At 44.4% G+C, this 64,174-nt stretch overlaps 1 protein-coding gene and 1 long non-coding RNA gene across 14 annotated transcripts; one reads left to right on the top strand and one right to left on the bottom strand.

Moving 5' to 3' along the window:
• Nucleotides 1–10,571: 10,571 nt before the first annotated feature.
• On the bottom strand, nucleotides 10,572–24,749 carry Gm11520 (predicted gene 11520). The gene is made up of 3 exons (NR_155298.1): nucleotides 24,712–24,749; nucleotides 15,713–15,988; nucleotides 10,572–10,997 (listed from the first exon to the last, which is right to left on the bottom strand). It is a non-coding gene; the product is annotated as a predicted gene 11520 (long non-coding RNA).
• A 169-nt stretch (nucleotides 24,750–24,918) lies between these two features.
• On the top strand, nucleotides 24,919–63,312 carry Kat7 (K(lysine) acetyltransferase 7). 13 transcript variants are annotated; one of them, NM_001195003.1, is made up of 15 exons: nucleotides 24,919–25,130; nucleotides 28,969–29,116; nucleotides 31,856–32,032; nucleotides 34,947–35,186; nucleotides 40,520–40,602; nucleotides 43,556–43,645; nucleotides 45,295–45,393; nucleotides 48,725–48,835; nucleotides 50,945–51,136; nucleotides 53,237–53,326; nucleotides 53,524–53,664; nucleotides 54,681–54,774; nucleotides 57,550–57,696; nucleotides 58,616–58,722; nucleotides 59,278–63,312. In NM_001195003.1, exons 1-15 carry the CDS (start codon nucleotides 25,116–25,118, stop codon nucleotides 59,377–59,379), a joined length of 1,836 nt encoding a protein of 611 aa, NP_001181932.1. In that variant the 5' UTR covers nucleotides 24,919–25,115; the 3' UTR covers nucleotides 59,380–63,312. The 13 variants fall into 13 exon arrangements, with proteins under 13 accessions (NP_001181932.1, NP_001181933.1, NP_808287.1 ...); XM_006533013.4 differs by lacking the exon at nucleotides 24,919–25,130 and adding an exon at nucleotides 25,467–25,628 and having other exon boundaries at nucleotides 59,278–60,906; XM_006533016.1 differs by lacking the exon at nucleotides 24,919–25,130 and adding an exon at nucleotides 25,596–25,787 and having other exon boundaries at nucleotides 59,278–60,906.
• Nucleotides 63,313–64,174: the final 862 nt, after the last annotated feature.

Genomic DNA, 64,174 nt, shown 5'->3' with positions numbered 1-64,174 from the left:
CATGCCAGATACATATCAAGTACTTTGCATACTATTTCATTCATCCATTATGACTGAAAGTGAGAGGTGGCTACTATGCCCTCTTTACTGAGTCTTTGGAAAGAAGCCCCATGCTCGGGGTTACCCTGGAGGCTGACTCCAGATCTGAGCCTTGCTTGATCTCTATGCTTATAAAACGTTTCATGAACTTTTTTCTACAATGACATGTATCTGGCTGGTGTGCCAACATCTGTCTAGTGCTTTGCAGCTTACACATCATCGTGTTATCTAACTCTCACTATAGCCATGGAATGTACAAAATGCAAATATGATTGTCTTAGTGAACCTCTACAGGAGGTTAGGTCACAGTGGCTCAACTGCTTGCCCAAGATCCTTTGGCAGACACAGGACTTCCAGCTTCAAATACTTTCCCAACTAACACTCAACTTCCTGACCAGACCACTAGGATCGCCTGAGAGGGAGAGGGTGAACTATGTGGTCTCTTGCATATTCCTCTGATAATGTATACTATTTTAGGACCCCTCACGTGTATATAGATCCTTAGATAGTCTCATGCAATAAGGAGTGGTTTTTATTGGGTGAGCATTTTAAGTGTGTGTTACTGATAAAAAGCCTTGGACTGAGGGATTTTGAAACACATTAGGCAAATAGCTTTTCTCTTTGTTTAAGAATCACCCTGACCCATCAACCTTCCAGACTTATTGTAAGGATGAATTGACACACTGTTTTACAGATGTAATTTTGCCTTGGAAAGAGGGGTTAGATAGATAGAAACAAGTTTTTTTTTTTTTTTTTTTTGATTTTTCGAGACAGGGTTTCTCTGTATAGCCCTGGCTGTCCTGGAGCTCACTTTGTAGACCAGGCTGGCCTCGAACTCAGAAATCCGCCTGCCTCTGCCTCCCGAGTGCTGGGATTAAAGGCGTGCGCCACCACGCCCGGCTAGAAACAAGTTTTAAATGTTTCCCCAAAGCCAGGGTAGCAGTACTGAGGACCTAGGCGGTGGAAAGTCACTAAAGGCGGTACAAATGAAGAATTGAATCTTCCAAATCCAGAACGTTATGGTCTTTCCTGATAAGTTGCTGGCAAAGGACACTGAAGTTGACCCTAACTCAAGGCATAGGCGGCAAGCATGTATGCAGCTCCTGTCCTCTGCTGGGTATCATGCCCAAGCAGCTCTCTCTTGTTCACTTCTCTGTGCCCGATAGCTTCCCCTAGCACGGGCGTGATAGCAGGATAAGGACCTCATCTGAACACTGGCCCCTGTCTGCTTCCACTAATGAAAGAGTCCGCAGTCAAGGCTCTGGAGAGGCTGTGTGACGCTAAGGGAGGAGATGTTCCCATTACAAAGCACTTTCTTGCTTGTTATTGTTTTCATCATTATCCTTATAGACACCATAGCCAATAATTTACTCCTCACAGATTAGTTGAAGTGAGTACTATGTGTCAGACTCTGAGCTTATGGAATTTAGCAAAAATGTTCCAAGATGGTGTTCCTAGGACCAGGGAGTTGGCCCAGTAAACACTATCAAGCCTGACAGCCTGAGTTTGATCCCTGGAACCCACACAAGGGAAGAAGAAAACTGACTTCCACAGTCGTCCATCTTCTGTACCTCCACAAGCATGTCATGGCACACATGTCATAGCACACACACACAAAATGTTAAAAATAAAAACGATGCTGTTCCTACCCTGCAGTTCACAGCCTAGCAAGCTCTGAAGCTTATAAACGGAAGTGGTACAGTACAGATGCTATTGCAATAGGAAGTCATGACCTGGTTTCTGCTTTCAGAGACTCTGGTTAAGATGTAGCTCAGTTGATAAAGTGCTTGTTTCGATTGCATGAAGCCCTGGGTTCCATCCCTTGTACTATATAAAACTGAGCATGGTTATACAAACATGCCTGTGATCCTTGCAACTGCACATGTACAGGAAGGAAGATTAATAGTTTAGGGTCATCCTTTGGCTGTTCTAGGATACATAAGACCCTGAGAGAGAGAGAAAGAAAGAAAGGAAGAAAGAAAGAAAGAAAGAGAGAGAGAGAGAGAGAGAGAGAGAGAGAGAGAGAGAGAAAGAAAGAAAGAAAGAAAGAAAGAAAGAAAGAAAGAAAGGAAGGAAGGAAGGAAGGAAGGAAGAAGGGAGGGAGGGAGGGAGGGAGGAAAGAAAGAAAGAAAGAAAGAAAGAAAGAAAAGAAAGAAAAAAAAGAAAAAAGAAAGAAAGAAAGAAAGAAAGAAAGAGGGAGGGAGGAAGAACAACAACAACAGCAACAGCAACAGCAACAACAACGATGGCGTTGGCCAGAGGCAGGTACACAAAAGCATCAAGAGTGGAGGATTACATATAGCAAGTATGTATATTAATAGTCTTTCATGTATTTTGCACTCAATTGTTTAAGGTTTTTGAGACACTTTCACTACAGAAACCTGGATGGCATGAAACTCTCTATGCAGTGCAAGCTAGCTCCTGAAGATCTGTCTTCTCCCACCTTAGTCTCAAGTGCTAGGATTGAAGGTGTGTACTGCCACACCTGGTGTTTAAGGGGTCCTAACAGCAAATAGGGAAGGCCCTTGACCTCAGAATGCTCTTGGGATGTCCATGGCTGCTGCAGAGACTTAAGGAATTGGAATTATTTCTCCTCAGGCAGGAGTCAGGATAGCCACTCCTCAAGCAGACTATAAAGTACAGGCGCCTTAAAAGACCCTGAGGGATTGCCTAGGATAAAAGGCTCTGAGAGAATTGACAGGTCAGAGTCAGCAGGAAGGCCTTACCCTAGTGGCCATTGAATCAACAAAGGATACAGTTGCCAGAGGCAACAGGAACTTCAGTTCTGAAGGCTCCCGAATATGAGGATTCCAACTTTCTACCATCCAAAATATAAGAAGCAGAAGCAATTGTTCAGCAGAGACTGGAGACAGCGCGATGGTCTTCTAACTCTTTACTTCCTGGTAAATGTCTTCATGCTTACATCTTATCTTTGGCCCCCTAGTTCCAAAATAATTAAGCAGAATATAAGATGACGCAAACACACACAGTGTCTCTTTCTGACCTACCTCCTTTCCTCAGCCTCTGTCTGAAATGTCAGGCCTGGCTCCTCAGGGAACTAAATCCTGAGGAAATGGGGTCAGAGCTAAAGGAGCAGGGCAGCCTGAGAGGGATTGAGAAGGAGGGACAAGGAAATGAATGAGGTTATGGGAACAGAAGGGGGGGTCCTATCCCTTAGCACCTTTGCCCATTCTGGTAGCTTCTCTCTCCCTGTAACCCTTCCCTTACTCCCACGATAACCAGCTGGCCTGGATTTTGACCTTTTGTAGTCTCTGACATATTTTGTGCCTTGCTGTGGCCCATACATTCTGTCTCCTTTGTCAGAGCTTTCTCATTTCTCCCTGTGTCTGGGCTACAGGGTGAGTTTCCAGAAAGCTTGGGCAACTTAGTGAAGTCTTATCTCAAGAAATAAAGAAAAAGAGGAGTGAGAATACAGCTCAATGGCAGAACACTTGCCTAATATACGTGCAACCATGGTTTAATCCCCAGTACCACAAAAAGACAAACATCATTAAGGAGACACTATGATATAATACTCAATTAAAAAGATAAACAAGCTGGGAATGGTGGTGCATGCCTTTCATTCTAGCAGAGGTGAGGCAGAGGCAGGAGGATCACTGTGAGTTCGAGGCCAACCTGGTCTGCAAAACAAGCTCCAGGACAGCCAGGGCTACACAAAGAGACCCCGTCTCAATAAACAAACAAAAGAGAAAAGTAAAGTTGTTTTCTTTTGTGTATTATACCTGAAAAAAATTATTGGAAGAGATGTTACAGGCCCCTCGTGTTACAGATGGAGACACCCAAAGGAAGGACTTGCCTAAGGCCACCCAGCTAGACAGGTTAAGTTAGAGGCAGGGCAAAGAGACCAAGTTTTTGTTCAGTGTTGCCTCCAAACACAAATAACTTTTTTTTAAAAGATTTATTTATTTTATATATGTGAGTACACTGTCTTCAGACACACCAGAAGAGTGCATCAGATCCCATTACAGATGGCTGTGAGCCACCATGTGGTTGCTGGGAATTGAACTCAGGACCTTCAGAAGAGCAGTCAGTGCTCTTACCCGCTGAGCCATCTCTCCAGCCCCACAAATAACTTTTAAGAGAATTTTTGTTTGTTTGTTTTTCTTTTTTTTAAGAAAAAAATTTCAAATGTATTTACTTATTTTATGTATATGTGTACACTGTAGCTGTCTTCAGACACACCAGAAGAGGTCATCAGATTGCATTGCAGATGGTTGTGAGTCACCATGTGGTTCCTGGGAGTTGAACTCATGACCTCAGGAAGAGCAGTCAGTGCTCTTAACTGTTGAGTCATCTCTCCAGCCATGTTTGTTTGTTTTTCAAGATCGAGTTTCTCTGTATATCCCTGGTTGTACTGGAATTCACTCTGGACTAGTTTGGCCTCAAACTCAGAGATCCACCTGCCTCTGCTTCCTGAGTGTCACCTGGCAACTTCTAAAAGAATTTATATGGAATAGCATTGCTAATAAAAAAAAAAAAAAAAGGAGCGGACTACTGACACATGCTCTTACACTATGGGTATGGATGAGAAACATGCCAAGTAAAAAAGCCAGACACAAAAGATTAAACACATCATACAATTCTGTACATATAGGATGTGCAGAAAGGGCAAATTCCTAGAGACAGAAAGCAGATCAGTAGTTGCCTAACATTGGGAATAGGAGTGGCTATTCTTTGCAAACACACCCAAGAGGATTTTCTGGGACATAAAATGCTCTAAAACTAAAATGTAGTAATGGTAAACACAGAAATACACATTTGCAATGGCTGGACTTTATAATATATAAAGTAAATGTAACCCACCCCCTCAATGGATGTAGATACATGTAGGCTTAGAGATGCACACTGTGAGTAGCCTAGGCTACATACACTATGGATAGCCTGTGGTCCATGCTCATCTTTTCATTTTGGTTTTTGGAGACAGTCTCTCTATGTAGATCAGGTTGTCCTGGAACTCACAGAGATCTGCCTGCCTCTGTCTTCCTGGTGCTAGGATTAAAGGTATTGCCACTGCCCAGCTCAGTGATGCTTCTGGGCCATGTAGGAAGCTCTTCAATGAGCTGCAATGTGTGTGTGTATGTGTGTGTGTGTGTGTGTGTGTGTGTGTGTGTGTGTGTGTGTACATGTATGCAGGTGCCAGCAGAGGCCACAGGAGACTGTGAACTACCCACTTGATGTGGGTGCTAGGAACCCAACTCAGGTCTTCTGGAAGAGTAGCAGGTGCTCCTACCTGCTGAGCCATCTCTCCGGTACCAGCGTTTCTCATTTTTGAAAATAGCTTCTTAAGAAAGCTAATGGTTGCCGGGCAGTGGTGGCGCACACCTTTAATCCCAGCACTTGGAAGGCAGAGGCAGGCAGAATTCTGAGTTCGAGGCTAGTCTGGTCTACAGAGTGAGTCCCAGGACAGCCAAGGCTACACAGAGAAACCCTGTCTCAAAAAACCAAAAAACAAAAACCAAACAAAAACAAAAAAAAAAAATCCTACATATCCTAATTATTCTACAGCCTCGCACTGTGGCCAGAATGCAAACAGTAATTCACAGAAAAATAAATTAAAATACACTATAGGGCAGGTGATATGACCCAGCAGGTAAAGATGCTTTGGTCAAGTCTAAAAAGCTAAGTTTTATTCTTGGAATGCACATGGTGGAATAGAACTAAGTTCTGGAACTTATCCTTGGACAAGTAGGAGGTGGCATATTGATGTCCCTCTCCAGTGCATGCCTGAATACATTTTAAAAGCACACTTTAAGCAGTGCTGGAGAGTTTGCTCAGCCGTTAGGAGAACTTGTTGCTCTTACAGAGGATCTGAGTTCAGTTCCCAGCACCCACATCACATGACACACAAACACCTGTGACTCCAACTCCAGGACATCTGATGCTTTCTTCTGGCTTCTGTGGGTATACACAATCTCATATGTACATCCTCACATGCATGCACATAAATAAAAGCATATTCATTTTCATAAACAAACTTTAAAGCTGGGTGTGGTGGTTCATGCCTTTAATCCCAGCACTTGGGAGGCAGGAGCCAGAGGATGTCTATGAGTTTGAGGTCAGCCTGGTCTAGCTAGGACAGGACAGGACAGGACAGGACAAGACAACCAATGCCACACAGAAAATGAAACAAAAGAACAAACAAGCCACTATAGGTCCGTCATGCTTTGTGATTCATGTACCTCTGGGAGTCAGGAGATTTCCACGGCAGCACCTTGGGGGCAGTTTGTACTCCATACCTAACCTTTGCCTCCAATATGAAAGTCTCTGGGGAGTTCACGTCAGTTCAGTACTCTCAGGGGACTGTCTAGAAACCAAAAGACACGTGTGCTTCATTCTCACTCTAGAGTTCTTTCTATGCCACCGCTGTTCTCACAGAAATCCTTTATATCTGCCTCAAAAATGCAATTGCCCCAGAGGCAGAAAGGTCAACACTTTTGAAATGTTCCATGTGATTTCACATGCAGGCCTTCTCTTCCTCTCATCCCATGTGCCAGGCATCAGAATCCTACCAAAGAGATCATAAACGTAACAGCAGGGGTGATTTGAACATCCGTCTTTAGTCTCATTTTGTTCATGCCCTGAGCTTAGCTCTGGAGCTTGGCTTCAGGACCAGAACCATCCTCTATAGAGGCTTCAGGACTTAGTGGGGTGGGGCATGCTCCTAGTCCCAGCATTTGAGAGGTGGAGGCGGGTGACTTCCTGCCTAAAGGCCCCCATGACTTTAAGACCAGCCTGGTCTACATACCAAGTTGTAGGCTAGCCAGGGCTACATCATGAGACCCTGTTTCAAAACAAATAAAAGGCAAAGGCTAGCTGGGCATGGCGGCACACGCCTTTAATCCCAGCACTCGGGAGGCAGAGGCAGGCGGATTTCTGAATTCAAGGCCAGCCTGGTCTACAGAGTGAGTTCCAGGACAGCCAGGGCTATACAGAGAGACCCTGTCTCAAAAAAACAGATAAGGGCTGGCGAGATGGCTCAGTGGTTAAGAGCACCGACTGCTCTTCCGAAGGTCCCGAGTTCAAATCCCAGCATGGTGGCTCACAACCATCCGTAACGAAATCTGACGCCCTCTTCTGGAGTATCTGAGGACAGCTACAGTGTACTTACATATAATAAATAAATAAATCTTAAAAAAAAACAGATTAAGAAAAAAGGCAAAGGCTTTTGTAATAAATCCTTGTGGGGTCAAAACTATATAGGTTTATGTATTTTTGAGACAGGATCTCACAGTGTAGCCTTAATTGGCCTGGAACTTATGCTATAGACCAAGTGGGCCTCAAACTCATAAAGATCTGCCTGCCTCTGCCCCCCCCCCCCCAGTGTCAGCTTTATCTTTGAGGCTCGGTCAGTGAGCCTTTCCTCTGTCCGTGAACCCCATCTTCCTCACCACTGTTTGCTTCAGCCTCCACTTCTGCTCCACAATCTGCAATCGTCCCTCAGCAAACCTTGTCAGACCCTGACCGTTTATCAGGACTAAGGAAGGGGGTTAATAGCCCACTATTGCCTTTCATACTAGCTTCTGAGCACCTCCATCTTTTCTCCTAAGCGTGCATGTGTGTATGTGTGTGTGTGTGTGTGTGTGTGTGTGTGTCCTTTCTCTCTGAGGAAGGGGATCTCTGTTGTCTTGTCAACAAGAACTGCAAGCCACTTCATCCAGCACAGCTGAGGTGGGGGATCACTTAAGCATCTGTCTCTCAAGCTAACATCTCTGGTCAGTATTGAATTGAGGCTAAAAGCCCTTATAGACCAAAAGCAGCAAAGGCTTTATGAGGCCTAATTCGACTGTTCGTTCTTTCTCTCTTTTCTCCTCTCTGCTCCTCTCCCTCCTTTTGTGTGTGCTAGGTAAGTGCTCTACCACTAAGCAACAGTTCGAGGCCTTAAAAAATATAGTGTGTGTGTGTGTGTGTGTGCTCATGCATTGTGTAGGTCCCCAAGAAGTTGCTCGGTGTCCTGTCATTCTCTACCTCGTTCCCTTCTTTATGGACCTAGAGCTAGGCTGTCACTCAGTGAGCTGCACTGACCCTCCTGCCTTCACCCTCTTACAATGCACACACCCACCTAGCTACACTTTTTACACGAGTGCTGGGGATTTGAACTCAGGTCCCCAGCAAGCATTCTCGTCCATGGAGTTAGCTCCCCAGTCTCAGCCCCAGCTCTTCTTTTTTAAAGATTTGTTTTAGTGTCCCTCTTAAAGAAGTTAAAATAAAATTAAAAACAAACCTGCGACTATAGGATTTGGTGGAAAGCCTTGGAAGGGACCTTTGACGCTGTTCCATTAACAACTCGATAAATCTGTTCTGACTAAAGGAATAGAGCCTGCTTACATCCCGATCTGACTAAATTAGGTGCCTATTCCTGGCTTTTCCTGTGGATTTCCTGTACCCAACTCATTTATTCCACAAAATGGCTCTGGCTCAACTAAATGGCCTTGACAGCCAAGTCTCTCTAGCTTCGAAAAAAACAAAAAACTCCACTCCTCCTCCTTCTTATTAACCTGCCTGCACTTTGAGAACAATGGTGTTTTCAGAGCAGGTGGTTTCTCCTGCTGCACACCGAAGCTCTTAGAAAGCTCTTGTACATTCCACCAGTGGGCTCTGGGACGACCTGCTTCCATTTACCTCCGGCAAAAGCCTCGCGGCTTACAAGGTCGTCAGCACTGTGTGGGTAGGAAGCAGCCTCGTCTTGCCCTTTTCCATGGCACTCTGATACAAGCACACAAGCTGGCACCTTTCCTGGACGTCCCACCCAAAAGTCCTGTCCAATTCTCTAGCCTCCTGAGTTGGCCCAGAAGGTTGAGTCAGAGTACAAATACCAAGTTTGTCGATTTCACGGCTCCGAACACCCAGTTCTGAATCTTCCCAAATACATTAGAAACCCTAGGATTCCGGAGCCAGTGAGGGCATCTGCAATCTCAGGGAAAGGCCAAGGAGCCCTTACCTATTAGGGACACTAACAGCAGGGCTCTACAAGCAATGCAGCCATAATGTCATGGGATATGTGCCCCTACCACACAACACAGAAGACAGGAAGCCACTTGCACACATTATCGCATCTAACTGTCCTGCTGTCTTCATGATTACTCTCTAGAGTCAACACAGTTATCCGCAACTTACTGGCTGAGACTCAGAAAAGTCAGGAAACATACTCATGCATTTACACAGCTCCAGTGACAGCCCAAAGACTGCTGCATTGTCACTACTTAGGAGGCAGTGTACTGGGTCAGACGAGCCCAGACCTAGAGGTGTATTCCTGACCCCATAGGTAAGGGTTGACATTAGACCATACAGGTCCCACTGGTCATGGCTTAACACAACTCCCTCTATCTCCCACATACCTAAACTCTCTGAAACTCTGATTTTGTTTATGCTACTCAGGAATTATGCAGGTGAGTCTGAGAACCTAGCTGCCTCGGGAATAAGAGTTTAATTTCTCCACTAAAATATTGTTAAGTGTGTGCTTTGGCAGCTAGGCTAGGGCCAAATCCAATTTTCTCTGAGTTTCCTACCTTGGAGAAGGAGAGACAAGAATGAGGGGTCGGAGTAGGGGCTCGAATTAAAGAGAAACCAGAAAAAAAGACCAAGGGAGGCGGAGGGTGGTACCGCTCTTCAAGGCCTGCCAGAGAAACTGAGCCAGAACTCTAAGAAGCATGGGTAGTGTGCCAGGGCAAGTGAGAGAGCTCTTTGTGAGGTCAAAAGAGAAGCCGTTAGAGGAGGCCCAAGGAAAGACATGGAGGGAAAGAGTGAGAGAAAAGAGAATCTACCCAGACTCAGGAGGCAGAAGCAGGCAGATCTTTATGAGTTCAAGGCCAGACTGGTCTACAGAGTGAGTTCCAGGACAGCCAGGGCTACACAGAGAAACCCTGTCTTGAACTCCCCCCTCCCCCAAAAAAGAAAATGTGTTTTAATTCTGAAACCACTATAAATCAAAAGAGGAAAGGATTTACCCCTTCGTTCTGTCTCCCAAACTTGGACAGCAAAGTAAGAAGACCTCACACCCGATTGGACTGCACTTTGTCCAAAGCCAGAAAACTCTGCCTGCAATGCCTGCTCTCACGGCTAAAATGCTGGCGGGCAGTGACTGGAAACCGCATCTGGTTGGTAAGTGATGGGCACTCCTGCCTTTCTGTCTTTGCTCCCTGCTTAGTGTGCAGCCTCTGCCTGGCAGGGAGCCTCCAGCAGGGGTTGGAGAGTAGGATCTTCCCGACAGTGTTTAAGACACAGTGGGTTATGAGCTTCTAGAAGGGGCTAGGTGGGAAGGCAGAGAGAAGACCCCAGACTAATTTCCAGGAGGCTTCAGCATGCCACTGACAAGAGTCCAGGTACTACTCATCTTCTTGATGTCTGTGGCTGCAGGCCAACTTTGGGACAGGATACGGCCTTCCCATTTCCTGGGGCCCAAGACCCTGGCTCTGGGTTGAGTAAAACCAGTGGAACTGGCAGGATAGGACTAACGGGCATCTGCGTACATTCTGAACCTTGAAATAAGCAAGCTGAGCAGCTCCGTAACAGCTAGTTTTGGAGGATTTATTTTTTTTTAACATGAAAGAATTCTTTTGAACCTTCCATGGCTCCAAGAAAAACTATTTGAAATGTCTCTTCTTATGGGGCCATGGGGTTAAGTGCCAGGGACGGTAGGCTAAATGCCAGGGATGCTGGTTGCATGGATCTTGGGAGCAAGGCTAATGGCATCCCCGCTGTGGACTCAGGAATACCAGGCCCAGGCATCGGTTGCCCAGAGAGATGCAGCCATTTTTACTTCTGACCGAAGGACACCACCTTCTGAGATTTCCCCCTCTGTGGTGGGAAAGAGAGCGGGCACCGGCCCGAAGGATCAGCAGGGTCTGTGCCCAAGAGTGTGCAGACCGGGAAGATGATCACCTGAGAGCCCAGGGTAGGGTGAGGCACGGCGATGATTTATGTTGTTCAGAATTTGGTTCCTGCTGGTGGAAAGAAGATGCATTTTGTGAGAGCTGCATAGTAATTGCCCTTCATAAGGATGATCGCAAAAGGTCAAGGGATGGATGGGTCCTGAATAGCCCTAATGTCCCTGAAACAGTCCATTGTGTAGCTATTGTCCAGACATGGAAAGGAACTCTTCTGACCTCATTCACGCTTTTCTTTTTTGGCCCCTGGGGTTTTCCAAGTGAATAATTACATACTACCTTATTTTAGAGCAAAGTTTATCTTTTTTCAACAACAATAACAACAACAACAACAATGGCTTAATACCTACTCATTTCTTGAGCTCTTCTATGCATCCAGTATCATGCTAGGTTAGAGGGACATATAGATGAATGATCCAGTCCTCTGGGGGAGTCTGAAGACTGGTTTTCAAAAGATTTCCTAATGACCTTTGGAATTTAGTAAACAAATCTGCATCCATCCCTTTATATTTCACACACATTTCAGCCTCCATCTTCCTGCAGTCTTTCTAAGAATTCTTTTTTTTTTTTTTTGGTTTTTCGAGACAGGGTTTCTCTGTGTAGCCCTGGCTGTCCTGGAACTCACTTTGTAGACCAGGCTGGCCTCGAACTCAGAGATCCGCCTGCCTCTGCCTCCCGAGTGCTGGGATTAAAGGCGTGCACCACCATGCCCGGCCTTTTTTTTTTTTTTAAGATTTTATTATTTATTATATATAAGTACACTGTAGCTGTCTTCAGGCACTCCAGAAGAGGGAGTCAGATCTCATTACAGATGGTTGTGAGCCACCATGTGGTTGCTGGGATTTGAACTCTGGACCTTTGGAAGAGCAGTCGGGTGCTCTTACCCACTGAGCCATCTCACCAGCCCAACGCCGGCCTTTTTAAGAATTCTTATTTATGTGTATGTGTATCTTAATGCATGAGTTTATGTGCACCCCATTCTTATAAGTGCCCATAGGGACCAGAAGAGGATGTTGGATTCCCTGGAACTGGAATGACAGGTAGTTGTGAAGTACCTGATATAGATGCTGGGGACAGAACCCAGGTCCTTCACAAAAGCAGCAAATGCTCTAACAGCCGAGTCAGCTCTCTCTTCTTGCAACCCTTCAATTTGGCCTCATGTGCTAACCTCCACTTTGATCAATTTGGATGACCTTCTCTTATTCTGATATGTCCTCCTTAGCAGACAGGAGAACCAGAATTAGGGACTATATTTTAAATGCAAATACTATATGAATGTGTCCATCTCTAAGTTAATAACTTCCTTTATCCACTTGTCATTCCTGTATACGCCCAGGAGTTTTGAATGCCTGCTGGGTAACATGCAGCTACTAAGTGAACAGAGCAGACACTGCCCTCATGGAAGCTACCATCTGGGTCGGTGTTTGGAAACAGAAGGTAAAGACTCCAAGTATCAGACAATTAAATGTGTAACTACAAACTGGCAAATGTTATGCAGAAAGTACAGGGTGTTATGAGTGTAAATGTGGTATTCTGGTATAATCAGGAGGCTCAGGGAGAGTCTCCTGAGGGAATGAGATTTGAGCTGAGATTAATGAAAATAGGTGAAGAAGAGTACTGGCCAGAATGTTCCAGGCTAAGTCAAGAGCACGTGTGAAGGTCCTGTGAGACGAGGAGCCAGTGTACCCCAAGAGCTGCAGGAGGGCCCATGACGTTGCAGCATAGCACATGAGGCAGGGGATTGCATGGGAAGGGTATGCAGGGTCAGCAGAGGAATGTCCATGAGGGTGCCCACAGTGGAAAGGCACATGGGATGAAGGCTGTACAAAAGACACAAAGTGGTTCCTTTTCTTGGATTATTGTTGCTTTTTTTCTTCCCTTTTGTACTGGCTGGTTTTGTGTCAACTTGACACAGGCTGGAGTTATCACAGAGAAAGGAGCTTCAGTTGGGGAAATGCCTCCACGAGATCCAGCTGTAAGGCATTTTCTCAATTAGTGATGAAGAGGGGAGGTCCCCTTGTGGGTGGTGCCATTTCTGGGCTGGTAGTCTTGAGTTCTATAAGAAAGCAGGCTGAGCAAGCCAGGGGAAGCAAACCAGTAAGAAACATCCCTCCATGGCTTCTGCATCAGCTCCTGCTTCCTGACCTGCTTGAGTTCTAGTCCTGACTTCCTTTGATGATGAACAGCAGTATGGAAGTATAAGCTGAATAAACCCTTTCCTCCCCAACTTGCTTCTTGGTCATGTTGTTTGTGCAGGAATAGAAACCCTGACTAAGACAAATTGGTACCAGCATAGTGGGGTATTCCTGTGACAACATGACCATGTTTGGGGGAGGACTGTGGAAGGACTTTGGAACTTTGGGCTAGAAGATCCATTCGGTGTTAAGAGCTCTGTCAGATGTTGTGTAGGAACTTAGGAGATAATGTTGAGAACAGTGCAGAAGATGGAGGCCTGGCTTGTGAAATTTCAGAGGGAAGATTAAAGACTCTTTTTAGGGCCGTTGCTATTTTGAGCTTGATTATTCTATGGTTCTGGTTAGCTGGGGCTGAAGAATCAGCTGTGATTAACAAGATACCAGAACTACTAAAGTGAACCCTTTGCATTACTGGGACTATTGATGCTGGTTAGCTGGAGCTAAGGAATTGGCGGTGATTAAGAGACCATCGTTGAGGTGACATCTTCTGGGAAGTGTTTTCTAAGAGCACAGAAGCTGTGTTCCAGAGACAGCCAAGATTGTACCTTGTGCTGTGGCTGGGCTTAGTAATATGGAAGAGTTACCCACGTGGTACTGGTTTTGAAGGCATGAAGGGGTCACACAGAGCAGCTGAGGCTAGGCACTGTTAGAGGCCATGGAAGGCCATTGGTGAAGGTGCAGCCTCAGTTGCAATTGATGGCCCAGGACTGAAGGGGTCATGCAAAGGAGTTGAGGTTTGGCACCATGAAGAGAGCCTATGAGAGGCTATTGGTGAAGCCTGGTTACAGTGGAAAACAGCAGCGTTTTGGAGATGCCAGTACCATGAGATGACCACCAAGAACAGCAGCAGCAGTGGAGTACAGGCAGCTGGAGCCTAGAAGACAAGGTGTGTGCTACAAAGGGCAGGGCTGGAAAAGTGACCCAAGCCCTTGGAGGAGCCCAGAAGATCATGAGTTGGATCCCAGACATTGGGTGGATAGAGATTGATTTTTGCTTTTGATTGTGACTGTACCCTGATATTTTTCCCTCTTTAAGGAAGAAAGTATTTTAGTGGAGCCCACAGTTAAGAGACTTTGAATTTTAAAAGATATTGGATATTCTAAAAGTGATTGAACTTTTAATATGTAAAGACTGTGGGACTTTTAAAGTTATTTAGATCTTGGGGATGAATAAGAACTTAGGGTTGAGGCTTACTAGTGATGTGTTTGTGTGTCAAGTTGACAAGGGGTCAATTGTACTGGCTGGTTTTTTGTCAACTTGGCACAGGCTGGAGTTATCACAGAGAAAGGAGCTTCAGTTTGGGGAAATGCCTCCACGAGATCCAGCTGTAAGGCATTTTCTCAGTTAGTGATCAAGGCGGGGGTGGGAGGGTGGGGAGGAGGGGGCTCCCCTTGTGGGTGGTGCCATCTCTGGGCTGGTAGTCTTGGTTCTATAAGAGAGCAGGCTGAGCAAGCCAGGGGAAGCAAGCCAGCAACCAACATCCCTCCATGGCCTCTGCATCAGCTCCTGCTTTCTGTCCAGCTTGAGTTCCAGTCCTGACTTCCTTGGTGATGAACAGTAATATGGAAGTGTAAGCTGAATAAACCCTTTCCTCCCCAACTTGCTTCTTGGTCATGTTGTTTGTGCAGGAATAGAAATCCTGACTAAGATACCCCTTTAGGAGTGATAATGATGGTTTGAATGGCCAAGAACTTTCCCAGTGTCCTGACATAGTGTGGCTCCCAAATTACTGGGCCAGCCTCTGCCACTGTGGACAGAGGGCAGGGCGGAGGGTGGGTGGAGTGCTTTGCCTGGGGTATCAGCTCTACAAATGAAGTTTGGAACAGCCCCAAGACTATAGTCCTTGTTCTCAGATAACTCTATCACATGTGCCCTTCCACCCCCACTGAAATGCTCCACCTGCCCTGCCTCCCTGTAGCAGCTGTGCTTCCCCACCTAAACTAGGGAAGATGTCTGGGTAAGAATTCTGACTCTGCCCAGCTACTTGAGACTTGATCTGATGAGTTTAGGCCACAGTTTTGATGGGAAATTATATCTAATATATCATATATATATATACACATATGTATATATACACACATGTGTATTATACATTATGTATCATATATAATATGTATCCATATATACATACATATATGATATATATATATATATGTATCCTTAATCATTTTCCAGAGGTATTAATGGAAGCCATGCAGAAAGAGGGTCATGATGGTCCCACATGGCCTTTCAGAAGCCCTTCCTTTCGTCCTAAACATATCTTTGGAGAATGTGGCTTGGTGCAGTGACATCTGCTGGCAAGGCTGGGCAGGTAATAAAATGACCAGATGCCCACTCATCTGCATGTAATTTTCAGAGTTATAAAAATGGCATCATAGTAGACCTGGTGGTGTAAGACTGTAATCCCAGCTACTCACAGGCAGAGGCAGGAGGGCAGGTTCAAGGCCTGCTGAGCTATAGAGTAAATTCAAGGGTGCCCTGAGAAGTAGTAGGACCTTGTTGCAAAAACTGAAAAAAAAAAAAAAAAAAAAAAAAGGGCCTAGGCTATGTACTGCTCAGTAGTGGGGTACTTGCCTGGCATTTGTGCGGTGCTAGGTTCAGTCCCCAGTACCATACATACTTCTGAGATTGCACTGCAGCCAGTTGGTTGGTACAAAGCTGAAAGATCAGGCTGGAGAGATGGCTTTAGCTGCTCTGAGCACTTGCTGTTCTTCTAGAGGATCTCAGCTTTGTTCCCAGCATGCATGTTGACTCCAGTTGCTGAGAGCTAATGTCCTCTTCTGGCCTCTGCATGCTGCATGTACTCACAAACAAGTGATATATACTCACATAGACTCATACCACACTCACCTAATATTTTAAAAAAAAATACAGAAAATGGAAGAAAGTAAAGGAACAAAACAACATCTTACAATAAAGCTTTAACAAAGCAGAAAGGTCTAAAGCTGTAGGTTTGAGCCATAAGCTAGTTGGTTCTGAGCAATGAAAGTGCTTCTTCTATTGGTAACCTGCAACTCATGTCAGCCAGTTGATTCTCATCTAAGAACAGTTAGTCACAGAGGAACTTTGTGTAAACACATGGAATGACTCAGGGGGACCCATTTCTAGTCCCCATTTCTGGGAAAGCTTTCCACAAATAAAAAGATTCATATCCTAAAAATGGAAGAAGGCAAAGTCTTTTTTTCTGTTTCTGATTAATTAATTAATTGATATTTACTAAGACAGGGTTTCTCTGTGTAGTCCTGGCTGTCTTGAAACTCTGTACATAAACCAGGCTAGCCTCCAAGTCACAGAGATCTGCCTGCCTCTGCCTCCCAAGTGCTGGGATTAAAGGCCTTTTGTTTGTTTGTTTGTTTTTCATGACAGGGTTTCTCTGTATAGCCCTGACTGTCCTGGAACTCACTCTGTAGACCAGGCTGCCTCAAACTCAGAAATCCGCCTGCCTCTGCCTCCCGAGTGCTGGGATTAAAGGTGTGCACCACCACTGCCCAGCTAAGGCCTTTTTTTTTTTTTCCCAATCTCCTTGAGGTTAACTGGGCTCAGCTAATGCGTCTTCTTCTATTTTTTATTTTAAAGGCTCTTTCAGGTTACCAAGAAAATGTTGTCAACAGAAACATCTCATGGTTCTCACAGTGGATAAGAAGGGTATAGCTTTTTTTTTCCCCAGTCCTGGAGATAGCAACGCACACATGCCAGGCAAACACTTCATCACTGAGATAAGTCCCAGCTGTGACTACAAGCATTTAAGGTGAACCTCCAATCTTGTTGGGGGAGGTGGCGGTGGTGAGATAGAACCGCCTCCCTGCGTCCGTGCACTTTACATAGACTTTCTGCTCAGTTTCACTCTTCGTCTACATCATGTACACTCGGCAGTTCACCAGGGGTGCGAGTGGGAAGCTACAGAGAAACAGAGAGCAGACAGTACTAGAGAAATAATCATGAAGCAAATAGTCCATCCTCTTACTAACAATGCCTCTGTAAATGAACATGGCTTAGCCACCCCACCTGGAATCTCTATTCTTCATTCAAACTCAAAAATCAAAAGTCCAGCTGGGCGGTGGTGGCGCATGCCTTTAATATATCCTTGGAGATTTATTAAAGACTCTGGAGTCAGTGCTCTTAATGACTCCATTCTGGAGGTCCTGAGTTCAAATCCCAGCAACCACATGGTGGCTCACAACCATCTGTAATGAGATCTGACACCCTCTTCTGGTGTGTTTGAAGACAGCTACAGTGTACTCACATATAATAAATAAATAAATCTTTAAAAAAGTCCATTAGAGAAGTTTGAAATGAATAGAATTTTACAAAATGATACACACACAAAGAGAGAGAGAGAGGGAGGGAGAAAAGGAGAGAGAGAGAGAGAGAGAGAGAGAATATACTACCTTGCCATCCTCTTGAGAAACAAAAGCACATTTGAGGGGTTGGAGATGAAGCTCAGCTGGTAGAAAGTGTTTGCTCCTCATGCACAAAGAGCCAAATGTGATTCCCAGCACAGGGTAACACTAGGTGTGGTGGCACATGCTTGTAATCCCATCACTTGGGAAGTAGATGAATTTGAGATTGGCCTGGGCTACAAGAGGCCCTACCTCATTAAACAAACATTTTTTTTTGAGCTATAGTTTAACATTTTAATTCTGGTACTATCTTAGATTGTTACTCTCATACTAGACTATGAGCAGGTGACTATACACAACTCTTTGAGGGAAGAAATAAAGAACATCTTTGAGGCAGAAATAAAAGCAGGAGGGAGGGCTGGTGGGATGATTCAGCGGTTAAGAGCACTGACTGCTCTTCCAGAGGTCCTGAGTTCAAATCCCAGCAACCACATGGTGGCTCACAACCATCTGTAATGAGATCTGATGCCCTCTTCTGGTGTGTCTGAAGACAGCTACAGTGTACTTACATATAATAATAAATAAATCTTTAGGCCGGAGTAAGGAGGGACTGAGTGAGTGGGGGCCTACCAGAGAAAGCAGGGTTGACCAGAGCATGCAGAGGTCCTAAAAATTCAACCCCCAACAACCACATGAAGGCTCACAACCACGTACAGCTACAGTACTCACATACATAGAATAAGTAAATGAATCTTAAAAAAAAAAAAAAAAAAAAGGATGGAGCCATAGGAGCAAGCAGCTGCTGCCATGCTCTGACATAAAGGACCCTTAGTACTAGGGAAATGTAAACACACTATGTAGCAGTCCCATAGAGCAATGGAACATGGAAGCTGCAGCTTCAACTATGAAGACCAGAGACACATAGAAGAGGATCAGTTCTCTCATTGTTGCTGTGACAAACTCCAGTACCAAACACAGTTTGGGGAAGGAAAGATTTATCTGGAAAGGTCACAGCTCATCATCTAGGGAAGCCAAGGCAGGAGCTGGAGCGGGGGCCACAGCAGAGTGTGGCTTACCGGTTTGCTCCTCCAGCCACCTGGCCCACACAGCCTATGACTACCTGCCCATAGGTGACACTGCTCATTGTGGGCTTGGTCCTGCTACATCAACCATGCCCCTTAAGAGAGCCGGAAAGATGGCTCAGTAAGAGCATTCACTGGCAGCTCTCCCAGAGGACCTGGGTTCAGTCCCTTGCATACACATGGTGGCTCACAACCATCTGTAATCCCAGTTTCAGAGGATCTGACCTTGGAGAGGACCAGGCATGAACATGGTGTACATACATGCACATAAGCAAAGTATTCTTATACATAAAATCTTTTAAATCATAGTGTCCTTTTAAGTGTGTGTGTGTGTGTAGCTTTACAACAACAGTAAATTTGTAAATTTTAGGAAACATCTCTTCCCTCACCATCTTGTCTTGGGTTATACTGGGTAAATAATTTCTGAAAGGCAGAGGGGGCTGCAGGCAGGTCAAGGTGACCTCCACAGGCCCCTCCTGCAGACACTTGTCCCAAGTTGATGGTTTATGAGCCGTGTTCACTCAGCTTCCAGCCCAATGCCTGCCGTATCCCAGCTGCTCAGGAAATATCTGGTGACTCAATGGAAACACCCACCACCTGAAAGTCTCCATTCGTGTTTACTATGTGTACTCCATCTTGAAGTATGAAGGGGAATTTAGTTTTCCTGGAATCCAAACATAATAATAATAAGAATGATAATAACGAAGGGCCATCCCTAATGGCAGTTCTCCGGTCTTCTTGATAAGTGAATTAGGGCATGGAGGACCCAAGGAGAGACAGTCTGCTAGAGAAAACCCAATTACGCTGAGGAACATATGTTGGCCTGAGGCCTCTGCTGCCGTAACAACATCATGTAACTATAACTACAGCCCTGGAGGGCCCTGAGCCCGTCAAATATGGAAAAGGATGTCTTCATCATAGGACAGCTTTGTGCTCACATAGACTTCCCTGGAGGGCTTGGATCAGGGAAGGGAGATAAATTAAGTAGAAGAAAAGAGGGGGATGAAGGATGGAAGAGAAGAATCGCTACCAGAGCAGCATAATGACTTTTTTTTAAAGCAATTTTCAAAATGTGGTTATTTGACTGTTTAGCTTTGGGTGGTGGTTATTTATAACCCCAGCTGCAGAAGGTGGGAAGCTGCATTGCCGCCTGCTGGGATCTAGCCAATAATTTCCCCCAGGGTAGGCTGAGGGTGGGGCCTAAGGAAGACACAGGAACCAACTTAACCATTGGCCAGATCATTAAGAGAAGCTCCAGGCCATACACAGCAGGGGAAAGAAAGAAAGGCCCACCAGAGACTCTTATTTTTGTGTTTTTGTTGTTGTTGAGACAGTCTTTGTAGCTCTCTCTGACCTGGAACTCTGTGCAGACAAGGCTAGCCTCCAATTTACAGAGAGACCTGCTTTCTTCTGCTTCTCCAATGCTGGTATTAAGGTGTGAGCTACACCTATCCCTTCCCAACCCTAGCCCAATTCCAGCAAAACTGGAACTATGTAGATCAGGTTGTCCTTGAATTTGCAGTGTTCTGAGCTTTCTGTGCTTTGAGATTGCTAGCATTAAAGGTATGCTCTACCATGCCAGCCTGACTATTGTTTTGTTTGTTTGTTTTGCTTTTATTTTTTTGAGACAGGGTTTTTCTTTCCTGGAATTCACTCTATAGACCAGGCAGCCCTCGAACTCACAGTGATTCACCTGCCTCTGCCTTCCAAGAGCTGGGATTAAAGGCATGTGCTACTACCACCCAGCCTCTGACTCTATTCTTAAGGCAGACGTAAAGAAAAGGATCTTAATATGAATTTGTAGGACATCAGCAACTGCTGAAGTTCTCCCAAAGGAGTAGAGGATACATCAATACTTTTAGCTGGAAGTTACAGGATGAGATGGGTCTAGTTACCATAGCATTGTCTTGAAAAGGTCCAGGCCAGCTTCTCTCACTTTACAAGACAGTATCTGCACACACAGAGAATGTCTTATCGCTAATCCTCCAGGTTATGTACCTGGTCAGAGAAAAGAGGTCTGGTCCTCTGGAAGTCTTTCCTAGCTGAGTCATCACCTTGCCCTGGGGTCAGGAACATTTAATTTGGTACTACCCCATTTACTGAGTTCTTCAGATGCCATTCAGCAAGAATGAAAGAAGCTGCAGACAGTGTGACAAGCCACACAGAGCTCCCAGCTTTCAGTAGCTTAAGGCCTTTGAAGCAGGCAATTTGAAATATAGTACCTATCATTTTACTGGCAAAGGAACCTTCCTTTTTGAATCTTTGGATTTCTTCTTCTTCTTCTTCTTCTTCTTCTTCTTCTTCTTCTTCTTCTTCTTCTTCTTCTTCTTCTTCTTCTTCTCCTCCTCCTCCTCCTCCTCCTCCCCCTCCCCCTCCCCCTCCCCCTCCCCCTTCTTCTTTTGGAGACAGGGCTGTGTAGCCCTGGCTATCCTGGAACTCACTCTGTAGACCAGGCTGGCCTCGAACTCAGAAATCTGCCTGCCTCTGCCTCCCAAGGGCTAGGATTAAAGGCATGTACCACTACTGCCCGGCTGGATTTCTTCGAATAAACTCACTTTATTGTAATGAACTCACAAATAAAACATCATGCAACTAGATTACAGTAGCTACTCAAACACTTGCTGAGTCCCAAGCTTGCTCCAGAGCTCAGTGAGCTCCCTTACGGTTAGAATTGCTATTCGGAAGCGAGGGAACGTGGCTTAGAGTTTATCATGCTCATTATCAGCTACAGTTTCTTACTTGCTTATCCACTGAAAAAAGAAAACTATGGCAGAGTTAAAACTAGGAAAAAAATTAGCCTTATACCCTCTTTCAGACTCTGCCTGCATGCTGTCCTTCCTCTTTGCCTAATATGACCTAGTACCCCCCCCCTTTTTTTTTTGTGTATTTTAAAGGAAACTGAGGAACTTTTTTTTTTTTTTTAATGTGCATTGCTGTTTTGCCTGAATGTGTCTGTGTGTCAGATCCCCTAGAACCAGAGTTACCGGCAGTTGTGAGCTGCCATGTGGGTGCTGGGAATTGAACCCTCGTCTTCTGGAGGAGCAACCAGTGCTCTTAAGCAATGAGCCATCCAGTCCTGGAAAACTGAGGAACTTTTTATTTGGGGAGAACTCAGAAACGTAATGGAGGAGATGAGACACAGATACAAGTAAAAACCATCTACAAAGGCACATGCGACTGTCCCCGCCATCCCAGTCTGCTTTAGTTAGCCCTCGTCTTGGGCGCAGATTGCAGCAGCATTTGAACTAAACTACTTTGGGCTTCCCTGCTTCTCTGATCCCTCCTCTAAAAGCTGCCAGAAGTAAATCTCTAAACTGCAAGTCTGATCACGGAATGTCTCTGCTTAAAGTACTTCAGTACCAGCCTAGCCCCTCCAGTCCAGTCTCCCAACCCAGGTACAGAAGGCTCTGCAGGAACTGGTTCCCAGCACCATTTTGGCAACCATTTCACTCCCCCTTGCCAAGTCAGTTACCCCAGACAGGACGCTTGCTCCACACCTCAGCTTCTCAACATGCTGTACTCTTTGCATGGAAAGCCCCTGGTTTCTGTCATCCTATTAAATTTTTCATTCACCTTTCATCTTTTTCCTACTTTTCAGACGAAATGCTCCGCCTGCCTCTCTGTCCCGGTGGATCCTTCTGTCCTTCTATTTTTTTTTTTTTTTTTAGTAGTCCATAGCATTTGAGAACAACTCAAACTCATAGCTCCACTGAGGGAAGATGCTGTTTTCTCCATCTTGGTATAACATGATGTCTGTGTAATTGCTAGGTTTCTAAAGCTGAAGTGAGCTAAATAGATAGAAGTGACCACTGACACCACAGGAAAATACCAAACAGTAGGATGCTATAGTCATGATTAGAGAGACTGCAAACAAACAAAGAGCCATACATCAAGCACTTACTCTATCTCAGGAACTTGCTGAGTCTTTCAAAACACTCATTTCTTTTATTCTTTCCAACCACTTAGTCAGCTGGTCATTAGCACAAACACTTTAAGATGAGAAACTTAGGTCAATTTAAAAACCCATCCAAGGGGGCTGGTGAGATGGCTCAGTGGGTAAGAGCACCCGACTGCTCTTCCGAAGGTCCAGAGTTCAAATCCCGGCAACCACATGGTGGCTCACAACCATCCGCAACAAGATCTGACTCCCTCTTCTGGAGTTGTCTGAAGACAGCTACAGTGTACTTACATATATTAGTAAATAAATCTTAAAAAAAAAAAACCCATCCAAGAGCAACACAGAGAGAAAAAAAAAAAGACAGAGCTGATCTGCATCTGACATCAAAGCCTTGTACTCAATTCTAGTGAAGCTGATAATGAGGAGTAGGGACTGTGTTCCTATTGGCTGGGAAATGGAGGGGGGACATATCTACCAACGTTTGAAAATATGCAGTAGTTTCTGAAAAATAATGTCACCATGTTTTATTACCTTACAAACAGTAAATCAGGAAAGTCTTTCTGAAGACAGAAAAGAAATTACAGGGGGTTGGAAGATGAATCCGGTCTAGGCTGACCTAGAACCATGTAGCTGAAAACCTTAAACTGAATCAAGCTTTTGATTCAAGGACTGGGAGTACAGATGTGTGTCACCACAAGCCAACTTAAAAGGATATTATTCAAATATAAGAGGCTGTTAGCACTAGTTAGGGAGTTAGAACATTCCAGAGTAGCCCCAGGAACATATCCTTACGTGAAAAGAACAGTGATAGAATGGATTAAACACGAGAGAGCTAAAATAATACAAAGGAAAATATCTGAGCCCTTTTCAAGCAAGTTTTTATGTGCAAATCAACTCACAAAGATTGTTAAAAGGTATTTATACTAAGTACTAAAAGCAAAATACCGAATGCTAATGGCGTCAACAATGGCTTAAGCTATTCCCCACCCCCAGCCCCAGGGAATGTGGGCTAAGGGTCTGGAATTTTTTTAACTCCGAAGAGTCCTCTGTTTAGCATGTCAATCAGGTTTGTATTCTGTTCTTAAAGCCTCTCTCCAGGTTAGCCAGCCTCAAATGGAAATTCTGATAGGGGCCTGTGGGGGTTCAGGGGATAAAAGCACTTGCTCTTTCAGCAAGCTGGATGACCCGAGTTTGATCCCAGAGACACCACAAAGGTGGAAGTTAGGAATCTATTCCCCAAAGTTGTCCTCTGAGCACTCACCTGGTCATGAGTGCGTGCTCAGCTCACACACACACACACACACAAATCTGGAACCAGAATTCTATCTTGGTAATTACTGAGGTTGCTTTGATTCCAGCAAGTCACTCTTGGTTCACCTTGGTTCTTTCAAGTCCTCTGAGGCTAAAACTTCAAGGCCTACAAACCACTTTCCAGACTTTTCTTTTTCGAGACAGGATCTAGCCTGGAACTGGCCATGTAGACCAGGCTGGCCGTAAGCTCATGATTTGGATCTGCCTGCTTCAAAAAGCATGCACCCCCACCCCCACCCCCCCACCTGGTTCCAGACTTTTCGTATAGCTCTTTCTTCTAGTCTTAATTTCTTCTTCTTATGGCCTTTTATTATTACTTGAATACCCACTCCCTTTCTAGTGTCTTTCAAAATACTATTTCTCTCTCCACTCAGTTCTTGGCTCTTGCATTTGTGCTACAGAGGTCACACGGGCTGAATGAGGTTCAACACTTCTCCGACTTTTGGTACAGCACCCTCACATTCAAACCACGTCCTCCGCCCCTCTCCGGGCCACCCAAAGATCTCAAACCAAAGCAGAGCACTGATAAGCCGGGGGCGTTTCACAACAGAGATAAACTGGAAATTCTTTGGCGCTCCGGCATCCTGAGAATGGCTCTGCATCATCTCATAACTTACTTCTTGTTCTCTTAACGCAAGGACAAGGCATAAAGAGAACACTCTACCCCACTTCAAGACCGACAACGACCCTGTCAATCCTTTATTCAAGCCCCATTCACACCACTCCGGAACACGGAATAGCTCTTACAGCAGTTCCTTGGGCAAAATATCTCTTGCCAGTTCGGAGTTTACAGAATGAACGGAAACGTCCTTCGGCCGACTAGGAAATGAAAGAGTTAAAGATCGACAACCTGATGGATTCTGGGGTTTTCCTCCCTCCACGCCACAAATTAAAACGACGAGGAAGGAAGAGTTTGCCCAATGTAAAGATGAAAACGGTTACCTTCAACTGCCAGACTTCTGCCCCAAACAATCATGGCTACCTAATCCCACACGAATGCCGCCTACCTAACTAAAAAGGTCTAGCCGAAGGTTTCACCACTGGTGCCGTCTCCTGCCCAATTCCAAAATGGCGCTGACTGGCCTCACTAAGAGTTTCGAGCTTCCCATGATCCTCACTGGCCTAAAGGTCAGGTGACGCAAGCCTCAGCCGGAAGTTAAGGAATAGGCGCTTCCAGCCCGCGGCGCTTGCGCAGAAGGCTCTAGACGCTGAGAGGTAGGAGGCACTTGGGATCGTCCGCAGGGTTTGGGACAGCTACAGAGGCCGCCACGGAGCCCGCCGGAGCCCCCGTTCCTGCTGGTGCTGCCGCCGCCCGAATCGGAACCGTCGGGCTGCAGCCGCCGGCAATGCCGCGAAGGAAGGTGAGAAATGGCAGAGAAGGGATGGCGGGTTTCTAAGGGGAGTCGATTGAGTAACGTGACGCGGTTGGCCACGCCTCGTCGTGCTTGGGTTCCAACTTTCTGGTCCCCCGAACCTAGCCTAGCTACTCTGTCTCCTCTCGGTACCAGACAGAAAAATGTGGGCCCGACCCTGGCCTCGGCCTATGCCTGTAACTATTCCCGCCCTCTGCTTGCCCGGATCGGAGGCGTTCTTGTTAATTGGTCGCGGAAATGTCTAGAAGCGTATTGATTGGATGGTGACGCCGCCTGTTTGGGCCCAACGGTCACCTCCCCGCGTGCGTGGGCGGTGTCTCGGTCTGGCCCCGGTGCTCTCCGACTGGCTGTGGCGAATGCTCTCCCTTCTCTTTATTGGCCCAGCTTTGCAGTCTGTTCTTGTGGCGGGTGCGGCTTAGCAAGGCCTGGATTGGGGCGACCAACGCCCCGCCCTTCCGGATAGAGATGGCGATAGGTGTTGTAAAGGCGAGTTGGGAAGACCACTTTCCTTTCCTGGTGGGGGGATTACAACAAAGCCGAGGATGGGTGGTTAGAAAGCCAGCGCCCACCCCCAAGGGATAGCTCGCAGGCCTGTTGCGTCTCAGTCACCGTCTTCCACCTATTTGTTCAGTTTGACATTTCCTGGTCAGTAAATGTTTGTTGAACTGTATGACATTTGCCCCATATGTTCAGTCGTAAAATGCAAAGAGCAGTGTTACGTGCTAGTTGCTAGGAATTCGAAAAGTATGCGTGATCACTGGCTTAAAGGGTTATCGCTGTTGAGAGAAGAACACAAAGAACCATAGTTCATACAGTCTCTGCTTGAAATTGTATACACTGTAAGAAAGCCGTTAACGTGGGAAATAAGTAAAGAGCTGATTTTCAGGGTTAAGCCAGGCAGAATTGATAGGTCATGGACGGGTGTCAGGGTCTTTGGCTGAGATGACCCTAAAGTTTGCCTTTTAGTGACATTCTGTGCCTCTATTTACTTGTGGTCAGATTTTTGAATGAAATATTTGGATGGATAGACGGTTGGTATTCATATTTCTGCAGAGATCACTCTTCATGGAAGCTTTCCAAGTTAAATATTTACATTAATGTCTCTTGCAATGACCAGAGTTGACAGGTAGTATTTTTTTAAAAGATTAATTTATGTATTTTATGTATGTGAGTACACTGTAGCTGTACAGATGGTTGTGAGCCTTCATGTGGTTGTTGGGAATTGAATTTTTAGGACCTCTGCTCACTCAGGCCCAAAGATTTATTTATTATTATACATGAGTACATTGTAGCTGAGTTTAGACGCACCAGAAGAGGGCACAGGTGTTTGTGAGCCACCATGTGGTTGCTGGGATTTGAACTCAGAACCCTCGGTAGAGCAGTCAGTGCTCTTAACCTGCTGAGCCATCTCATCAGCTCGACAGGTAGTATTTATATCCAGGCATACCAAATACAAGAGACAGACCTACTGGTTTGTTGGAATGATCTAGTCTCCTTTTAGCAGTTTCCAAATGTAAAAGTGGAGAATGTAAATTCTTCCTGGATGTTATGGTACAAGCCTTTAATTCCAGCACTTGGGAGGTGGATCTCTATAGTTTGAGGTACACATGGCTGATATGCTGGGGTGTCCTGACTCAAAAAGAAGAAGAAAATGTAAGTTCTTGCTGGGTATAGTGATACACACCTGTAGTTCTGGCATCCTGGAGGCTGAGGCAGGAGGCTCATCTTGAGCTTAAGGCAAACCTGGGTTATATAATAAATTCCAGGCCAGCCTGAGCTAAATAGCAAGAACCTATCTCAAAACCAACAAAACCCAAATGTAAATATGTTGGTAACTTGGTTGATGGCCAATCTGTCCTAATCTATCCTTAGGTTATTTAGTTTTTTTATATGCCTCATGTAGTGTGATACTAAATTTCTGTTTGCTAGAAAATATTAATGTTTTTAGTGTGGGTTGTTAATCACAGGATATATGTGTCCTCTGTAAGAATCTAGTAACTCCAAACATACTTGGCCCCAGGGAGCTTATTCTTTGAATAAAGCGTTGGGGCCTGGGACTAAGCTATAGCTCAGTGGGGTGTGGTTACTGCCGGGAAGCCCTGAGTTCAGTCCTTCGTCTGTCCCACTCCCTTTTCCTGCCAAAGATAGTAGGACTGAGTTTGAGGAGTTGTAGTGATTTCAGCAAGTACTCTTTGTCCAGCTTAGAAAAGAGCACGTGTCAGTGCTTACTAGGTAAAGTAATCTTCATGGCTCATCACCCTTCCAGAGGCCGAGAGTTATGGCTAGGGTGTGGCATGCGTTTTTCTGAGAACCTGACACGTGGGGCTGCAGGGATTGTTCAGCTGGTCAGAGTACTCATTGCTCTTGTAGAGGACTGGGTTCCAAGCACCTTGTTTCAAGCCTCACAACCGCTTATGACTCCAGTCCCAGGTGACTGGACAACCTCCCTTGACCTCCGAGGGCGTGTATGAGATCAATATACAGGCAAAACTTTCACACATACAGTAAAATAAATCTAATTTTTAAAAAGCCCGGTTTGAATACCTATTTAGTTTTTAGTATAAATTCCTTTCCAGCAGCACTTATAACATCCATGTGGAGAAACTTTGAGGACTGATGGTTAAGAAAATAATTTGTATCTTTTTTTTGGTTAATTTCTTTCAGTGGGTAAGAGCACCCGACTGCTCTTCCGAAGGTCCAGAGTTCAAATCCCAGCAACCACATGGTGGCTTACAACCATCCGTAACAAGATCTGACTCCCTCTTCTGGTGTGTCTGAAGACAGCTACAGTGTACTTACATATAATAATAAATAAATCTTAAAAAAAAAAAAAAGAGCTCCTAGAACTGGAGCTCCAGGTAGTTGTAAGCTGCCATGGATGTTGGGAATTGAACCCAGGTCCTCTGGAAGAGCAGCAAATGCTCTTAACCACCAAACCATCTCTCCAGCCCCAAGAACATACTTTGAAATGACCCCGGTCAGGGTTTCTCTGTAGCTCTGGCTGTCCTGGAACTCTGTTATGTAGACCAGGCTGCCCTGGACTCACAGAGATCTTCTTACTCCTAGGATTAATGGCATACACCACCATGCCCAGCTAATATAATTTTTATTATATTATAATATATAATATAATTTTTGTTGATGGAGAATTTGAATAAAATTTACCCCAAAGTTCAGTGAGGCCTAGCAATAACATTTTATATGCCATCTTGGACTTTTTCTTTTCCTTTTTTTTTTTTAAGGTTTAGTTGTACTATTTTAATTATCTGGATGTGTGTAGGGATGTGTGAGAACAGGTGCCTGCGGAGGCTGGAGGTATTTGGCTCCCTCTGGAGCGGGAGTTACAGACTTCAGTTGTGAACTACCAAGTGGGCAAGTGCTGGCAAATGAACTAGGGTCCTTTGCCGGAGCGGCCTGTGCTGTCAGCCACTGGACTGTGCTTTTTCTTTCGTTTGTCCTTTTTATTTTTTTCTTGACTAGCCAGACCATTTTGATTTGGGTGTTTTGTTGTTGGGTTGGGTGCTTTTATTTCCAATTTCTAGTGATTCAGTCCAGATTGTTTCAGAATTAGTGATAATACACGAAGAATTACTTCTCTTCTCGGTCTGCTGAGTACAGGTGGTTTGGTTGTAGGTCATTCCACTAGCATGTCTGAAAGGAAGGGCAGCGCCTCTGCACAGCAGGGAGGGGAAAGGCTGGCTGGTGGTGGAGTCCTTCCTTATGTTGGAACTTGGTACTTCAGCATCATGGTTCATTTTACTTCCAGTGCTAATAGAAAACTGTAGTAAATGCTTTTGTGCTAATGTCTGGATCTATGGTATTGCAGAGAAATGCAGGCAGTAGTTCAGATGGAACCGAAGATTCCGATTTTTCTACAGATCTCGAGCATACAGACAGTTCAGAGAGTGATGGCACCTCGCGCCGATCTGCCCGAGTCACCCGCTCCTCAGCCAGGCTAAGCCAGAGTTCCCAAGGTAAACATGTTTTCCTTTCCCCTGACTTCTTCACAGTGGACAGTGGTGTCATTCTGTTGTGCTGGTTCATAGGGATACTGCTCCTGAGCTTGATGGAGAGCAGTGGTTCTCAGCCCTCCTAACACTGCGACCCTTTAGTACAATTCTTCATGTTTTCGTGACCCCCCTCCTTTAAATTATTATTTTTTAAAGATTTATTGTGCGTACAGCACCTGTCTGTGTGTGTGCCTGCAGGCCAGAAGAGGGCGCTAGATCTCATTATCGATGGTTATGAGCCACCATGTGGGTGCTGAGACCTCTGGAAGAGCAGCTGTCTCTCCAGCCCCCCATTAAATAATCGTTGTTACTTCATAACCATAGCTTTACTAAGGTTATGCATCATACTGTAAATATCTGATACGCAGGATACCTGACATTTGGCCCCTGTGAAAGGATCATTTAATACCCTACCTACAAAGGGGTTGAGACCCACAGGTTGAAAACCATTGGTATAGGTGGTAGAATGGTCAAAGTGTAAGGCAGCTGCTGAAATACTCGGTCTTCAAAGTGGTTTCTGTCAGATGTTCTTTTATAGGCAGTGGCTTATATAAATGTGAGATGCAGGTGTCTTGAAGACTGTATGGCGTTCGTTATAGGTCATCGTAAAACGATAAAATGGGAATGTTATCTCATCACTATAAAATGGCTTAAGAGTTAAATTGCTTATTGAGTGTGTCAGTGAGATTTAATGCTTCTAAAGGTACTTTTAATTCTAGAATATAGAGTCACATTTGATAGAATAACTTTGAATAAATATTCAGAATGTTGCTTTGGTAGTGAAATAAACAAAAGGCTTGTGGTTAGAAGTACTTGGAAGGCTCTCTAATGTATTTAGTCACTTGGGCTTATGTAGAAGTAGGCTTTTCCCCTCCTAGTTTTATTCAGCATGGAAGAAAGGTTTTTCAGCTAATATACAAAGGTGGTTATCAGTCTGCAACAATAGAGTAAATGGGAAATTATAATATGGCGTCGGGTGTGGTGTTGCACACCTTTAGTCCCAGCACTTTGGAAGCAGAGGCCCGCAGATCTCTGAATTCAAGGCCAGCCCCGTCTATATAGAGTGTTCGAGGCTAGCCAGAGATACTGAGACTCTGGCTTTCAACAAAAAATAACCAAAAAAGTAACTGTGTGTGCGTGTTTTATGTATGTATGTATGTATGTATATATATATATGTATGTATGTATATGTATGTATACATGTCTGTACACATACAAATAAATAAAATGATTTGTTAACAAATCCTTTGGTCAGCCGGGCATGGTGGCGCACGCCTTTAATTCCAGAGGCAGGCGGATTTTTGAGTTCAAGGACAGCCAGGGCTACACAGAGAAACCCTCTTGAAAAAACAAAAAAACAAAAACAAAACCTTTGGAAGCCCAGGGGTGGAGCAACCACATTCTGTGAGAAGGTCTCCTAGAACAGTCTGGAGGAGTCCAGTAGGACTTTGCATATTGAAGATGAGCAAAATATTTTGGGGCAGAAGGAATCATATATACAAAGAGTCATAATGGTTCTTAGACACTGCAGTTAGCTATGCCCTAAAGGTGATGGATATTCAAAACAGAGCTGGGGGGGGGGTCTCTGTAGTTATTTTATTTCATGGCCACAAAGCTACACGATCTTTGGGAGCATCAGTCACAGGGTTTCCTAGTGTGAAGTATAGACAGACTTGTGAAAAGATATAAAGATACCCTAAAACTATATAGTCTTTGGACCCTGCCTGCATACCAACTTACCTCTCCTGACAGTTTGACAATTTCAACTTAGACATTGTCATAGGTTGTCATTTAAAATACTCTTCAGTTTTAGCTTTTATTTTATTTCCTTTAAGAGGCATCAGACTAGAGATGTGAAAGGTCTCTGAAAGCTTTAGAAGAGGGTTCTCTATGGGAAGAACTTAAGGGGCTGGAGAGATGGCTCAGTAGTTAAGAGCACTTAGTTGTTTTTGCAGAGAACCTGGGTTTGACTCCCAGCACCCACATGGCGGCTCACCCCACCGTCGGTAACTCCGTATGAGTACAAGGGTAGTCAAAGAACAAGCAACCTCCTCCCAAATATAGTTTTAGGACATCTGTATTATGATGGGCTATATATAGCAAGGGAAGAAACAGGCATGTCGCTAATATTGGTAAAGAACTCTTTTCCCACTGGGGGTAAGGCACACACGCCTTTAGTCCTAGCAGCTCAGCAGACAGGTGGGTGGATCACTGAGTTTGAGGCCAACCTGGTCTACAAGGCGAGTTCCAGGGCTACACTCAGATTCTGTTTTGGAAAACAAAAAAACCAAGACCTTACTCACAGTAAGTAAGCGTGAGGAATATACTACTACTGTCTATCATTTATTTATTTATTTTATTTTCCATGCTAAAGTGAGTATTTTTCTCTCTCATGGGCAAAGAAGCAAGCTTAGAGACATTAGCTTGCATAAGATGCCACAGATTGTTGCTATGGTGAAGTGAAATCAAGTGGAGCTCAGTCTTTACTCCAGATCCTGAAGGATCATCCTGTACCACCGTTAGGATATTGATGTAGTCCACCTGCCCCTTGGCATGCATTATTTAGTAAGATGCATATAATCTAAGGCTGTGTTGGGTTTGTGAAATAGAAGAGAAGAAATAGTATGCTGATTATTGTGTGAATGGATATAAAATGGTCTTTCTTTTTTTTTTTATTTTATGATCTTTTAAAACCGGTGTTAGATTCCAGCCCTGTTCGAAATTTGCCGTCTTTCGGCACTGAGGAGCCTGCCTATTCTACCAGAAGGGTGACCCGTAGTCAGCAGCAGCCCACGCCAGTGACTCCAAAAAAGTACCCTCTTCGACAGACTCGCTCATCTGGCTCTGAAACGGAGCAGGTGGTGGACTTTTCAGATAGAGGTAAGTGGGTCTGTGGGACTGGCTCTGTGCAGAGGGCTTGGTCAGTTTTCTTTTTTGTTTTTTTGAGACAGGGTTTCTCTGTATAGCCCTGGCTGTCCTGGAGCTCACTTTGTAGACCAGGCTGGCCTCGAACTCAGAAATCCGCCAGCCTCTGCCTCCCAAGTGCTGGGATTAAAGGCGTGCGCCACCACGCCCGGCTTTGGTCAGTTTTCTTAAGGAACATTTTGGCACTGCAGAGAGATTGTCAGAGTTTAGGTCGGCAGACACTGTTGACTTGATTCCTTTTGGTTTGTTTGCTTTGTTTGTTTATAGTTTTGAATCAGAGTTTGAAAAATATAGCCTCAAATTTGGAATCCTCTTGCCGTGACCTAGAGTTCTGGGACTACAGATGTGTGCCACCGTGCTCAATTTATCGAATTTCTTACTGTATATTTTGCTTGCTAGAGTATTAGGTGTATTCAGTTGGATGTATAATAGGGAGAAGGAGACAGAGCCTTCCGAACCTCCACATAAAACCTAGATTTTATTAGCACCATGACTACTGGCCCATTTTACCTCCAGACTGCTGACTAGGAGTGACCATTAGTAATAGACAGCATTAGGATATTGAGGCTATGATCCCATACTTTAAGAGCCTTAGAGCAAGAGGCATTAAAGCAGATCTTGCAAGCTACTGAGATTCTCCAACCAGGCAACATGATTAATTTGTTGGTTTGCAGAGTTTCATTATTTTTAACTTTCGTGGTAGTGCTTAGAAGCACAGCAATTTTCATATTGTTTGGACTGTATGTAAGTCTGTGAACTACATTTGTGCCTGGTACCCATGGAGGCCAGGAGAGGGCATGAGATACCCTGGGACAGGGGTTACAGTTGTGAGCTGCTGTGTGGGTGCTTGGAAGCAAACCCGGGTCCTCTGGAAGAATCGCCTGAGCTCTTAACCAGTGAGTCGACTCTCAGCTGGTGGGTTGATTGGGGCTTTTTGAGATAGTGTCTCTTTGTTCCCAGGTGTCCTGAAGCTCCTTATCCAGATCAGGCTGGCTTTGAACTCAGGGGTCAACAGTTAACTTTTGAGACAGGACAGACTGGATGGCCATTTACTTTTTAATTATTAACTGGAGCTGAATAGTAGTTGTCACCTCTGGATAGACAATGACGTCCTTTGAGCTTGTCCAAGCCCTATAGGTATCTGGTTTGTAGACCTTGGTTTATGAGTGTGTAGTTTCTGTAGAACTCTCGGACTCCAGCTATCAGACCCTAAGTGTGCTGCAGAGATGGCTCAGTGTTTAAGAGCACGTACTGCTCTTTTTCTGCAGGGGTAAGGGAGCAGAGTCTCACTATAGCCCTGACTGTCCCAGAACTCACTCTGTAGACCAGGCTGGCCTCAAACTCAGAGATCTGAATCCCTCTGCCTCCCGAGTGCTGGGATTAAAGGCGTGTGCCATTACATATAGCACATGTGTTGCTTGCTCTTCTAGAGAACCTGAGTTAGGGTCCTAGCACACATGTCTGGTGGCTCCCAGCTCCCCGTAACTCCAGTTCTAGGAGATCTGACCTTTGCCAGCCCCCACATTATATCCACATACACATAATTAAAAATACATCTTTAAAAAGGAAAAAAAAAGAGCATGGTGCTAAATGTCTTTAATCCAAGCATTTGTAAGGTAGAGTCATTGGATCCCTTTGTGTTTAGGGCCGTCCTACCCTACATAGAAAGTTCCAGGCCAGCCAGGGATACATAGTAAAGGCTGTCTGTCTGTCTCTCTTTTAATTAAAAAGAAAAGAAAAAAGTGAATTTCAAGATTGTGAGACCCTAGTAACTTCAGGCACCAGGCGTGTTGATTATACACATACATGCAGATAAAACGTTCATACTCATTAAGTATTAAAATAATTTTTTAAAATTATGTTTGGCCTACATATATGTCTTCGTATCACTTGCATGCTGATACCATTGACTCCCCTAAAACTGGAATCCCTGGACTGGTTATAGACAATTATGAGCCATTGGGGGGGGGGGGGCACGAGGAGTTGAACTCAGGTCCTCTGGGAGAACAAGAGCAGCCTCTTAACTGCTGAGCCATTTCTTAGACTCTTAAAAGGAAAAAATTATATCTGCTTCTTTTTTCCTCTTTCTTAATTGGGGTTGGTTTTGAGGCTTGGTCTCTAGGTAGCCTTGCTCTGTCATCCAGGCTGGCCTAGAGAACACTTGCCTCTGCCTCTTCAGGGCTGGGATTAAGAGCACATGCACACCACCACACCCAGCTCAGTGATTTTTTTTCTGTCCTGTGAGTCTCTAGGAAAGGAAAATGGGCTCATTATTTATTTACTTACTTTTTCAATAAAGAAGATAATAGATTTTTGGTGAATTTTTGACATTAGTTATAAATTTCACTATTAAACAACACTCGTGATGGTGAGAACACAGTTTTGTCATATTTGGCTTCTTTTGGTTATTTTTCAGACTTTATATTTGATTTTGATTACTCAGGATTAAGAGCTTAGGAGAAATATGGAGAGGTAACATGTAGTACCTGAACTTCAGATTTACATTCAGTCAGAAGTTATACCAAAGTGTCTTCAATGTCTTGTAGCAGATAAGTAGCTAACAATTACTGGTTAGGTCTTGAAAGACTGTAGACGTAGCTTGCTTGTGGGCTGCTGGCATGGCATGCACGAGCCCCTGCTTTTGTTCCATAGCACTGCATAAAGCTCGGCATGGTGTACATGCCTGTAAACTCAGCACTAGGACAGGAGAGGCAGGATGGTCATGTATTCAGGGTCATTCCTAGCTATATAGAGAGTTTGGGCTCATGACACTAGGAAGAGAACTGCAAAGCCCACCAACTCTTCTTGCCTAGCCAGTCTTTAAATAGAGGGACCCACTCACCAGTTCTACCAATTGCTTTTTCTTTAGAAACTAAAAATACAGCTGATCATGATGAGTCACCACCTCGAACTCCAACCGGAAATGCACCTTCTTCTGAGTCTGACATAGACATCTCCAGCCCCAACGTGTCTCATGATGAGAGCATTGCCAAGGACATGTCCCTGAAGGACTCAGGCAGTGATCTCTCTCACCGTCCCAAGCGACGTCGATTTCACGAAAGCTACAATTTCAACATGAAGTGTCCTACGCCGGGCTGCAACTCTCTAGGTGAGTGTGCCCCAGCTTCATGACCGTTGTGGCCTGGGGATCCTGTTGTGGGGTTGTGAACTCAGAGCAATCGTGAACAAGAGCTGTTCTTGGCCTATTGTCTGTAAATATTAACAGATCTGGTTGCAGGAAATGTAACAGTGATGAACCACTCACTTTTTTCAACATGTTTTTCCCAGTGAAAAATTCCCTCCTTTCCTAAGCAGGAACAAAACTGGAAAACAAGTTCTCTCTGGAATGCCTCGTCCTATGGCGGGTGGTTGGTGCTTATAGGTACTGATAGAGTATAAGATAATGCCTGATAATGGCTTCGAGGCCACTGCTGTTCAGGAGACAAGGAAAACAGAGTTGTTTTTTTTGTTTGTTTTTGGTTTTTCAAGACAGGGTTTCTCTGTGTAGCCCTGGCTGTCCTGGCACTCACTTTGTAGACCAGGCTGGCCTCGAACTCAGAAATCCACCTGCCTCTGCCTCCCAAGTGCTGGGATTAAAGGCGTGCGCCACCACGCCCAGCAAGAACAGAGTTCTTAAGAGGCTGTAAATCAGGAGAGTTTGCATGAGACCAGACCTAAAGATGCCTTTGAATATGAATTTTTTTGTTTCCTAGTGCATATAAAACTTTTCTTTATACTTATAAAGTATGCCAGTAGCATTGTGTACTTTTTAAAGGTAAATTCTTTTAAAAATGTTTTGTTAAAGATGCTAATGTAGGAGCAGTTGGGAAATTGGTGCCAGTAGACTTGTTAAACAGCCATAGCCTTGAGTTTGTAAGGCATGCAGTCTCTGAGAGCAGGCTTCCACAGCGGTGACGGCACTCTCTACTCTGTGTGTGGTCCCACCCAACAGTTTTCTCTAAGAAATGGCCTCCTGTTGCTTAATAGTAAGGACATATTTTGAGAGCATGTACTGGGCTGGGGAGATGGCTCAATGGGTAAGAGCACTGACGGTCCAGAGTTCAAATCCCAGCAACCACATGGTGGCTTACAACCACTCATAATGAGATCTGACGCCCTCTTCTGGTGTGTCTGAAGACAGCTACAGTGTATTTACATATAATAAATAAATAAATCTTTTTTAAAAAAAGAGAGAGCGCATGTACATGACAAACAGAGATGATATAGCCTTCTATACACTTGGGCTGTTGGGGGTGTGTTTGTATATGACAGCCTATTGCTCCTACACCCCGGTGAGCAAAGCAAACTGAGATAAGTCAGGAACAAGAGAACAGGGTGCTTTTAGAGATTTGGTAAACTCAATGTATGTGACAGTTGCTTGTGTAACTTGGATGCTACTTTACTCTGAACTTTATTGTTAAATAGAAGGATTTGAAGTAATTTTGAGCAGGGCGTGGTGGCAAGTGCCATTAATTTTCACACTTAGGTCTATGTAGAAGGAGTTGGAGTTCAAGGCCAGTCTGGACTGTCTAGTGAGCCTGTCTCCATGTAAATAGAAAAACAATGAAAAATAGAACAAATGCCCTAAACCAATTAACATGGCTGCTTATATTGTCAGTCATTATTGCTGTGTAGAATGGTATGTGCTGCATTTTTATATAGTCAGCATAGTAGGTTTGTTTGTATCAGTGTGACCACAAATACATGAATTGTGCTTGCACATAGCAACTGCAACACCACAAACCTATCGCTAGGGGGAGCTTCAGCCCCGCAGACTTCTGGGGCCCTTACTTGCCTGCTCTCCTAGTTTTATGTTTAGAGATCCACTGTTTGCTGGGCATTAGGCAAGATGTGACTCTAAGTATGTGGGTCTCAAAAGTTAAAATGTTTCTTTTTATCTTTTTTTTTTTTTGATAGGTTCTTGCTATGTGGCTCTGACTGGCCTGATAGTCACTGTGTAGTCCAAGCTGGCCTCATATTCATAGAACTAACTAACTTAATTACTTTCTTTCTCTCTCTCTCTCTCTCTCTCTCTCTCTCTCTTTCTCTTTCTCTCTTTCCGAGACAGGGTCTCTCTGTGCAGTCCTGGCTGTCCTGGAACTCACTTTGTAGACCAGGCTGGCCTTGAACTCAGAAATTCGCCTGCCTCTGCCTCCCGAGTGCTGGGATTAAAGGTGTGCGCCACCACTGCCCGGCCAGTTTTCTGTATTTGTAAGGTTTACATGTGTTTATTACGTATGTGGGATGGGTGCCCTTGTTACAGCATGCGTGTGGAGGACACGCTTTTTGAATTGATTCTTTCCTTCACCTTTTATGTGGGTTGTAGGGATCAAGCTCATGTTGCCAGACTTGAGGTCCAGGACAGCCAGTGCTACATACATAGTAAGACCAGGGCGATCATTCGATTGGTAGATAGATATAGATAGATAGATCGATCAATAGATAAATAGATAGATTGGATGAATGGATAGATAGATAGGTGGATACTGCTTAAGGGGCTAAGAAGCCAGCTCTGTGGGTAAAAGTGCTAGCCTTACAAGCAAGCCTGATAATGGAACCCTTATAAGTGTATCTGTAAAGTTCCCACTACCCTGAAATAGGCAGAGATAGACTTATTGTTGGAAGCCAGCAGAGCCAGGAGCACTGCTACACAGCACCCGAAACGAGAGAGATCCTGTCTCAGCAAGGTGGGAGGCAAAAGAAAAACAGAACAGAACATGTTCCCTCCATCTGCAGATCTTATACACACACTGCACATGTAGTCAGATGTACATATGGGCACAAAATGACGTGTAGAAAGGAGAGCAAGAAAGGGTAAATACTATGTGAAGAACGGAATGCAAGTAATGGACACTTAAGCCATGAAAGAAGTACAAAGCTAATTTTCCAGTTTTAAGTGTGGGGTTTTTTGTTTGTTTGTCTGAAGATTTGTGTATATATCTGATAGTGAAAGTGTAAAACTCATTGTGAAGTCCCACAGCTTCAGGTTGGTTAGTTATTCTAACTGTTCAGAAATTCATTTGACATGTCTGGTTAGTCCTGGTATGGGTTTTGTTTTGTTTTGCGTGCAGATTCTTTATAATAAATTTTAATAAATTGCAAACAAACAAAAAGGTAGAAGGCAAGAATCAATTTCCAAATGTCCTCTTTAGCATACACATATTAGTAATGACAATAAAAACAACAGTAATACTCAGAAATAATGACAATGATGATAGGACCTGTAGCCGGGCGGTGGTAGAACATGCCTTTAATTGCAGCACTTGGGAGGCAGAGGCAGACAGCTGCCAGCATGGTCTACAGAGTGAGTTCCAGGACAGCCAAGTCTGTGTAGTGAAACCCTGTCTCAGGAGGGAAGGGAGGGAGGGAGGGAGGGAGGGAGGGAGGGAGGGAGGGAGGGAAAAACTTAAAATGGACAGAGATGTAGCTCTGTGGGACAGTGCTTGTCTAGCATGGCTCAGGCCCCGGGTTCCATTTCCATTCGCCAATTTTTTTTTAAAGGAAAGAAAGGAAAGAGGGAGAGAGGAAAGACTGTTCTTTAGTTAGAGCAAGCTTCCTGTGTCATCCCTGGTGTTTCCCTTAGGCCTTATGCTGATGGCCCTATCTTAGAGTTTGACTGCAGAAGTACAGATCTTTAAATATTTATCCTTCAGGCTGGAGAGAAGGCTCGGAGATTAAGAGGACTGACTGCTCTACCAGGTGTTCCTGAGTTCAATTCCCAGCAACCACATGGTGGCTCATAACCATCTATAAGGGGATCTGATGCCCTCTTCTTTTTTTTTTAAAAGATTTATTTATTGATTCTATGTAAGTACACTGTAGCTGTCTTCAGACACTCCAGAAGAGGGCGTCAGATCTCGTTACGGATGGTTGTGAGCCACCATGTGGTTGCTGGGATTTGAACTCCGGACCTTTGGAAGAGCAGTCGGGTACTCTTGCCCACTGAGCCATCTCACCAGCCCTGATGCCCTCTTCTGACATGTGGATGTATATGCAGCCGAGGATTCTTACATTAAATAAAATTAAAAAAAAAAAAAAGTGTGCTGAGCCGGGCAGAATTGGCGCACACCTTTAGTTCCAGTGCTTGAGGCAGAGCAGAGTCACGTGGACTCTTGAGTTTGAGGATAGCCTGGTCTATAGATCAAGTTCCAGGATGCCAAAGTTACATAGAGAAACCCTGGGGGGGTGGGGCGCGGGGCGGAGAATAGGGGACTTTCGGGATAGCATTTGAAATGTAAATGAAGTAAATACCTAATAAAAAATTGGAGGGAAGAGCCGGGCGTGGTGGCGCACGCCTTTAATCCCAGCACTTGGGAGGCAGAGGCAGGTGAATTTCTGAGTTCGAGGCCAGCCTGGTCTACAGAGCGAGTTCCAGGACAGCCAGGACTACACAGAGAAACCCTGTCTCGAAAAACCAAAAAAAAAAAAAAAAAAAAAAAAAAAAAAAAAAAATTGGAGGGAAGAAAAAAGGTATTATCACTAGGAAAGTTATATGGGAAATCTCTGTTAAAAAAGTATAGCTTTTCCATAAGCCTGAAATTATTTGAAATTAAAATTGTATTAGAAAAATAAGTACAAAATAAACCTTTCCCAAGGAAAAGAAAAAAAGAAAAAGAATAAAAAAGAAACCCTGTCTTCAAAACAAAACAATGGGGCTGGAGAGATGGATCAGTGGTTTAGGGAACTGCCTGCTCTTCTAGAGGTCCTGAGTTCAATTCCCAGCAGCCACATGGTGGCTCACAACCATCTGTAATGGGATCTGATGCCCTCTTTTGTATAGCGTCTGAAGACAGCTACAGTATACTTATATAAATAAAATAAACCTGAAAACATAGCATGTTGAATCTTGTTCAAAATTATCAAAATGTGTTTCTATATTATAGAAATTTTTTAATGAATTTCTTTTGATTATTAAAAGGAGTTAAATGTATGATAGTTTTGCATAGTGCGAAAGAGTAGTATCCTTGTTTTCAAATTCCTAAAGTTGGATTAACTTAACAAAGGTTTTTGTTTGTTTTTTGGTTTTTGGAGATAGAATTTCTTTGTGTAGCCCTGGCTGTCCTGGAACTTGCTCTGTAGACCAGGCTGGCCTTTATCTCAGAGGATGGTATCAGTATTAAACTCCTTTGTTAGCCAGGCAGAGGTGTCACACACCTTTAATCCCAGCACTCAGGAGGCAGAGGCCAGTTTTGTCTGCATAGTGAGTTCCAAGCCAGCCAGAGCTTCTCAGTAGGCCCTGCCTCAAAACGTAAACCTGACTACATCTCAGATTGCCTGCTCTGGAGGAAAATAGTGCATGAGGGTACACATCGGGATCTTCACGGCAGCTCCATTTGGAAGCATTTGTTTAATAAAATGAAATGGTAAAGCCAGACTTGTCAAAATCTCACTTCCTAGGTGTGCATGTTCTTCCTGGAAATTAAGTTTTCCCTCCTTTAACAGGACATCTTACAGGAAAGCACGAGAGACATTTCTCCATCTCAGGATGCCCGCTGTATCATAACCTCTCAGCTGACGAATGCAAGGTAACGTGTGCTCCTTCATTCAGGGTGTATTCAAGTGCTTGCGACGTGACCCGCACTTTGCTAAGCACTCTGGGTACAGCGTTGAGCCTGGGGAACAAGGTCTGTTCTTACATGTCAGTGGAGGAAGCAATGGAAAGAAGGGTTTGGTTTGGTTTGGTTTTTTTAACTCCACGAACAAATAAAAGGATTGTACTATGTAGTGAGTGTTGGGGAAGGAGTTAATAGGGAGATTTATCTTTAGAGTATCGGGATTTTCTCCACTGCCGCATTCATTTCCTTGGTAACTGAAGTCATATCCTGCCAGGGCGCATCCTTTCAGAATGTGCGTAGATAGTTGAGCCTACCGCTCCACCTCAGGCTTTCTTAACAAATCCGTGAAGTTGTTTTGCTTTTTCATAATTTTCTGATGTCCCTCTTGTTTGTTTCTGCATATCCTGTTCCTCTTGATTTCTGTCAGTCACACCTGTTCTTGGCTAGTTCTTTTAATTTTCCTAAATAACCTTCGGGACTTGGATGATGTGTTTGAGACTAGAGCCTCGGGTCTTCTTTTGTGCATTCCTGTGTAGGTTACTGCTCCCAAGGATGGAACCACAGGTAATTATGGGGAAGCAAGAATTGCAAATAGTAATTAAGTAGACTCAGGGAGTCTTTGGACAAGTTTTCCAAACTAAATGCTTTGACTGCACCAAAGTGTTACTTGCTTTTTTTGTTGTTCTTTTGCTCACACACAAGGCCTGGGTCACAGGTTTTATGCTTGTATGAGCAAGTCTCATTTGGAAAAGAATTCAATTTCCTGTTCTCCTTGCTACAGGAACTTGTTCTAATATACAAGGTCTCTGGGCGGGGCTGGGAGACTATTTCTTCACACGTTTAAATTTTCACCAAATAAAACGTGAAATGCTTACATGTATTTTTCTGCCAAAGACCCTGCTTTTTGTCTTCATTCCAGGTCTTTGTGTATGAGACAGCTTGCCTTCTGTGTCAGCTCTTCCTGTTGTCTTTTTACTGTCTTAGGCTGGATGAGTGCAAGCATGACTGTGTTAGCACCTGATTCAGACGCTGACCAAACACTTGGACTTCTTCCCCTGAAAAATAACTGTCACGGTTATTGTGACAGTGGTTTCAGAATGCTCCTCTACCGCTTGTCTCTAAACATCTGATAGTGCTTCGCTTTGCATCAGTCTTCTTGAATCATGGCCTGAAGTAATGTCTATACCTTAAGTACCTTAAGCAGTTTGAGAAATTTCAGACCAGGGGAAAAAAATTGCGAATAAAGAAGGCATTTCTGTTATAAAGTTTTACTTCTGCCCTGTATGGGGAAGTGAGACTGGTGTCAGCCGTGCTTTACTACTGGGCCATGTGCTTGCAGGAAAGCACTAGAGATGAGAGCCTGAGACAAGCTAGCTGCCTCCCTAGCCTCAGGAAGTTCTTCAGTTCTAAACTTCCTGCGTGTGAATGATCGCTCTCATATTTCCCAGTAAACCTTTCAATTGTCTTTCATTTTTTTGTGGATGCAGGCAACTTTTTGTGGATAGCAAAGGATTCAGTGACTAAGATAAAAATCAAAAGATAAAAGACACTTGCAACCAAGGAGTTTACATTCCCATGGGAAACCTGTATATTAATATCCATTTATGTTGTGATAGACACCATGAAAAACCAATAGAGAAAGAGAGGGACTGTGCTCAAAGGGAGGCTAACATACTGCTTTTGCTAGAGGAGGTCAAGAAAGCCATATGAGATTGACATAGGATTTAGATGTTTACGGTGTCATAGTAGCAGGGGATAAAGAATCGAGTGGGGAGAGCTAAAGGAGACAGAATAGTAAGTGCCGTGGCCGTGAGCTGGGGATGACAGGGTTTGAAGGTAGACTGTATGATTGGAGCACCATGGGAAATGAAGGCGGAGGATTGAGATCATAAAGGATCAAAATGTTCAGCACAGGACTATGTTTTGTTCCGATGGCAGTTGGAAGCATTTAGAGGGTGCAGGCAGAAGAAGAATGTGTCTGAAGCAACAACTACTTAACTTGTAGAGAACAACTGCAGGAGAAAGAGATGACACCCAATAGGTGCATTGGAAACATGCTTAGAAGTTCTTGCTGTAAATGATAGCTTAGACCAGTGTGTTATTGGTAAAATGTCGAAGATAAGATTAAATTCGGGATATGTTCTGAAGGAGAGGAAGCTACTAGGAGATAGGAGAAAAAGAAATGAAAGATTCCAAGTTTTTGAATGCTCACCTGTTGAGATAGTAGTGGAGAGATGTTGAGTGTAGCAGACGTGGGAGATCTATTGGTTATTCCACTTGAGCCTGCTCAGTGATGCAACCCAGGAGGCTGATAGATGCAGGGTGTCAGTTCCCAGAAGGGGAAGTGACACTGAGGAGAGCAGTGTGCTTTCTCTGCGGTCTTGTGTCTGCAGTTATATTTCCATGTAGACTTGGAGTCAGGTTTCCCTCATCCCCCTTCCCTTTCCCAGCCCTCTAGGCAGGGTCTCGTCTCCCTGTGCTGCGTGGGCTGGTCTTGAACTCTTCAGCTGCCTTAGCCTGTATACTACTAATGAGGACTACAGGCAGATGTCACTGTGCCCATCCTGAGCCCAGCGTTTTCCTGATGTCTTCTTCATACTTCCTTTCCTTACTCTTTGTGTTTCTTCAGTTTCCTGTCAGCATAGTAGAATTCCAGGCCAGAGTCAACATTCTTAGCAAAAGTCTCAGCTTTACAACATTAGCTGTGATCATTTCAGTTCTTTGATATTTAGTGGCCAAGATAGCACTGTGTGGGGCTTGCCTCATCTTTTTCTAATAGAGATAAGATAGCAATGACCAATAGCAAGAACACTTTTACATTCAAAGTATAGTGCAACTACAGGGGATTATCAAAAATTCTTTTGCTTTAAGTAAATGTAGTCTTAGAAGCAGGTGGATTTATTGACATTGTTGATGGTTGCAGGTGAGAGCACAGAGCCGGGATAAGCAGATAGAAGAAAGGATGCTGTCCCACAGGCAAGATGACAACAACAGGCATGCAACCAGGCACCAGGTATGGGCCTTGTGACAGCTCTGGCCAGCCAGTTTGAGATTTGCCTTGTGAATCTCCTTTGTCCCATAACTGTCTTCATAGGCAAGTCCATGCCTTTGGTTTCCAGGACAAATCAAAATCACTGGTCTTCCAGACATCAACTTGAAATCATGTTTGGGTTTTCAACTTGTAATTTTTCATACAGCAGACATTTCCATCTCATAAATAGAGGAATTAAGCTATTTGTGATAATAATAGCAGTAGTAAGCAATAGTATAAAATATTTTGGTTATTTTGAAAGGTTCCATTGCGCTTCTGTTTCCTCATTTGGCATCCTTATTCTAACCTGCTGTTGTTGGCTTTCAAGCACCTTTGACTTTGCTGGCTTATTTTTAGTATCATCAGTTGCATTTCCTCAGTATTTGACACTTGTCAGCTGGGCCAGTTTCTACTTCTGTCTTTCTGTGATTTGCAGAAAGCATCCTTGCTTTGTCCTAATCATCCTTTCTGAACTTTCAGCCTGCATAGATTGCACTTAACTCCTTGCTTCTTTCTAAATGGCTTTGATCTTTCTGAGAACTCTATATCATTACCAAGAAGAGATTACATACATATCCTTCAAGGCCTTGAGCGAGTCTTAAGCTCTTACAGGTATTCTTCCAAGACCTTCTCCCACAGTTAGTAAATCTTCTGTATGTATTCTTCTCATGTAGTTTTCCCCAGACGTCGGCCTTTAGTCATAGCTCATCATCAAGGTATCTGTTTCTACAGTTAGATTATAGGTGACTAGCAGAGGAGACACAGTGGTAAGCTTGCCTTGAGAGCTGAATCTGAATCTATTAGCTGTGTTGTCCTGGGGCAGCCAGCTGGTAAACTACATTTCTTTGTTCTATGAAGGAGTGGAGAATGCCCACCTGTCCGGGTAGTTATCTAACGCATATGTAATAAATGCATAGCCTCAGTGCTTGACAGGCAAAAGCAGTGTGTAATTGATGCTTTTTTGTTTGTTTGTTTGTTTGTTTGTTTTTGGAGACAGGGTTTCTCTGTGTAGCCCTGGCTATCCTGGAACTCACTCTGTAGACCAGAGATCCACCTGCCTCTGCCTCCCGAGTATTGGGATTAAAGTCATATGCCACCACCACCCACCAATTTTTGTTTTTTAATGGGAATCTTGTTATACAGCCCTTAAAGGTCTGGCCTGGGATTTATAGCCATTCTTCTGCTTCTGTTGGGATTATAAACAAGAGTCACAATGCTCCTCCCTCCTCCATTATGACTTTTGCTCTTTCATATTGATAAAAATAAGTTCACATTCCTGAAAGGGCAGTAAGAACTGTTTTGGATATGTGGCTGCACTGTTTCTGTACTGTTACGCTCAGTATGGTAGCCATGCTTATAATTCTATCATTCTAGAAACTGAGAAAGGAGGATTGTCAGCCAGGGCTATATAGAGAAGACCCGTTCTCTTTCTCTGTATCTTTTAAAAAAGACATGGCAGTTTGGATTCGTAATCTCAACACTTGGGAGGTAGAAGCAAGGTCAGAAGTTCCAGGTTTGAGGCCAGCTTGGGTTATAGGAGAGCATGTCTTTTTTAAAAAAAGTTTAAACAATTGGTATTTTGAAAGGTGATGAGTTTTCTAGCTAGATGCTCAGTTGTGTTTTTCTTTCAGGCACCAACAGAGAGACAGCTGCGGTATAAGGAAAAGGTGGCTGAACTCAGGAAGAAAAGAAATTCTGGACTGAGCAAAGAGCAGAAGGAGAAATACATGGTAAGGAAAAATCCAAGACTGAACTCCCCCTGACTGTGACTCAGATCTGAGCTTCTGCTGTCAGATCATAGCTGTTTACTCAGGAGAGCATCCAGTGAACTGTGGGGCTCTCTTCAGTCGCCTAGCACCCTCCCACAGCTGAAGTAGACTTCCGTCCGCTAGGTCTAGGGATGCAGCGCAGTTGGTAGGATCCCTTCACTATCATTTTAAATAATTACTTTAAGGGGGCCTGATGGTGCTGCTCTGTAATCTCTGCTACTCTGAAGGCTAAGGCGAGAGGATGATGAGATCCAGGCCTACCAGACTACCAAGCGTTGTCCAGGTCAGCCTCGGCAACTTAGCAGGACCCTGTTTCCAAATGAAAACTAAACTCCCAGTCATATGCATCAGTAGTAGCATGTGCAAAGGGGCTAGGGTCAATCTGCAGTACTGGGGCAGGGAGACAGATTTGCTCTTAGAACAAATACGATGACATTAGAAATGGCTTCTTAAGACATTCAGGGGCTCAGGATATAGATGAACATCCGAGAACTAACTTTGAATATAATATACATTTCACAATAATAAGGAAAAGTTAGGAATAGAATACAGAAGATAAAATTAATCTGCCTTAAAATAGCCAAAATTAGAATTTTATCAAGTTTTTAGCTGTTTATTTTAACTACGTAAGTTACCTTTTTGGGAAGGTGGAGAGATGGCTCAGAAGTTAAGAATTCTGGCTGCTTTTCTTGAGGACCCAGGTTCAATACCCAGCATCCACCTGGCAGCTCACAACTGTCTTTAACGCCAGTTCCAAGGGTCTGACACACATAGATATACATTCAGACAAAACACCAGTGCACATCTTTTTTTTTTTTTAAGAATCATCATTTGTCATTTTCTTCACTATACCACATCACCTATTTGTCTGTCTTCCCATTTAAAGATCTTGAATTACTGTCCTTATATTAAAATCCTCAAACCTTTTATGCATAAAATACAGCTTTTTATGTAAATAATTACTTTTACTAGAAGTGTATTAGTACATGTTTTCTACTGAAATGTAGCCAGACATGGTGGTCTGTGCCTGGAGGCCACCCTGGGCAGCATTGCAAAGCCCTGTTTCAAAAACAAAACAGAAAAAGTAAAGTCAGAAGTGGTGACTCACACCTGCAGGCCAGGAGTTTAAGGCCAGCTTGAGCCACAAAGTAAGAAACCTAAGCCATCTGGACTACAGAATTAGACCCTGTCATGAAAAAAAAAGGACTTTTTTTTTTTTTTTTCTGAGACAGGGTTTCTCTGTGTAGCCCTGGCTGTCCTGGAACTCACTCTGTAGACCAGGCTGGCCTCGAACACAGAAATCCGCCTGCCTCTGCCTCCCAAGTGCTGAGATTAAAGGCGTGCACCACCACTGCCCGGCTATTTGAGTCTTTGCTAATTTAAAAAGCGCTAGATAGAAATTTTTCTTGTTGCTTACATTTTGCCTTTTTTTTTTTTAAGATTTATTTATTATTATATGTAAGTACACTGTAGTTGTCCTCAGACACACCAGAAGAGGGCATCAGATCCCACTACGGATGGTTGTGAGCCACCATGTGGTTGCTGGGATTTGAACTCAGGACCTTCAGAAGAGCAGTTAGTGCTCTTAACCACTGAGCCAGCTCTCCAGCCCACATTTTGCCTTTTGAAATAGGGTCTCATATGGCAGCGGCTGGCCTTGAGCTTGCTAATATATGGCTAGGGCTGTCCTTAAGCTGATTCTACACCCCTAAGTGTTGGAATTTCAGGGGTGTGACACCAGCCCTGGCTAGTTGGGTTTGGTTTTGGGTCTGAAGAAATGATTGCATTGGTTGAGTGTTTGCCTCTGTGCAGGATGTGTTTGTTGAGTTTGATTGTCCAGCGCCGCGGTTTCAGGCCTGCCTCTAATCCCAGCACTGGCAAGTGGAGGCAGAGCTACAGGAGATCCTTTCTCAAAGTTGGAGGAAGGGGAAGGTGCATTGTGATTTTCAAACCCAGAAGTAGTCAAGAATACCTAGAACCTAAACCTTAAGTCACAGAGACTAAATTTCAAAAAGAGCTACAACAGATTGAACCATGTCAGCCATAAGAAATGCTTATAGGGCCGGGCGTGGTGGCGCACGCCTTTAATCCCTGCACTTGGGATGTAGAGGCAGTTGGATTTCTGTGTTCGAGGCCAGCCTGGTCTACAAAGTGAGTTCCAGGACAGCCAGGGCTACAGAGAAACCCTGTTTCGAAAAACCAAAAAAAAAAAAAAAAAAAGTTTATAGGGTGGGTGTTTTCTTTAGATGCTGACGTGTGTGTTAGAGTATAGAATGTTCTTCCTGAGACAAGTCTTCTATGCCTAACAACTCCCTCCTCTTCTTCCTCCTCCTTGTCCTCCTCTTCCTCCTCCCTCCTTCTCCTTCCCTGGGAAAGGAGACTTAGTAACCAGCTTGGTAAGGTTTGAAAGTTAATTTAAAACTGAATTCCTTTTATGTCCTTAATTATTTTTAATTTTCCCTGATGTTTCACAGTTGGTAAACATCCCAGGAGCTGCTCTCCCTGTGCACTTGACTTGACTTTACAAGTTGGGCAGTCAGTGAAGTAATGTCAGGAGCAGTTTCCAGGGGCCCACTTCCAGAGTTTTCTTCCAGGCAGCATCTTCAAGCACTAATGCTTCGAGTACCTGCTTTTTTGTCAGTGTCGTCCGTGAAGAAGACCCTCATGCCACATCCAGAGCAACCAGGATTAGGCACAAACCCACCCAGATACCTGTTTTCACAGAGATATCTTTTATTAGTCGGGGAATAAACGTTAAAGTGACTGCTTTCTAACTCAGCAGAAGTCTAGGCAGGTGTAATTTTAAGAGAACAAGGTGGGGCTGTGTTAGAATGGGCTAGGATGCAGTATATTTTGACTGGGCGTCAAAATTGGGTAAATCAAAGGGGTCATAATTAGGTGAACCAAAGGGGGCTTTTGATTGCTGGACTTACAGTACATTGATAGCCAGACTTTGGTAGTCAGCCTCAGGAGGAAGAAGTGGCCAAATTAGGGAATAGACCTTGGTAGCTAGCTTTAGAAATGTAATCTAATGGTTTTTAGCAAGGCGGAGGGAATGGGGGAGAAGGACAAGGCCTGCCAGAGCCATGCTTGCCCCACTCGAGCTGGCCAGCTCGAGGATTCTAGGATCTATTGTGCCACATGGGGGTTACCAGTTTGCCTGAGCTCAGTCCCCCAAACCCAGTGATAGATACTTTGTAAGTAGCAAGCATCTGGTTCAGCTTGGCTTCCATTGGAATGGAATAAACCAAGTTCCACACAGACAGTATAACCCCTGGTTGTTTTTTTCTAGGAACACAGACAGACCTATGGGAACACTCGGGAGCCTCTCTTGGAAAACCTGACAAGTGAATATGACTTAGATCTTTTCCGAAGAGCACAAGCCCGGGCTTCTGAGGATTTGGTGAGTATCAAAACCCCCGAGGTGAGGGGAGTACCCTTGTGAAAAACCTTTAGAACTGCCAAGGAAAGTGATTAGCAACCAGTCTGATGACATCTCTGGCTGACTTTAGAGGTAGTCTTCTCTTTTACACGGAGAGCACACCACTCTCTTCTCACCCTTCCCCTCTCTGTTTCCCTCAACTGGAAGATCCAGTTTGGCTTGAGGTTGGGGTGGAGGTGCTTAAATTAAAACTTAGTTTGTGGTGCCTTTTATTTCTGTTGGGTAAACTGTACAATCTGAGAACCCTAACTTGGGGGCTTCAGCACTGCCCTCTTTGTAGGGTTTCTTTTCCATTTCAATACATTCACCCTAAAAGCATGTAAATGATAGCAAAGAAAAATGGTGAAGACCACAACCAGATATGTTGTTGAATTTATTGATTTTTGACAAGAGACTCTCCTCTTATTGCCCAAGCAAGTTTGAGACTGGGATCATGGGTGCATGAGATCTAGGCAGAAACGCTCTTCTTTGTTTGATTTTTTTTTGTTTGTTTGTTTTGTTTTTTGTTTTTTTGAGACAGGGTTTCTCTGTGTAGCCCTGGCTGTCCTGGAACTCACTCTGTAGACCAGGCTGGCCTCGAACTCAGAAGTCCGCCTGCCTCTGCCTCACAAGTGCTGGGATTAAAGGCATGCACTACCACACCTGTCTTATTTGATTTTGATACAGTTCCTGTGGCCTAGAAAAACAGTTCTAGCAACTGATTTCACCTATGATAAGACAAATGTGCTCAGGGAAATTTAGTTTGTAGTGTTAATTTCATTTCCTCCTCTCCTTTTTTTTTTTTTTTTTAAAGATTTATTTATTTATTATATGTAAGTACACTGTAGTTGTCTTCAGACACACCAGTAGAGGGCACCAGATCTCATTACGGGTGGTTGTGAGCCACCATGTGGTTGCTGGGATTTGAACTTCAGACCTTCGGAAGAGCAGTCGGGTGCCCTTACCCACTGAGCCATCTCACCAGCCCCTCCTTTTTTTTTTTTAATTGATTTATTTTTACTTACTCACTTTACATCCCACTGCTCCCTCTCATTATCCTTTCCCCTTCTTCCTTTTATTATATGGGTTGCAGGAGGCAGGGTTTGGCTGCTCTGGGCTGGAATATTTATTGGTTGCCACCTCCTGCTTTTCTTTCCATCAAGAAGATGATTGCCTCGGCTGGCCCCAGTCCTCTCGCCAGCTGGGTACTGCAGTGATTGCCTGTCGTGCACGTGTAATCCCAGCCCTAGTGAGCTCAGGGAGGAGGGCCAGGAGGGCAGCCATCAACAGCCCAGAGTGCAAGCCTGAAGAGCCACACCACAGAAATCTGCTGTGTTGGCTCATACCTGTGACCACAGTGTCTGGAAATGAAGGCAGAGAATTCAGGAGTTCAAGGTCATCCTCAGTACATCCTCATTTGAGGTTCAGTTAAGAAAAGATACCTGGGCAGGAGCTGGAGAGATGGCTCAGTGGTTAAGAGCACTGGTTGTTCTTCCAGAGGTCCTGAGTTCAATTCCCAGCTACCACATGGTAGCTCATAACCATCTGTAATGGGATCTGATGCCCTCTTCTGGTGTGTCTGAGGACAGCTACAGTGTGCTTATAAATAAACATATAAAATGAATAGATAAATCTTTAAAAGATACCTGGGCAGTACAGCTGGCAAATTTTCTGTGAACCTGCCTGATTTTCCATGCTCAAGTAATACCTTAGTAGCCATGTATGGATAGAGGCCAAATCTAGCTAAGTATTTTTATAGCTTAGTTGCTGGCCTCATAGTTTTTAAGAATAAAGGTAATAAGGGCTGAAGATAGCTCAGCAGTTAAAAGCATTTGCTGTTTTTGCAAAGAAACTACATTCAGTTCCCAGAACCCATGTGGTACCTATAACTTCAGTTTTGGGACATCTGATGTCCTCTTCTGACCTCTGCAGGCACTAGGCATGCATGTGAGCTATAGACACATGCATGCTTGCACCCATGCTTATACACAAACAAAACATCCATGTATATCATATAGATAAAAATCTAATTATAAAACCAAAGATAAAGTCTTCTAATCCTTATTTGTTTTGGTTTCTTTTTGCCAACAGGAGAAGTTAAGGCTTCAAGGCCAAATCACAGAGGGAAGCAACATGATTAAAACAATTGCTTTTGGCCGCTATGAACTGGACACTTGGTACCACTCTCCCTATCCTGAGGAATATGCGAGGCTGGGACGTCTCTACATGTGTGAATTCTGCTTAAAGTACATGAAGAGCCAGACAATCCTCCGCCGACACATGGTATGTCTGCTTGAGTTCAGCTCACCAGGGTGATGTTACACAGTTTCCCAGTTATGTTCTAGAGGCAATGTAAACGTCCAAAAGATCTCCCAAGTGTCCACAGCAGTCGGGTGGAGACTTAAGGAACTGAAAGTCACATTTCTGGGTTAACCCTCTGCCAGAGTCAGGGCTCCATAGCATCCTAACTATATCCTGTCCGAGAACGTCTTTTTTTTTTCTTCTTCTTCTTCTTCTTCTTCTTGTTTTTTTGTCTTCTGTTTCTTCTTCAACATATGAATTACCTCTCCCTAAAGTTTGTGTTTGTACCAAACTCAATGAGAAGACATTTTATTACATAGGTCAGGGAGTGGCTTATATATAAGATGGTGGGTGTCTGTCTTGAATGAATGCATGTTGTATAGGATATCCACCTTTAATGGATGATGAAGATAACAGTTTGCCCCTTTTTAACATCCTGTATATTAAAATAGGAAAAGATGTGCATACCCGAGTCTGGTGACTTCTATGAGTATAGAATTCAAGTTTGGGGATGCAAGCTTCTCCTCCCCATTGCTTCAGGGGTAACCACTGAAATGGCTTCTTTGGCTTGGCTAATGTTTTAAACAAACAGCTGTTGCATTAGTTTGGTTATCATGGACAGAACCAGCAGGAATAATGGGAGAAGATAGGAAGGGTAATGCTAATTGGGCTAAGATAAAGGATTAAAATGGCTTTTCCAAGGACAATAGCTCCTCCCAGGATGGAACTTTGAAGCAATTCCAGTTAATTCATGTTTTTAATTAGAACATGACATCATGCCTTGCATGCTGTTCCCCGCCTCCCCCAGGCCCCCCCCAACTCCCAGCTAAGCAGGGAACACTCCCTAATACTTGCTGGGTAAGAATTAAACCACTGAGCTATAATCCTAAACTTGAAATAGAATTCTTAGAGGGTGGGTATGTGATTTTTGTTTGTTTCAAATAGGTAGTTGTTTTCTTACCTCTCTTGAGTGGTCACGTGTCCAATGTGGAACCAGCCACTATGTCCAGTGAAACTTTATGTTTGAGTTGTCAACAAGATGTAGTAAATGATTTAATAAGAAATTTCCTGGGCTGGAGAGATGACTCAGTGATTAAGAGCACTGACTGCTCTTCCAAAGGTCTTGAGTTCAGTTCCCAGCAACCACATGGTGGCTCACAACCATGGCAATGTGATCTGATGCCCTCTTCTGGTGTGTCTGAAGACAGCTACAGTGTACTCATATACATTAAATAAATAAATAAATAAATCTTTTTTAAAGACAGAAATTTTCTGTATATGTCAATGTAAACTTTGTGTATGTATGTGTGTGAATGTTTGTGCATGTATGCACATGCACAACATAGCACACGTGTGAAGATGAGAGAACATTCTGGAAGTCAATCAATTCTCTTCTCCTATGGAGGCTCCCAGAATTCAATTTGAGTCATCAGGCTTGGCAGCAAACACCTGTACCTGCTGCGACTTCTCGATTTCAGGGCCAGGGCTTAATTCAGTGGCAGAGAACTTGGACTGCTGCCTAAGATGCTGGGCACATCTTAGCACCGTGAATTAAACATTTTGAGAATAAAGAAAAGAGTTTGGAGCCAGGCCTCCTTCCTTTTAAAAGGAGCCATAGAAGGATTTTCTCTGTATCTGACATATGGAGGGAGGTGGGCAGACAGTGAGTGGCTCATGGCGATCATGGTGATCCCATGATGACGGTAGGATGGCAATAGGAAGTGATTGGCGAAGGTGAGCACAACACACTTAGCAACACTAAGCTGCTTAAGAACTTCCTGTTGGCATGTGGTGTTTTATTGTAAGAAAGGATATTCTTATTTATCTAGCTTTTACGTAGTATGTGATTTAATATCTTGGGCTGAGATAATGCCAAAAATAATCCAGAAAACTTGAGCCAAACAGCCATATATATCCTTAGATATATGCAACCGCTTAAGAAAGCTTTAACTTTTCTGAAAACAATTGATTTCACTGTCCTCAAATGTATTCAGCTGTCCATTAACTCAGCCACATTTCCCAATGAAGAAACAGGGTGGAAGGAAAATCTTACTGCTTCATGTGAACTCCATTCTCTTGTAGGCCAAGTGTGTGTGGAAACACCCCCCTGGTGATGAGATTTATCGCAAAGGCTCCATCTCTGTGTTTGAAGTAGACGGCAAGAAGAACAAGGTAAAGAGTGGTGACTCCAGAGAAAGAGATGCATCGATGGGGTCCTAAAGGAATGATTATCTTCACAAACAGTTGTGAGGGAGATAGGAATTAGTTCTATTTCCTGGATAGTATTGGTGTGATCATTCTTTCTAGACTTTGGTTTGGGTGAGTTTGGAAGTCACTGGCCTCCATACAAACTCTCTTTCTGCTTCCAGATCTACTGCCAAAACCTCTGCCTTTTGGCAAAGCTTTTTCTGGACCATAAGACGCTATACTATGATGTAGAACCTTTCCTGTTCTACGTTATGACAGAAGCGGACAATACTGGCTGTCATCTGATTGGATATTTTTCTAAGGTGAGCAGGATCTGGTGATTTAGAAGCTTAACAACCACAGCAGCATTGTGGGTATTGGCGTTAGAGGGCTCAGATCTCTGATGAGGAAGCCGAGGACAGTGATAGCCTTCGCATAAGCAAAGTAAGAAAGGCAAACTTGTATCATAGGCAGCTTCCTGACAGTATTCAGTTCAGGATCTTCTCTGTTATCTAGGCTGACCTGGAGTCCTCTGCAGCCTAGACTGGCACCAAACCCAGGGCAGTCTTCCTGCCTTAACCTCCAAAGTCCTGGGATTACAGCCATGAGCTGTACTAGCTGATACTGTTACTAGAAGGTTCTGGCTTCTGTGCTTGTGGGTTGAAGCTATTACTTACTGGCGTGGACCTTTCTATGAACTTAAAATACATCTTATAGTCAAGCCAGTACTTGTGGCTTTGCCTTCCTCCATGTTAGTTTAAAACCATGAACATATTCTGGTTGCTTGTTCTCCAGCTGGGTTCATTCTGTCACAGCTAGTCCCTTTGTTTTAAAAGACGCAAGACCAAATCTAGCTTAAGGTTTTCTTTCATTCTGTTGAGGTAGGGTCTCCCAGTTAGTTCTGGCTGGCCTAAAACTTAAAGAGATCCACTTGCTTTTACCTCCTTGGTGTTGGGATTAAAAGGCCACCACAGCTATAGTTATGAGCTTTAAATGTAATGTGACAACTTAATTAAAACAAAATACAATGTACCATATAGTTCATCACTTTAGCTCTCCAGGCAAGGGCTTCTTCCAGTGTATTGACAGAGTGTGTGACTAGTGCATTCCTCACTGTTCTTAAAAAGAAACATTGGTAGTCGGTTCCTGTTTCCTCTTGACCCTGCCTATGAATTGGCTTATTCTGGATATTTTATAGTCAGATAATGTGATTTGGTTGTATTTTGATCTTCCAGGGGAATTCAGTTTGGTTTTTTTTGGTTTTTTGTTTGTTTTTTTTTTTTTTTTAATAATAGGCAGGCCGTACCTCTTTATCTGCTGTTCTGTTCTTGATTTTTAGGAGAAGAATTCATTTCTCAACTATAATGTCTCGTGCATCCTCACCATGCCTCAGTACATGCGACAGGGCTACGGGAAGATGCTGATCGATTTCAGTAAGTGGTGTTGCCGAGCATCGGCTCCTCGGGCCCTGGCCCTGAGGGTTGGGGTTGCTCACTTGTGTCCTCTGCTCTTAACAGTTCCTAACATGTAATCACAGGTAGTTAGTGAATGAACAAAGTGGGGAAATGAGTCGCTAGGGAATTAGTAGGAGATGCAGGGAACAATACAGCCGTGCTGGATTATCCCGCCTGAGACTGAGGTAGAGCAGATGCATGCCTGTGGCTTAAATAAAGCCTGGCTTTGATGCTTGGGGTCTTATGTAAGCACTTGTGGAGGTAACCCAGGTACCTGGTTAAGGCTTTGGTGTTATAGTCATTCTTCATTACTCATGGGTATCGATTTGAATTTGTCTACCCTCTGATGTGTAACTCTCAGGTTCATTGGGTGAGGGTGGTTCTTAGTACATTTGTTTGTTAGTTTGATGGGTACGCGTGGAGGTCAGAGGGCAACATGCAGGAGTGTTCTCTGTGTGGGTCCTGGGCTTTAACTAAAATCTTCAGCTTGATGGCAAGAACCTTAAACCATTGGTTTTCAACCTATGGGTCGCAACCTATGGGGGGTCACATGTCAGACAGACATCCAGCATATCCATTATGATTCATAATAGTGGCAAAAATTACTGTTACAAAGTAGCAAAAAAGAAAACATAATTTTACGGATGGAGGTCGCCACAACTTGAGGATTAAAGGGTTACAGCATTAGGAAGGTTGAGAATCATTGCCTTAAACTGTTGATTTAAAATGATTATAAGCATTGTGCTAATAAGTTCGATGCAGACACGAATTACAATGCTGTGGGCTGTCAGACAGTATCTTTGAATCAACAGAAATACAGAAAAGCACATTACACATAGAAGAGTTGGTGACACTCTGGACAGGCTGTTAAGAAGCAAGCCTCACTCCTGTGAGCAGTGGTTCAGTGTTCAATGCTAAGTCAGCATTTCCAGTGGCTCTAGAGCAAAACCACTGTGACGAACAAGAATTAGCTGTGCCCTAGTCAGCAGCCACTGTCATTGAATTTTAGTCAAAGTAAGAATGGAGAAATGGTTCAGCAGCTAAGAGCACTGACTCTTCTTTCTGAGGTCCTGAGTTCAATTCCCAGCAACCACATGGTGGCTCACAACCATCTGTAATGGATCTGATGCCCTCTTCTGGTGGGCCTGAAGACAGCTACAGTGTACTCATATACATAAAAAAAATAAATAAAGAAGAATGGAGGTTTGGCTGGAGAGATGGCTCAGTGGTTAAGAGCACTTGCTGATCTTAGCAGAGGACCTAAGTTCCGATTTCCAACATGTACATGGCAGCTCACAACCAGTTTTATCTTCAGTTTCAGGGGATCTGATGCCCTCTTCTGTCTGGGTTCTACACATAGTGCACTTACATAAATCCATACATACAGACAGACACTCATACACATAAAATGCAAATGTTTTTAAGTCTTTTCTTAAGAATATGTATAGTGTGCATGTATCTGTATGCTTGCATGTGATGGGCAGAAGTTAATGTCTTCCTCCATTTCTGATTTGTTTATTGACATCATCTCTCGATAAACTGAGAACTCGCCTGCTTTGGCTGCATGTCCCAGAGATCCCTCTATGCTTCTGAAAGGCAGCCACCATGCCTGACCTATTTTTATGAGGGTCCTGGGGATCCAAACTGGTTCTCATGCTTACATGGAAAGTACTTTCTCTGCTGAGCCATCTCCCTAGCCCCAAAGTAAGAATTTTTAAAGCCACTCATGGAGGTTCACACATAGAATTCTAGCACTTCTATCCCTATAGAGGATTGCCACACCTTCATGGCAAGCCTGGGTTAACTTTAGGAAAAGAAAAGGTTGTGGTATTGTATGATAAAGGACTTCCACTTCTGATCTTAACAAGCATGTCCAGAGAACCAGGACTGTTAAAGCTCCTAGTGACAGCTTCCAGGCTTGTTTCTAGGTGCCTGTTCTAAGGCTCTTAGATACACTGTAGCAGGCATTCCTCCACTCCTGTTTATACAAAGCCAGTGTCTTAGGGTTTTACTGCTGTGAACAGACACCATGGCCAAGGCAAGTCTTATAAAGAACAACATTTCATTAGGGCTGGCTTACAGGTTCAGAGGTTCACTCATTATCATCAGAGTGGGAACCTGGCAGCATCTAGTGAGACATAGTGCAGGCAGTGCTGAGAGTTCTACATCTTCATCTGAAGGCTGCTAGCACTAGGGTATTAAAGCCTGCACCCACAGTGACATATCTACTCTAACAAGGCCACACCTCCTAATAGTGCCACTCCCTGACCTAAACATATAGAAACCATCATAGCCAGTTGTCCTCAGCAGCCACACAAAACTTGCTCTTTTGAATGGCTGGCTCTCTGGTACTCTAAAGCGGGTATCCTTCTTAAGTCTTCTGTGTTTGCATACTGGTTTTTGCTATTATGGTGAGGCTTAGTGTTGCTTGAAAAGTCTAGCTGGATTTCCCAACACTAGGGAGGCAGAATTGGTGGGGACATTTTCACTGCAGGCTCTTTATGCTGCTTTAGAGGTCAGCTGGCACTACATAGTGACCCCCTCTCAGCAGAGCACCCTTGCCTAAGCACGGTGGGGAGGTAGGTCAGTGGATAAATCCAGGATAAGGACCTAATTGCAATTTCCAGAACCCATGTTGTAGAAAGAACTGATTCCTCCAAGTGGTGTTTGCACACAAAATAAGTAAATAGGATTTTTAAGGCCCCCTCCCCAAATACAAACAACAAAATCTAGATCTGTGTTTTTTCTTGGTAGGTTATTTACTTTCCAAAGTAGAAGAGAAAGTCGGCTCTCCAGAGCGCCCACTGTCAGACCTGGGGCTCATAAGCTACCGCAGCTACTGGAAGGAGGTACTGCTCCGATACCTGCACAACTTCCAGGGCAAGGAGATCTCCATCAAAGGTAGGTTGTGCTCCACGACAGTGGCACCCATTCTGTTTAATGTGACTGTGACTGGGGAGCATTGTGGAGACTGTCCCTGCTGAGCTGAAGATCCCAGAACATTAGGTCCTGGGAATGGTTCTAAAGTGTTTTCTCCTGTCTGGAGTTGTTAGCACTTAATTCATATAAAATCGAAAAGGAAGACCTGGAGAGATGGCTCAGTGGTTCTTCCAGAGGAACTGGATTCAATTCATTGCACCCCTATTGTGGCCCACAACATATAGATCTCCAGTTCCAGGCACACATAGGTTCATAGACAGACATCCAGGCAAAACTGTGGGCGGTGCTCCCCACAGTTACCTTCCCTTAGAGGACCTAACTACAAGCTCCTAGCCACCTTCCAGCTGATACAAGGTCCACATAAAATACACACATGCATACATACACATGCATACATACACAAGCATATATATCATTTGTTTGTTTGTTTTTTCAAGTCAGGGTTCCTCTTTGTACCCCTGGCTGTCCTGGAGTTCACTGTGTAGACCAGGCTGGCCTCAAACCCACAGAGCTCTGCCCACCTCTGCCTCCTAAGCACTGGGATTAAAGATGTGTGCCACTATGTCCAGCTCCTCATTTCTTTTGAAAATCAGGAAGAAAGAGTTCATTTAGTATTTTGAAACATGTGAATTTTAGGAAAGACATCTTCCCTTTAGGGCAAATTTAGGGGTTTCATATTTGACCTTTTCTAAGGGGTCAAGAGTAGCTTCTTACCACTAAATTGGATTTTTGTAGTTACTTGAACTGGTGAGACATGTGAACAGGTTGGCCCAAGTAACACAGATTTGGGCTCTGGAAAACTGTACATTAAGGGGGCCTTGGGAGACATGGGGTATGGGAGTCTGCTCCCACTGGGATCTCAGTGGCTCCTCTGTTACAGAAATTAGCCAGGAAACAGCTGTGAATCCCGTGGACATTGTCAGCACTCTGCAAGCCCTTCAGATGCTCAAGTATTGGAAAGGCAAGCACCTAGTTTTAAAGAGACAGGTGAGATTTTCCTCAGCTGCCTGTGGTGTCCTTAACGTATAGGAGAGCTCAGTGGGCGGCGCTCCCCACAGTTACCTTCCCTTAGAGGGCCTAACTGCAAGCTCCTAGCCACCTTCCAGCTGGCACAAGGTCCACACGGTCTTTGTTCCTAAGCTTATCTCCCTGCTTGTCCATATCAGAGCTTGTGGTAAGCTCTGTCAGATCAGGATGAAACAAGCTAAGCCGCTTTATGTGGCATTACACTTCCACCCATCTCGGGGAGTCCTCATAAGTCCTAGGACTGCTGTTTTGTGAAATGGCACCTCAGCTTAGGTCCATTTTGAATTTTTTTTTTAGTTACCTACACATCATAAGCATAAATGAATAATGATTTCAGTTCTCATTGAAGACAGAATAGGAATATAAAGAGGAAACTTTGCAAATCTAAAAATAATAACATCTTGTACTTTAAGTATGTTATTAGGACTTAGGTGAATCTGTTGCTAGTCATTTTGGAATCTTTTTTAAAGCGTATTGGTTGCATGTGTATAATGGTTGCTTCCTTATTCTTCACAGGACCTGATAGATGAGTGGATAGCCAAAGAGGCCAAAAGGTCCAACTCCAACAAAACCATGGATCCAAGCTGCTTAAAATGGACCCCTCCCAAGGGCACTTAAAGTGACCTATCATTCCGAGCCAGCGAGCCCCAGCAGTAGGAATCCGTACCCTAGGGATCTGTCTGTCATTTCTGTTGCTCTTGTGATTGGCAAGTACAGTATCCTTTGGGAAGGCCACCCCCTCAGCACTGTTCTGGCTCCAGCCTTCGTGTACACTGCAGACACTAGTTCTGAGGAACTGTTGTTTCGGCCTCAGTGAGGTTGCCTGGACGGATCTGTATGAGGCTCGAGTACAGATCCCTCATAGCACTGACCCAAGGAGTTGTGTTATGGTACTGTACCTGTCCAGTCACTGGTTCCCACCTCATGCTTTTTAACTCCGAGGTTTGTTGTGTCCTGACCTTTGTGCTAGTGCTTTTTCCTGCCTGGATAGCAGACCTCCAAACATGGTTGCCACCAAAGGGCCCTTTCCAGTTACTTCTAACACATTCTTCATGAAGGGGTGGGCAAGAGGCAGCGCCTGTGCGTGTCTGCTGGGAGGGTCCGCTCACCATGGGTTTCATCTCGCAGTCACTCATTTTTCTCCCTTTTTGTCAAAAGACTTACTACCTTTGATCAGGATCAGGCTGCCCAGAGCTAGGAACGCCTGGCATTTCCCAGGGGTTCACAGGCCTGGTCCATCTGCGTGAGATGGTGAAGCCTAAGAGGTGGTCCCATGCTTTCCTTTGTATTTACTTGTGGACACTGGGGCAGCATTGTGTAGAAGGAAATGAGGAATTCTTTGCCACAGCAGAAAATGCCCCCACTTTTTTTTCTGCCCCCTTTTATGTTGGTAGTTGCCAAAATATTTTAACAGTCTTTTTTCATACATTAAATGACCACCCTGTGGATCTTTCCACACCTGCCTCTGCCAGTCTGGTGTAGGGCAGCTCTACTTTCCACACAAGTTGCACTGATCTTGTCCAGAGCTTCCTGGGAGAAGTGGAAACTGGTTGAAATGCTTGTGTTTCTCAGCCCATGACTCAGCAAGACAGGGTGGCCACTCTGCTACGGTTTGCTTCGCTCTCAACAGTGCCTCCCTCCCCCAGCAGACTGAAGTGCTTCTGTCTAAGAACTAAGTCCATTCCCTTTCGGGACTTGCCACCATCATCCTGTTCTCTGGGTTCCTATTTTTGGTGGTGTTAAGTGAAGGAAGAAGTGTTCCCTCTAATTTCTCCCTGTCCCAGTATATAACCTGCTATCTTGGGGCAGCTTTTGATGTCTGACATGTCACCCTTCCCAAGTTGGTCTCTTCCAACACTGCTGTCTTCACGTGGCACCCTCTTACCACAACCCTAACTCTGGTCATTTGTGCCTTTCTCTTGTCATCTCTGTACACTACTAATATTCACTGTGGGTTGGGGAGCTGATTTTAAGCATGTTCAGTGGCTCCCCTCCAGTTTCAGTGTAACTGTTAAAATGTATCCAAAAGCCACTTCACTGGGGGTTTTCTTAAGGGGTAAAGGCCTTTTACAGATGCTGAGCCCTCCCCACATGTGGCAGAATGTGCTCTTCTGTATCTACTCAATAAAGCATGTTCTCTGCTCATGTCTGACTGCTCTGAAGCTTGTTTATATGGGAATGGTGTGATTGGCTCAGCACAGTGTTAGCCCTGGGGTTTGGAGCTATGGATTGTTTTCCCCTGTGAAGCAGGTTGTTGACAGAGTGAGTGTTTTCTCTGAACTCACAAGCGGTAAAACAAATTGAGTCTGCCTCCCTTTGGCTCCAGGAAGTCGCTGTGCGCAACAGCAGCTAGCTAGTGTAATTTCATTCATCTGCCTCTGGTTTGGGGCCTTGTCAAGGAACCACTGGGAAGTTAGGGTGGGTTGGGGATGCCATGGAAGCTTGTAGGAGGCAGAACAATGCATTCCTTTCCTCTAAGCGTGCTCACCAGTATCAAGCCAGGCCCTGTCTAATCATCATCCAGCCCAGGTTGTGCCTCTGGAAGTAGCTGCAGTTGTTGCTTGTGTTTGCCCAGGCAGGACCAGCGGGGCGGGGCATTGTCGTCTGGGTGTGGAAAGGGAGCTGTGTTTGCTGGGCTACTTTTGCTCACTGGCAAGGCCTCTTACTGGAGTCGGAAAATGCAGTGGAGAAAAATAACTGCCCTTCTGTTGATCTTAGACCAGGGTTTGCTCAAGTCTCTGTGTTGGAACCATTTGCAGCAGAGGGAGATTTTGTTCTCTCAGTTTGAAGAGTGGAGATGGGTAACATGGACGGTAAGAATTGAATGCCAGGGAGGGAGAGATGATGGTTGCACAGTCCTGATCCTGTCGTTGCTGGGTCTGGTTAGCCACTCAGTGGAGGCTAACTTCATTTGTGTGTGGCAGCCTCATGTGCGCTCAGCACTACTTCCTTTGTCCTTTGTATTAGCTGCGTGCAGCCTGCTCGCACTGGTTATACAGAAGGAAACCTGCATCCTACCGCAACTGTGAACCAAGAAGCCAGAATGCTCATTGTACTCTGTTGTACTTGAGAATCTGTACCACTTCTGCCATTGCCTTCCCCAGCCAGCTTCAGTTCCCTGGTGTTTCTGCTCATTCTTTCCCTTCGAGGCAGATACACGCTGTTAGAAACCGTCATGTTTCTAGAGCAGCGCTTCTCGGCGTGTAGATGTCAATGAGCCTTTCCCAGGGTTGCCTAAGACCACCCGGAATATAGATTATTATATCATGATCCTGAATGAAAGCCTTGCTTCTCTTGCCTCCAAAACACGTGGTGCAGCCTGGTCTCTTATTTCTCATGGGAATAGTGAGCCCTGATGAGTCATTTCTAGTAGTGTAGTATGTATGTAGTATGTACAGTGTAGTATGTATGTAGTATGTATGCAGTATGTGTAGTGTAGTATGTATGTAGTATGTATGCACTTTGTAGAGCAGAGATGCTTCCTACTTGGTCTTGGCTGTCATCAGGCCCTGTACTTCGTTCTGGTTGTATGGCTGGGATTAGGGACTGCTGGAATGGACCTATCTGTCAGGCTGGTTGCTCTAGATCAAGGTTGGGGCTGTGGAGCATCATAAAATCTGTAGATGAAAGTGGAGCACAGTTTGCTTGTGGCACACATATATCCCTTCTGGAACATAAAACCAATGGAATCAGCATTTTGATTGCCCTTGCAAGGGTAGTTAGTGTGTCTATTCTTATAGCAGGTTCAAGCAGCAGAGCTCTGAGCCACCTTCTCCCTCCCCTGTTTGCTTCTGGCCTTTGTGAAGCTGAAAAGACTCATTAGGATTAATTTTTGTTGTACCTATGCAAATATGCACACATTTATTTACAGTCCAGGAAATTGCCTTTGGAATCTCCAGGGATGAGCATCCTAGAGCCTGGTTTGAGACGCCTCAGTAGTAAAGCAGGAAGCACATTCTGGCTTCGCTGCTCTTACTCGGGACTCTGAACTGGTTTCTGGAATGTGCTGGGATGCAAAGAACCAAATCCAATGAGTGATGAAGTATGAAGGAGGTCTGGCTCACCGGCTGCCGGAGCCTCATAGGGTTTGCATGGGAAGACCTTTGCTAAATAATGGCATGTAGTCTATGCTAGGAATTGGCTCTAACCTGGTTTTGCTTCAGGTCTTTTGGCCTCAGGCTTGCAAATGACTGCCTCTCCCAGACTGATGGGGGCACTGTACTTGCTCACTTCCTCTGTGGTATCTTCAGCAATGCCAGTGAGTGTCACTGAACTATCGACAAGACTCAGCGGTGAGGAAAATGTCCGACACCCCCCCCCCCCCCAAGCAAAGTCACTATTTGTCCCTTCCCTCTCGTGCAGTGCCTTCAGTACACGTTTGGACTCCTGGCTTTGTTTACTCATGCATAGAACTAGAGAAAATAACCTGGTCTGTTGATGGCTTTGGCTCCCTGGTGCCTCCCAAGCCTTCCCCGTGAGTTGAACACTTTCTTCTTGACAAGTTACCTGCTAATAAAGGGCCATTTCTGGAAATGGCTTACCTTGGACTTCCTCTGTGTCACGAGTTGTTGGAAGCTCGTCTCTTATCTCACAGTCTACAATGTGCTAGAATCTGCTGCATATTGAATCCGTATGTGAGGCTGTTTGTGAGTAGCTTACTCCCCCCCCCCTCGCCCCCCAACTGTGTGCCAGACTTGGGATTTTCAGTGGTAGAAAGTTGGAGAAGCTGGGGCTGGAGAGGTGGCTCAGTAAGTCCTGGCTGCTCTTCCAGAGGACCTAGATTCAATTCGCAACAACCACATAGCATCTTTACACAGACATACATGCAGACAAAACACCAATGCACATAAAAATGATAAAGGGTAAGCCGGGCATGGTGACACACGCCTTTAATCCCAGCACTCGGGAGGCTGAGGCAGGTGGATTTCTGAGTTCAAGGCCAGCCTGGTCTACAAAGTGAGTTCCAGGACAGCCAGGGCTATACCGAGAAACCCTGTCTCGAAAAACCAAAAAAAGAGAAAGGTTATAGAAACAATAGTTTGGTGCTTGTAGACCAGAAGCAGGAGCTGACCTGCAGTGTGGGGAGAGAACATTGTCTCACCTCATAGCTGTGTGGAGATGGAGAGGGGAGATTGCTGGGAGTGCAGCTGGGCGGATGATGCCTGGCTAGGAACCTTTACAGAGAAACTGGCCTGGCCATGCACAACAGGCAGTGGAGTGGAGGCAGTGGAGTGCAGGTATCAGGAGCTTGGGGAACATGGCAGGTGCGCAGAAGTGAGCTTTCAGCCCTCTTAAAGGCTGTCAGGGCCTTCAAGTCCCCAGTGGCATCTGAGCTCCCATCAAGTGCTGGATCACTCTGAATTTTATTTCTCCTATACCTCCCCAGCTTGAAGCAAAAGAATAAGAGTCACCT

The sequence above is a fragment of the Mus musculus genome, chromosome 11 (genome assembly GCF_000001635.26).
Source record: "Mus musculus strain C57BL/6J chromosome 11, GRCm38.p6 C57BL/6J".
NCBI lineage: Eukaryota > Metazoa > Chordata > Mammalia > Rodentia > Muridae > Mus > Mus musculus.
The sequence above is the reverse complement of the archived record's forward strand: the minus strand, read 5'-3'. Positions and strand labels throughout refer to the sequence as shown.

Excerpts from the sequence above, each read along its gene's own strand:
- Kat7 (XM_006533013.4), top strand. The coding sequence starts at position 25,608 with ATGGCGATAGGTGTTGTAAAG. Across the intron at positions 32,033-34,946 it reads GGTGGACTTTTCAGATAGAG|AAACTAAAAATACAGCTGAT; the intron begins GTAAGTGGGTCT and ends CTTTTTCTTTAG. Across the intron at positions 57,697-58,615 it reads CAAGGAGATCTCCATCAAAG|AAATTAGCCAGGAAACAGCT; the intron begins GTAGGTTGTGCT and ends CCTCTGTTACAG.